Source organism: Lotus japonicus, chromosome 1, assembly GCF_012489685.1.
Source record: "Lotus japonicus ecotype B-129 chromosome 1, LjGifu_v1.2".
Taxonomy (NCBI): domain Eukaryota; kingdom Viridiplantae; phylum Streptophyta; class Magnoliopsida; order Fabales; family Fabaceae; genus Lotus; species Lotus japonicus.
Window position 1 is genome coordinate 48949882 of NC_080041.1, and position 72089 is coordinate 49021970.

The 72089-nt window shown below is 38.9% G+C and overlaps 3 protein-coding genes across 4 annotated transcripts; 2 read left to right on the forward strand and 1 right to left on the reverse strand.

Moving 5' to 3' along the window:
- Positions 1-35735: 35735 nt before the first annotated feature.
- LOC130742776 (thioredoxin-like 1-2, chloroplastic) lies at positions 35736-37551 on the forward strand. The gene is made up of 4 exons (XM_057594905.1): positions 35736-36212; positions 36300-36482; positions 36883-37047; positions 37275-37551. Exons 1-4 carry the CDS (start codon positions 36000-36002, stop codon positions 37512-37514), a joined length of 801 nt encoding a protein of 266 aa, XP_057450888.1. The 5' UTR covers positions 35736-35999; the 3' UTR covers positions 37515-37551.
- A 10831-nt stretch (positions 37552-48382) lies between these two features.
- LOC130742866 (F-box/LRR-repeat protein At4g14103-like) lies at positions 48383-51162 on the reverse strand. 2 transcript variants are annotated; one of them, XM_057594992.1, is made up of 4 exons: positions 50834-51162; positions 49517-50455; positions 49083-49408; positions 48383-48711 (listed from the first exon to the last, which is right to left on the reverse strand). In XM_057594992.1, exons 2-3 carry the CDS (start codon positions 50441-50443, stop codon positions 49103-49105), a joined length of 1233 nt encoding a protein of 410 aa, XP_057450975.1. In that variant the 5' UTR covers positions 50444-50455; positions 50834-51162; the 3' UTR covers positions 48383-48711; positions 49083-49102. The 2 variants fall into 2 exon arrangements, with proteins under 2 accessions (XP_057450975.1, XP_057451042.1); XM_057595059.1 differs by lacking the exon at positions 48383-48711 and having other exon boundaries at positions 48740-49408; positions 49517-50451; positions 50834-51161.
- Positions 51163-57568: 6406 nt separating this feature from the next.
- Positions 57569-59077, forward strand: LOC130731889 (uncharacterized). The gene is made up of 3 exons (XM_057584068.1): positions 57569-58226; positions 58332-58464; positions 58548-59077. The coding sequence occupies exons 1-3, from the start codon at positions 58039-58041 to the stop codon at positions 58563-58565; spliced, it is 339 nt and encodes a 112-aa protein (XP_057440051.1). The 5' UTR covers positions 57569-58038; the 3' UTR covers positions 58566-59077.
- Positions 59078-72089: the final 13012 nt, after the last annotated feature.

Sequence of the window (72089 nt, forward strand, 5' to 3'; positions counted from 1 at the left end):
TTGGACGGGCGGAGGAGACGGAGGCCGGACAGAGGACGGTGGCTGCTGGCCCGCCGTTAGAGTAAGGGGGCGAGAGGTACCCACGGCTAGGGAAGCGTTCACCTCGCCGTGCTGATTAGGCGCCAAGGAATCGTGTGCGCTATCCGGGACAATGGGGTCGGGCGCGATGGACCCATCGCCCGCGACAGTCAAAGGTGCAACTGGGGAGCTTGGCTCGCCTAGTTTCCTCTTCTTGGGAGAACCATCGCCCACCGGCGAGCTTCGCCTTTTCTCTCTAACCTGGACCGGAGAGGGCGCCTTAACGTTCCCAGAGAGAAAGGCCTCCAGCAGATCGGCAGTAGAGAACTTCATATTTCCTGAAAAGCAAAAAGGGAGAATTATAAAAAACGAAGAGATTCGGAGGAAGGTGTGAAGAAGACGGTAAAAGGGGGAAACCTAATTGAGGGAACAACTTGGAGCCCGGAGGAACGCCAAGTAGTTCAGCGCAACTGAAAAGAGGAAGCTGGGATAAGACCCCAATAGCGAAAATTTCTCTAGAGGAGGAAGATGTTTGGGGAGAATCGGGTATGGGTTTGGGACACTATGTCCAATAAAATGGAAAAAATGGCTCTCCCTTCCTTCTGTGTGAATGACGAGGGGTAAGCAGGGTGGACGACGACCCGGAAGTATCGGCGGGCCAAGTAAGATTCGGAACCAACCTGATAAGGAGCAAACCGTTCTCGACCGGACCGGGGCACCAGAACGACCCAACCGTGGGTCCCCAGGGATCGAGAATCTGCTTCAAAGAAAAAATAAAAGAGGGCAGGGGAAGGCGCCACATCAACACTTGGGTAAGAAAGGATGAGAAGGGGAGTTTAACGCCAAGATCAAGAAACAAGTATTCATATACAAAGAAGAAGTGGGAGTACTTGGGGTCATTAAACACGCGGTGTTGCCAAGGGCGGTCTTGCCCCCGGGATCCGGTGGTATGAAGAAGGTCCTCTAATAACGGGGAACAACAAAGCCCACTAGCCCTGCGGGCAAGGTCAGAAACAGAGCCGCTGGTAGAAAGCTCTGATGGTTGATCAAGGATCCCTTGTTCAGGAGCTTCCGAGATGGGAGAATGGAGAGTGGAAAAGGTTGCCAAGCGATGAACTTTGATTTCCTCCGTAGAAGAAAGGGCCCCAGCTGAGGGCATCGTAAAAATGGAAGAAGAAAGAAGGGATTAAAAACTAACCAGGAAGGGACTGTGAGAAGAGGAGCAAGAAGGGCCGGAGCTTTGAGTTCGCAAGATCGGCGAAAGGAACCAATATGAGAGCCATGGACGAATATGAGAACAGTTGACAGTAAGTGATGAATGATGGAAAAATGAAGAATTTAAAGGCTAGGGAGAATAGCGGTTGGGAAATCGTGCCTCGACGTGGCAAGATAAAATGATTACTCGAGGGAGTGTGAACAACGTGTTAAGCAGAAGGTTACAACGGCTGAAGCTCATTGGTTCAAATTCAAATCGACAGGTTCAATTGTGATTTGAAGGGGCATTTCGGAAATAGCAGTTGAGGTTCTGCAGATTCATTGACCTTTGCACTGTTTCAGCACATTACATGTGGTGTGCACGCGTCAAGACATCGTGGACTCCGGCGGCCACAGCTAAAATCAAGGCGAGGGAACCAAGCGTCATCGTCGCAAGCCCGCTTGTGGACTTGAGCCGCCAAGGGAACGTGGCAAGACGCTCAAAATGTTAATTTTAAAGCTTTAGGCTTAATAGCACTTTTGGTCCCCACGTTTCAAAAATGTGCAATATTAATCCCCCACATTTGAAAATAGCATAATGGTACCTCAACGTTTATCTCCGTTAGCAGTTTTGGTCCCTCAGCAATTTTCCGTCCAAAAACTAACCGTTCGGAGGGTAAATATGTAATTGTGCAAAAAAATAATTAATTAAAATATTAACAACACTTAAAAACCAAGAAAAATATCCCCTTCTTCATCTCCCTCATCATCTTCATCAACCTAGAAAACCCAGAAAAAAAATATTCCTCTCCAAAACATCTTCATCTTCCCTACAAATATATCACCTTGCCCATAAAACCCAGATCAAACACTTGGATTCATTCTTCCATGGCTGGTCTTCAACAATGCAATTTCTTTGCCAGGCACAACAAACTTATTTTTTTGACAATAACCATCAAAAATAAATTAAAACGAGACAGACCAGATATAGAGCTACATGAATATGAAATCAAAAAGAACCCCGTAGCAGTAGTAACAAACTCAACCCTCAAGGCTTCAACTCTGTCCATATTAGATACAATTCAGGAAATGAATAGGATTGGAGATCAATTGAGAATACGGGAACCCTGGAGCTTTAGCACTCAACCAAATCCAACTCTTGAATTGGATAGAATCCAAAAGTTCTTCTGCAATTTGAACCTGCAATTTTGACCTCCTATATAAGCATGCTGCAGAAAATGAATCCACTGTGAAAAGAAGCCACAACAATATAAAGCCACAACCACAATAAATTAAACCCAGTGAAAAGAAGCCACAACCACAGTAACAGCAAACTAAACCCAGTGAAAGCAACGAAAGCAACGCCCCTCCGCCGCGAATCGCACGACCAGACCAGTGCCACCATCGTGCAAATCACGCCGCGCCGAACCACCACCGCATAGAGACCCAAGTCCGCTGAATCACCACTACTTCATCTCGCCCACACTTATGCCCAGATCTGGGTTAGGAGAAGCTGAGGGACGAGATCGAGGGATTCAACGGTGTGGGTTCAGTGAAAGGATTCAACGGTTCTGTGTTCAGAGAGGAGAATTGGCAGTGTTGGAGGTTTTTAAGAAGGGGAATTTGAAGGGAGTAGGATGACAGAAGAAGAAAAATGTTGATTTTGTAGATGAAGATGAGGATGAGGAGAGAGAACAGAGATGAAGATGAGAAGATGATGAAGAAGATGAGTGTCCCAGATTTTTTTTTATTAATTTTATCAATTTAAATTTTATTAAAATTTCCAAGTCAGCAAAAAACGTTAGTTTTTGGACGGAAAATTGGTGGGGGACCAAAACTGTTAACGGAGACAAGCGTTGAGGTACCATTATGCTATTTTCAAACGTGGGGGATTAATATTGCACATTTTTGAAACGTGGGGGACCAAAAGTGCTATTAAGCCAAAGCTTTAATTACCAAGCCATGTTGGCCATTATTCTTTGTTGTTAGACTTCAAGTTTTAGCATTAATTAGCTTCTCATGGTCGTCGGCTTAGTTTTTCTACTTAAAGACACGCTTAGCTCTCATGCTTCGAGCTCGGTGTCTTGTGGACTTGTGGACTGGGAGAGACCCCAGGAGCGCCTGCTTAGGGCGACGACCGGACCAGGGACTTGGGCCTCCTCCCAGAGGCCCAACCGGCCCATTAGGAAGGGTTAGAGGCGCCAAACCCAACTCCACATCTATAAATAGGGGATGAATACCAATTGCAAAGGACTCTTGGCTCATTGGAGAAATAAGAAGATTGAAATTCAGTTACTTTCTCTCTCTAAAGCGGTTACGCTCTCATTCTCTCTAGGAATCTCGCATCACGTTCCTTACACTCTAGGTACTATACCTCATCTCAATGTTCATGGTTAGAACAATTTTTTAAAACATGTTATTTATTTTCTTAATAAAAATTTTATGAAAGAGCCAGGCCCTCCACTCAAAACGCATAACAGTAAGAAAAAAGGGCAAGTAAATTATAAATATGAGAATTTTATGATGATTTTCTTTCCACAAAATTGTTGCAACAAAAAAGTTATAACTTTCTCCTACATGTTAATGTATTAAATTCTTAATAACTTTCTCCTACATGTTAACTTTCTCCTAGAAAGAAATCCAAATAAATTTAACCCATTATACTAATTATTGTCTTCTATTTTTTTTATCTTTGTTAAGTTCAAACACTGGATACATCATTTATCATATTTTGAATGATAACAATTTTCAAGAGTATAAGTGTAATGGTTAAAAATTTCATGTGAATTTTCAGGTAATAACACATATGACTCACATCTCTCACCGTCTGATGAGTAAATGCAAGACAATGCCAGAAGACAGTCCAATAAAGAGAACAAAGGTCAAAGCTAAATGACAGTCTGCACTAGAGAAGAAAAATCAAATCTGCTAGATCGTCTGCCAGAAGAGAAGACTACACTCAGTAAAGAAATTCATCGTCTATCTCAAAGCTAGCTAATGAAGACAGTGTCTAGAGAAAGATCGTCATGTTCAAATTGAAGAAATATCTCTGACATTCTTGAGGAGAAAGTCAAGTGCCAAGAATCATGTGATACTCTACAATACACATTGATCAAGGAAACAAATACAACGTTATCTCTATTAAAGTTTCCTCTTTCTCTCATCCAAGGAAGCATGTCGCATATGCCTACTGTGATCTACCTTAGTCAAGCAAAGCTTCATTTGAACAAATCCATTTCTTAAGAAGAAGCTACAAGGGTTTGGTCAAAGGTTATCGTCTAGTTCCAAATGACAAATAGAAAGATGGAAAGAAGAATGATCGGAGTAGAAAGACCGTTTGGAAAAAAGGAAGAACAATGAAGCATAAATGATCATCTAAAAGAAAGACGTCTATCATGGAAAGAAAGCTGCAGTGTCCAAAGAATGAACTTTGAGCTCAAATGGAAAAGATCTCAGAATAGGTTCTTGAAGAAGTCTTGAAAGACAAGATCACATGATATGACATGGTCCATTGCACGAAATGAAAAATGTAACACCCCGATTTCTCGAGTGTCACACAGTAACCCAAACGTTGCCATTTTCGTAAAGAGTTTTCGTCGTTCAATTATTAATCTTTAATTAATGACAAGGGTTCATTTATTGTGAAACTCTTGAAAATTTTACGATATAAATTTGCGGAATAAATAAGACATGCATTTCTGAATAATATGACTTTTTAATTAAAAGAGACCACCATAATTCAAAGTACATAAGTAGAAACTTTGGGCTAGAGCCCTACATCAAAAGTACATCAAAAACCCTGAAAATAAAACAGATAAATGATAGTTCAGCACTACGAGTCACTCGACCCCCAACAAGACAACATCAGACACTCATCGAGCCAACCACACTGTCTCTGACGCTTCTTCACGGGAGCCTTGGCTTCTGGTCCAGCTCCGTTGCCCTCCGTCTTAGCCTCCACTGGTGCAACAGCTACAGCAATGGGCAGCAAGGCAACAACATCTGGAAGGGACTCTAGAGGCGGGACTGGAAGGTCGCCAATACGTGTCCACCAATCTGGTACCTCGAGCGCCCGAGAAGGACCCTCCTCTGCTGCAGCCAACTGTGGAGAGTTCGAGCAGGAACCCTCATCTCCTGGGTGCAGAAAGTGGCATGGTGCAAAAAGCATCTTTACCTTGCCCTATTCCATTCTCTGAGTCTCAATGACGTTCCCGTGCCGGTCGCGTCCCGTGATCGTAGACTGCCAACATAAAGGCGACGTACCTAGGCAGAGTCGGTCTGCCAGGCATTGTCCTTGTGTTGATCATGCAAGTCGATCGTCCAAGAGGTCACAACACTCTTGGTCTTCACCATCTGGGCCCCCCCAGAATAACACATAAACACATAACAGGGTCAGATCTCATGTTCTCATATAAACATTCACATATTCATGTAATTCTCATAAATAACAAGATTTAATAGGGAAAATCCTTAAGTTATATCACAGTTAGTCACCTAAGTTCAGTTAGACTAACGACCTCACCATTCACACAACCACCTCAACACCATGGCAAAATCACGACCATCCGCAGATGAACAATCACAAGGGGACACACAGTACAACCCAAGTCACATGGGGACACACAGTACAACCCATAAATCTCAAGGAGACCGCAGTCAACCTCATCACGTGGGGACACACAGTACATCCCACAAACACCCTCGTGTGCAAGTAACCGTTTGTCTCTAACGGTACCATCGTTCTCATGGTCCATAGTCATCACTAGACCTATGTTCCAATTACATCACATTTTACTTGCAAGCGATTAAGTTCTCATTTCTCTTTGTTAGGGCTCTATTAGGTCAACCTAGAGTCTTAACATTTTCAACAGCGGACAATGCAACTTAAATGATAGTAATAATCACAGCACCAAAAGGAATTACAGCTGGATGAGCGACCTTTTGGCAATATCAAAATCAGGCATCACATAAGCTATATCAAGCATATAGTCATATTCTCATGCATATCAACACTTAAGTCATGGCAACCTCATCAATCAAGCTATCACATAAACTTGTGCATGAATCAGAAGGAAGAAATACTTGCCAACAACCACAAGAGTGGCTTAGCCAATGTCCAGCCTAAAGGGGTCCAGGGTTTTCTAAAACTCTTCCTTCCTATCATTTCAACTTCACAAGTCAATGTCCAGCCAACAACAATAAGCATATACTCTCCAAAAATCCAGAACTGATAATGTCACAATTTTCATGTTAAAATCATATGAAATCCTAGTCAAACTTAGCATAAATTCATAGTTTTCATACATAAGATATGGGATCATTTACAAAGCATCAACATACTGATCTTGTCATCATACAAGCATCACTAATATGGTAAAATTCCAGTAGCAATCAGCAACAATCAATATATCAAAAAGCTATAGAAAAATCCACCAAAACCCAAGATTTGGGCACGGCCGAGAACACCATTGCTCTAGGGTTCTCTCCTTTTTTTTTTGAAAAACATTTTGGCCATCCTCTAGGCCATTGTACAGCAGCAAGAGATCATGCTATTCATCATCATAATCAGCCCTAAGCATACAATACAACATATAATTTGTTCTAGGCAAAAACATGGCAACATAGTCAAATTTTGGCAACTTTGGCAAATAAGCATGGCATCAAGCTTTGATCATGTTTGTGGCTGCAAATATCAAACACCCTAAGCATTCTTTCTACCCTCAACCCTCATACATCATCAATCTAACCAGATTCAGATCATGGACATGCTAATCAAGAAAACCTTCAACATAAAGGATCCTAGACACTACCCACTAGATCCACCCCTTACCTTAGTTGTTGGGTTTGAAAAGATGAAGGAATGGTGATGGAAGAGATGATTGAAAGAGCCTTCTCATTGCTGCACTTTCAGCCTAGACTTGATCTCCTCCTTTCTCTCTTGACCTCTCTTGCTTTTCTTCTTCTTCTTTCTTTCTCTCAAGCTGCCACCCTCTCTCACCCTCTTGCTCTTGATTTCTTTCTTTTTTTTCTGAATGTGTAAGTGTGTAATGAGAATGTGAAGTCAGGTTTCTAACATAGCCTCTTTAGGTTTCACAAAAGCTGCAGAATTTTCCCTTTTTGCCCTCAAACCCCACGGCTAAAGTAAGCTCATGCAAGGGCATTCACAATATCACTAATTTTGAATGGAGACAAGGCATTTATGGCTCTTCATTTCCCATTAACCTCTTGTCTAAAAACTGATCAGCCTTGATCATGAGCCATAAACCCTCAATCTTTTCCCTTAACTCATGCAAATTAGTCAAACAATCAATCTCCACTCCACCTCCCTTCACATATTCGGCCATAACCCTAATTCTTGGCCTCCTAGCAACTCAAACTCATTCATCTTAAAGTCCTTGACCTTGTAAATAATTATTTCCTAGCCCTCGAGTATTATCACTTCAATATTTATAAGACTAAACACTCAAAGCATCAAGGAAAATTCACAATACATAAGCAAGTCACACTTTATTATTATTTATTAAAAAATCACTAATTTTATTCATCAAAGTAGGGTCTTACAATACCACACCCCCTTAAAAATAGTCTCGTCCTCGAAACTTAAGGGTTTACAAACAAGTCGGGATGTGACTCCCGCATCTTATCTTCTAATTCCCATGTAGCGTCGCCTATCGCTTGATTGCAAACGTCCTTCACCAAGGACACCTCCTTGTTTCTCAAGCGTTTCGTGCTCTTGTCGACGATCTTGATGGGTGGCATCACCATCGTAAGATCATCCTTCAGCTGAATGTCATCAGGTTCAATCACATGAGAGTCATCCGCCATGTACTTCCGCAGTTGCGACACATGAAGCACATCATGAATGTTGGATAGGAATGGCAGTAATGCAATCCTGTATACCACTGGTCTAACTCGCTCCGTAATTTGGTACGGTCCAATAAACTTTGGAGTAAGCTTCTTTGATTTGATCGCCATTCCGACACCTGTCATTGGGGTAACCCGCAAGAAGACATGATCTCTAGCTTGAAATTCTAGCTCTTTTCTTCGATTGTCGGCATAGCTTTTCTGACAACTCTGCGAAATCCTCATCTTTTCCTGGATTCGCTTCACCTCTTCTGTAGTCTATTGAACCAGCTCCGGTCCAATGACCAGATTCTCACTGTCTTGATGCCAGCACAAGGGTGTACGACACCTCCGACCATACAAAGCTTCGTAAGGTGCCATCCCTATGCTCGCATGGAAGCTGTTGTTGTAACTGAACTCAATCAGCGGCAACAATTCATCCCAACTTCCTTTATGATCTAGCACGCAAGCCCTTAGCAAATCCACCAAGGATTGAATAGTCCTCTCGGTTTGCCCATCCGTTTGTGGGTGATAAGCGGAACTCAACCTCAACTTTGTTCCCAAAGCTTGCTGCGAAGCTTTCAAGAAACGTGAGGTAAACCTCGGGTCTCTGTCCGACACAATGCTAGACGGTACACCATGCAGACGAACGATCTCAGTGATGTAGATCTCTGCTAGCTTCTCCACCTTGTAGTTCATATTGATCGGCACGAAGTGAGCAGTTTTCGTCAATCGATCAACCACTACCCATATTGCATCAAATCTAGTTCGTGTTAGGGGCAACACCGTCACGAAGTCCATAGAGATGTTGTCCCATTTCCACTCAGGGACATCCAACGATTGTAGTTTCCCTGCTGGCTTCTGCTGTTCCACCTTAGCCTTCTGACAAGTCAAGCATGTCGACACATACTCAGCTACTTGTTTCTTCATCCTAGGCCACCAGAAATGAAGTTTCAAGTCTTGATACATCTTGTTCATTCCCGGATGAATACTCAACCTGCTCTTGTGGCCTTCATCCAAGATCAACCTCCTCATAGTTGTGTCATTGGGTACACAAACACGTCCCTTGTAACGCAAAAGACCATCGTTTCCGATAGTGAATTCCGGTGCCTTCCCTTGAGTAACAAGTTTGCGCCACTCAATCAATCCGTCATCGGTCTCTTGCTTCGACTTTATCTCGTCTAAGAGTCCACTTGACACCGTCACCATTCCGAATCTCAACTCCCCCGGTGCGAGCTTAACATCCAATCTCAGGTCTCGGAATGTCTCCAACAGTTCTAGCTCTTTGACCATCAACTAGGATACATGTATAGCCTTTCGACTAAGAGCGCCAGCTACAACATTGGTTTTCCCTGGATGATACTGTAGAGCGAACTCATAGTCCTGCAAAAATTCCATCCACCTTCGTTGTCTCATATTCAGATCCTTCTGATCAAACAAGTACTTCAGACTCTTGTGATCACTGTAGATCGTGAACGTACTGCCATACAGGTAATGCCTCCAAATCTTGAGAGCATACACTATAGCAGCCAACTCCAAGTCATGCGTAGGATAATTCTTCTCGTGAATCTTCAGCTGTCGCGAAGCATAAGCAATCACCTTCTTCTCTTGCATCATTACACAGCCCAACCCATTATGTGAAGCATCACAGTAAACGTCGCATGGTTCACCCTCCTTGGGTAAGGCTATTATTTGTGCGGTTGTCAGTCGCTTCTTCATCTCCTGAAAACTCTCTTCACATTTCTCTGTCCATGCAAAAGGTTGATTCTTCTTCGTCAATTGAGTCAATGGCGAAGTCAACTTTGCATAATCCTTCACGAAGCGTCTGTAATAGCCAGCAAGACCAACAAAACTTCTGATGTTGCTTGCTGTCTTAGGTTGTTCCCCTGACAAAATCGATTCAATTTTGCTAGGGTCAACAACCACACCCTGACTTGATATGACGTGACCCAGGAACTTCACCTCCTCCATCCAGAATTCGCATTTGGAACCATTAGCATACAACTCTTTCTCCCGCAATACTCCTAGTACTTGACGTAGATGCTCCTCGTGTTCTTCGTTACTCTTTGAGTAAATCAGAATGTCGTCAATGAACACCACCACGAACTTGTCCAAGAATGGTCTGAACACACGGTTCATGTAATCCATGAATACATCGCGTGCATTGGTAACTCTGAACAGCATCACAAGGTACTCATAATGCCTGTATCGAGTTCTGAATGCGGTCTTCTGAATGTCAGCTTCCTTGACTCGAATCTGATGATAACCCGACTTCAAATCTATCTTCGAGAAAACAAAAGCTCCCCGAAGTTAATCCATCAAATCGTCTATCCGAGGCATCGGATAACGATTCTTCACCGTCACTTTGTTGAGTTGTCGGTAGTCCACGCACAATCTGGACTTCCCATCCTTCTTCTTCACCAACAACACCGGTGCACCCCAAGGTGACACACTCGGTCGGATAAATCCCTTGGACGAGAGGTCATCCAACTGCTTTGCTAACTCCGTCAACTCTACCGGTGCCATCCGATAAGGCGCCATTGATATTGGTCTCATGCCGGGCATAATATCAATAGAGAACTCTGTTTCCCTTACTGGCGGTAATCCGGGCACATCATCTGGAAATACATCCACAAATTCCTGCACCACCATAATGTTGCGTACATCGCCGTCGTTCTTCGCTTCCGCTACAACAGAATTCACGAATGCTGGTGAACTCTTTCCCAAGGTGTACGAATTCAAGTAATCTGTAACGCCTGAATCTGGAAAGACAACGACCTTGTTAGCACAGTCCAAGAGAACGTGATACTGTGTCAACCAATCCATCCCCAGAATCACATCGAGCTCCTTGAGCCCTAAGCAGACGAGGTTCGCAAAGAACTTCCGATCCTCGTAGATCAACGGACACTGCAAGCATGTCGTGCGCGTAACCAATCGATCGGCGGCAGGGGTCGTCACCACCAAATTGAACGGTAAGTCAGCAGTTAGCAATCCTAATTTCTTCACACACTCCTCAGCAATGAATGAGTGCGTAGCACCAGAATCAAATAACACCATTAATGAAGTTCCAGCGATAACACACGTACCCTGGATAAGATCATCTGTCACTGCAGCTTGTTCGCCAGAAATTGCAAACACCCGACCTGGAGCAGAAGGTCGCCTCCCTCTAGTCGTGTTCAGCACCGGTTCGCCCTTTGCAACATTGGAGCAATCTCTCTCAATGTGCCATCGTTTCCGACACTTCCAGCAAACGATCTCCTTACCACATTCATTCGCGTAGTGCCCTTTCTGGTTGCATTTGAAGAAAACAACCTCCCCTTTAGGAACAGCTGCTCCACCCCTTCCAGCGAATGGTACCTTGTCAGCAGGGCGTTGGTAGGGCTTCCTCATTGGTGCCTTGCCCCTATCGAACCTACCAGCTGGCCTCTGACCGTTGTACCTTCCTAATTGACTCTGTCCTGAGCGGACTGGTCCCCCATTATCAGATCGACCTTTCTATCTGTTCTCCATTGCTTCCACTTCCCCGGCTTTCTCAACTACCTGTTGATAAACTCTGATCCCAAGTGGCCTGACAGCTTTCTCATTGTTGGCAGTCATCAGCTGCTTAGCACTCCTCCACCAGTACTCGGCGTCGCCTTTCAGCATAAAGGCGGCGAGATTCACTTTTTCAGCATCAGGAGTGCGGAGAGTCTCAAATATCTTCTCAATCTCCTAAATCCATAAATATGCTTTCTCCGGTTCAACCTCGCCTTGGAACCTAGGTGGTCCATGACGATTGAAATCAGTCCTCATGCAGATCTGGTTCTGTGCCAGCTCCCTCTCATCCCTCTGTGCCCTTCTGGCATCCTCTTCATCCATTCTTGTATTCTCTTCAGCTTCCCGTTGAAGCTGTGTCGTGGCTTGGGCAGCAACAGTGGCAGCCTGCTGAGTCATTACCTGAGCCAGTTGTGCCATTGCTTGAGCAAGCTGAGCATTGGTTGGGTCCTGTCTCGGTGGCATGATGAAATCCTGCTTAGAAATAGAACCACAACCCAATGCCAGTGCCCTCAATTAAAATAAAACTAAATATACAATAAATAATCAATCTCAAGTATCACGGCAATGATACTAATTTCAGACAATCTCACAGTCAAGCAAACATCTTAGCAAACAAATCTATACAAATCTCACCGCGGAAACCTAGAACTCATCAAAACAAACAGCAAAACAAGTTCAACTCGTGTGCCCAAAACCCTAATGCTCTGGTTTCTCAACCAAAGCTCTGATACCACAATGTAATGCCCTGATTTCTCGAGTGTCACACAGTAACCCAAACGTCGCCATTTTCGTAAAGAGTTTTCGTCGTTCAATTATTAATATTTAATTAATGACAAGGGTTCAGTTATTGTGAAACTCTTGAAAACTTTACGATATACATTTGCGGAATAAATAAGACATGCATTTATGAATAATATGACTTTTTAATTAAAAGAGACCACCATAATTCAAAGTACATAAGTTGAAACTTTGGGCTAGAGCCCTACATCAAAAGTACATCAAAAACCCTGAAAATAAAACTGATAAATGATAGTTCAGCACTACGAGTCACTCGACCCCAACAAGACAACATCAAACACTCATCGAGCCAACCACACTGTCTCTGACGCTTCTTCACTGGAGCCTTGGCTTCTGGTGCAGCTTCGTCGCCCTCCGTCTCAGCCTCCACTGGTGCTACAGCTACAGCAATGGGCAGCGAGGCAACAATATCTGGAAGGGACTCTAGAGGCGGGACTGGAAGGTCGCCAATACATGTCCACCAGTCTGGTACCTCGAGCGCCCGAGAAGGACCCTCCTCTGTTGCAGCCAACTGTGGAGAGTTCGAGCATGAACCCTCATCTCCTGGGTGCAGAAAGCGGCATGGTGCAAAGGGCATCTTTACCTTTCCCCATTCCATTCTCTGAGTCTCAATGACGTTCCCGTGTCGGTCGCGTCCCGTGATCGTAGCACTGCCGACATAAAGGCGACGTACCTGGGCAGAGTCGGTCTGCCAAGCATTGTCCTTATGCTGATCATGCAAGTCGATCGTCCAAGAGGTCACAGCACTCTTGGTCTTCACCATCTGGGCCCCCCCAGAATAACACATAAACACATAACAAGGTCAAATCTCATGTTCTCATATAAACATTCACATATTCATGTAATTCTCATAAATAACAAGATTTAATAAGGAAAATCCTTAAGTTATATCACAGATAGTCACCTAAGTTCAGTTAGACTAACGACCTCACGATTCACACAACCACCTCAACACCATGGCCAAATCACGATCATCCGCAGATGAACAATTACAAGGGGACACACAGTACAACCCAAGTCACATGGGGACACACAGTACAACCCATAAATCTCAAGGAGACCGCAGTCAACCTCATCACGTGGGGACACACAGTACAACCCACAAACACCCTCTCGTGCAAGTAACCGTTTGTCTCTAACGGTACCATCGTTCTCATGGTCCATAGTAATCACTAGACCTATGTTCCAATTACATCACATTTTACTTGCAAGCGATTAAGTTCTCATTTCTCTTTGTTAGGGATCTATTAGGTCAACCTAGAGTCTTAACATTTTCAACAGCGGACAATGCAACTTAAATGACAGTAATAATCGCAGCACCAAAAGGAATTACAGCTGGATGAGCGACCTTTTGGCAATATCAAAATCAGGCATCACATAAGCTATATCAAGCATATAGTCATATTCTCATACATATCAACACTTAAGTAATGGCAACCTCATCAATCAAGCTATCACATAAACTTGTGCATGAATCAGAAGGAAGAAAAACTTGCCAACAACCACAAGAGTGGCTTAGCTGAACCCTAAAGGGGTCCAGGGTTTTCTAAAACTCTTCCTTCGTACCATTTCAACTTCACAAGTCAATGTCCAGCCAACAACAATAAGCATATACTCTCCAAGAATCCATAACTGATCATGTCACAATTTTCATGTTAAAATCATATGAAATCCTAGTCAAACTTAGCATAAATTCATAGTTTTCATGCATAAGATAGAGCATCATTTACCAAGCATCAACATACTGATCTTGTCATCATACAAGCATCACTAATATGGTAAAAATTCCAGTAGCAATCAGTGTTGGAACATGTTGCCATGCACTTTGTTAAAACAACCGATTGTCGAAGCAGATGCCGTGGCATCTGATCTCGTGAAGCTAGGGCATCAGTCCTCAGCTTGTGTTTCTGTTGTGGGCCCTCTGAAGATTTTCTGAAGATATGTTTTTGAGTTACTTGAGGAGCAAGTAGCTATTCCATAAGGGTTTATTTGTTGGGTTGTTATTTGTTGAAACAATCTTTGTTAAAAGATTGGTTTCTATCTTTACTTGTGCAATAAGAAACCGAATCTATCAAGATTGCGTTTTGAATTGCTGTTACTGCAATCTGTTTCTTCAGCCCGTGCCAACCCTAAAACCCATGCTACCGCTGCTGAAGTCTATAAAAGGATGAAGACCTAAAACATGAAGGCGTCGAAGCTGATAGAGAGAGATCGAGTGTTTTAGGATTTGTTAATTGTGCTTTGTCCTTTGTTGGTTGTGAATCTGTCTTTGCTCACTGATTCTATAAAGCAATGAGAGATTCTGTGTGTTTGATTGCGTTCAAACTCTACTTGTTTATTGTGTTAACCAATCACTGTGGCAGTGATTGAGAGAAAGTGAGAGGGGCTCTCATACTTAGGTTGAGATTCTAAGTAGAAATACACTGGGTAGATTAGGAAGTGAACTATGAACTGAGTTGTTCATGAGTGTCTATAATTCCTGAATCTTGAGATAGTGGATTTCCTTTCTTTGGGTGCAAACCCTCCAGACGTAGGTGAAAGTTTTCACTGAACTGGGTTAACAATTACTGTGTGTTATTGTTTCTGCTGTTAAGTTTTGTTTTACTGTAAAGCAGTTGTCGAACCTCTCGTCCCAGCATCGTGCAGGACAATCGGATCAGAGGGAACCTGAATTAACAATTGGCATCAGAGCAGGCACCCTGTTTTGGTTGGGTGAGCTCCAGGGAGTTTGATTCAAGTTCTTATGGATAACAAGGAGGGAGGATCAGTCAATAGGCCACCCATTCTGGATGGTACTAACTATGACTACTGGAAGGTTCGCATGACAGCCTTTCTCAAATCAATTGACAACAAGACTTGGAAAGCTATTGTCAAGGGTTGGAAGCACCCCACTAAGGCTGAGGTTGAAGGCACCTCTACTACTGTTGTGGAAAAACCTGAAGAAGAATGGACCAGTGCTGAAGATGAAGCTGCTCTTGGAAATTCAAAGGCTCCAAATGCTATCTTTAATGGAGTTGACAAGAATATGTTTAGGCTGATCAATACGTGTACTGTGGCAAAGGATGCTTGGGAAATTCTGAAAACTGCACATGAAGGAACTACTCGAGTAAGGATGTCAAGGCTTCAGATGCTTACTACTCAATTTGAAAATTTGATGATGACTGTAGAAGAGACTATTTCAGAATTCCACATGCGTGTCCGTGACTTGTCTAATGCTTCATTTGCTTTGGGAGAACCTATGTCAGATGAGAAGCTTGTAAGGAAGATCTTGAGATCTCTTCCTCAGAAGTTTGCTATGAAAGTCACTGCAATTGAGGACGCTCAAGATATCGAGAACATGAAGGTTGATGAACTTATTGGCTCTTTGCAGACATTTGAGTTGAAACTGAGTGGAAAATCTGAGAAGAAGAATAAGAGTATTGCTTTTGTGTCAAACACTGATGAAGGTGATGATGAAGATTGTGAGGGTGAAAATCTTTCAGAGGCTCTGGCCATGCTAGCAAGAAAATTCAACAGAGCATTGAGAAAAATTGACAAAAGAACCAGGCCTAATGTCCAGGACATGAAGTTCGATAACAAACCCAAGCCTTCTAATTCACAGAGGAAGACCAAAGAAGAAGAAAGATCTGGTCAGAATAAAGGAGTGCAGTGTCATGAATGTGAAGGATATGGTCATATCAGGTCTGAATGCGCCACCTATCTAAAGAAGCAGAAGAAAGGTATGATGGTAACTTGGTCAGATGAAGACACTGAAGATGAGGAGGAGATATCTGCAAACAAAGTCAATGCTTTCTCTGGAACCATCTATGAGTCTGATAAAAGTGATGAGGACATTACAGATGAGGAACTGGCTGAGACTTACAAGCTGCTACACATCAAGTGGGAAGAAGCATGTAAACTTGTGAGAGAAAAGCAAAGTGAGATAGAACAACTTGTTTCTCAGAATGAAAGACTGAAAGAGCTCAGCACAAAGCTGAAGGAAGATCTGGAGGAATGGCAAAGTAAGTTTAATAATGCTGATGTTATTGAAAAGGCTAATCTAGTGTTGATCAATGCAGGACTTCAAGAGGAAGTGGCAACTCTGACAAGAAAGCTTGAAGCTACTCACAAATCTGTTAGAATGTTGAACAGTGGTTCTGATATGCTTGATGAAATTTTGAAAGAAACTAGCAAGCAAGGAGGGAGTCTGAAGGGAATTGGCTTTGACTATAAAACAGCAAACAAAGAAAATCAGAAAGGTTCAAAGAAGTTTGTGTCTGCTGCAAAACAAACTGAATTCAAGAAGCCCAGAAATTATCAGTTGTCAGATTCATTGCCTCGACATGTACCTCTGCATGTGAAACCCCAGCTTAAGCTTGACAAAACTGTACCTTGGAAGTGTCACTACTGTGGTAAGAATGGTCATATAAAGCCCTACTGTTACAGGTTATATGGTTATCCTCAGATGCACGAGAAAAAGCCTGTTCAGATGAGGAAGCAATGGAAGCCCAAGGGTGAAGTCAGATGTCAGGTAGCCTACACGTCCTTCAGAGCATCATCAAAGGAAGATTGGTATTTTGATAGTGGCTGCTCAAAGCACATGACAGGAAACAAGAGCTTCTTGCAAGACGTCAGAAGTCACTCCACCAACTATGTTACTTTTGGAGATGGAGCTAAAGGAAAGATCAAGGGAGTAAGAAAACTTGTTAGCACAGAATCTCCTAACTTGAACAATGCGTTACTTGTGAATGGTTTAACAGCCAACCTAATCAGCATAAGTCAACTATGTGATCAAGGATATGATGTGAAGTTCAATAAGATAGAATGTGTTGTGACCACTGATGATGAGAAAGTTGTGATGAGAGGAGTCAGATCAAAAGACAACTGTTATATGTGGACATCAGAAGAAAAAGCTCATGTTTCCAGATGTTTGTTAACTAAAGAAGATGAGGTGAATGTATGGCATCAAAGACTAGGACATCTCAACTACAGGAGCATGCAAAAGATTCTTGCAGATGAAGCAATAAGGGGATTGCCCAATTTGAGCTTGGGAGAAGGAAAGCTATGTGGAGAATGTCAGATTGGTAAGCAAACCAAGGTGCCACACAAGATGCTCCAGCATCAGACCACGACAAAGGTTCTGGAATTGCTTCACATGGATCTCATTGGGCCCATGCAGGTTGAAAGCTTGGGAGGAAAAAGGTATGTGTTTGTTTGTGTAGATGATTTTTCAAGGTATACATGGGTTGAATTTATGAGAGAAAAATCAGAGACTTTTGAAATATTCAACAACCTATGTATGAGACTTCAGAATGAGAAGGACTGTGTGATTGTGAGAATCAGAAGTGATCATGGAAGGGAGTTTGAGAATTCAAAATTCTTGGAGTTCTGTGGAACAGAAGGTATTAGCCATGAATTTTCTGCCCCCATCACTCCACAGCAAAATGGAATAGTTGAAAGGAAAAATAGAACTCTCCAGGAATCAGCTAGAGTAATGTTACATGCTAAGAAGATTCCACACCAGTTCTGGGCTGAAGCTATGAGTACTGCTTGTTACATACATAATAGAGTCACCATCAGGGCAGGGACATCCTCTACACAGTATGAGCTATGGAAAGGTAGAAAGCCGTCTGTAAAATACTTTCACATATTTGGAAGTAAATGTTATATCCTTGCAGACCGTGATCCTAAGAGGAAGCTTGATCCTAGAAGTGATGAAGGAATTTTCATGGGGTATTCTATGAACAGCAAAGCTTATAGAGTTTTTAACTCTCGCACAAGGACCATGATGGAATCTGTGAATGTGACTGTGGATGATGAACCAAGCAAGAATGAAGAAACAGTTTTGAATGAAGATGATGATGGTGCTGATGTTCCAGCCGATGCTTCAGCAACCGCCCTCGACAATGAGTCAGAAACAAGTGCTGATGAAAAGGAAGACAAAGATATCACATCAAACAAAGCTCCATCAATCAGGGTTCAGAAGAATCATCCTCAAGAAAACATTATTGGGAATCTTCGAGAAGGGGTAACTACCAGATCCAGAAGTATGATTGCTTACAGTTGTTTCATTTCTAAGATAGAACCCAAGAATGTAAATGAAGCTCTCACTGATGAATACTGGATAAATGCTATGCAAGAGGAGCTAGAGCAGTTCAGGAGAAATGAAGTATGGGAGTTAGTGCCTAGGCCTGAAGAAGTAAACATCATTGGCACTAAGTGGATATTCAAGAACAAATCAGATGAAACTGGAACAGTCACAAGGAATAAAGCAAGGCTAGTGGCTCAAGGATATACTCAGATAGAAGGGGTTGATTTTGATGAAACCTGTGCTCCAGTAGCTAGACTGGAATCTATAAGACTCTTGTTAGGTGTTGCTTGTCTCTTGAAGTTCAGACTTTATCAGATGGATGTGAAGAGTGCTTTTCTGAATGACTATTTGAATGAAGAAGTATATGTTGAATAACCTAAAGGGTTTATAGATCCACATCATCCAGATCATGTGTACAAACTGAGGAAAGCATTGTATGGCTTGAAGCAAGCACCTAGGGCTTGGTATGAAAGGTTAACTGAGTTTCTTGTAGGCAATGGTTACTGCAAGGGAGGAATTGATAAAACTCTGTTCGTGAAGAATGTCAAAGGAAAGCTCATGATAGCACAGATCTATGTGGATGACATTGTATTTGGAGGAATGTCGAACTCAATGGTGGAGCATTTCGTTCAACAAATGAAATCTGAATTTGAGATGAGCTTAGTTGGTGAATTGAATTATTTTCTAGGACTACAAGTCAAGCAAATGGAGGATTCTATGTTCATATCTCAGAGTAAGTATGCTAAAGGCTTAGTTAAGAAATTTGGCCTTGAAAAGGCTGGTCACAAGAGAACCCCTGCTGCTACACACATCAAAATGTCCAAGGATGAGCAAGGAGAAGATGTTGATCAAAGTCTCTATAGAAGTATGATTGGAAGCTTGTTGTACCTTACTGCTAGCAGACCTGACATCACCTTTGCTGTCGGTGTATGTGCAAGATATCAAGCAGCTCCTAAGGCTAGTCATCTGCTGCAAGTCAAGAGAATTATCAAGTACATCAATGGCACGAGTGACTATGGTATTCTCTATACTCATGATACAAATTCTTCTTTAGTTGGTTTCTGTGATGCAGATTGGGCAGGTAGTGCAGATGATAGAAAGAGCACATCTGGTGGATGTTTCTTCGTAGGGAATAATCTGATTTCATGGTTTAGCAAGAAGCAGAATTGTGTCTCATTGTCTACAGCAGAAGCAGAGTATATTGCAGCTGGAAGTAGTTGTACTCAACTCATGTGGATGAAGCAAATGTTGAAGAAGTATGATGTTGAACAGGATGTCATGACATTGTACTGCGACAATCTCAGTGCAATCAATATTTCCAAGAATCCCATACAGCATAGCAGGACCAAGCATATTGACATTAGACATCATTTTATTAGAGACTTGGTGGAGGATAAAATTATCAATTTGGAGCATGTTACAACTGACAAGCAATTGGCTGATATTTTCACAAAACCCCTTGATGCAATCACTTTTGAAAAATTAAGAGGCAGTCTAGGGATTTGTTTTTCTGATGCATAGCAATTAGCGTGCCCCAGTGTGTTAACGGCTAGTTTATTCTTGGTCATCACTAACTGCCGTTGTGACATCAGCAGAGAGAAAGTTACTTCATGGTTCACTTATCCTATAACTACCTCCAACAGGCAAATTGTGTTCTCTCAACCGCTTGTGCATCTATCTTCTTCCGGTCATATCATCTCACATTTGCAGTTTTATTTCGTTGTTCTGTACTCTGTTTGTATTTGCTCTCGATTCATCATGTCTCAAAGTTCAGGAAAGAAGGAATCTGTCAAGGCTAAGATTGAAAGAACTGCTAAAGGAGTCAAGTGTATGGGTTTGAAGAGTGATTCTTCTCAACCATCTTTTGTGTCCAAGAAAGCTCCCAAGAAGATGAGATCACGAAACCCAACGTGTAAGGTCTACAAATCACAGGTCAAGAATAGCAAAGCTCCGAATGTTCCTATCCTTGAGGATGTTCCTGACGATGAGGAAATCAATGATGAAGATTCTCCTGTGAAATTGCCCCCTGATGTTGTGCCTGATGTTGAGACATCTGGGTCTAAGGAAAGTTCTGCTCAAGAAAATCCTGGAAAGGATTCAACTTCTCATGAAGATTCAGGTGGTGCTACCCAGCCTGATATCTCTGTATCATCATCTTCTAAGGATGCTGATCCAAAGAATGATAACTCTGCGGGTATCAACTCTGAAGAACCAATCCAGGATCCCGCCTCTGTTCAGAACATCTCTGATGATGCTTCTGATGATGTTCCTCTGACTGAGACCTTTGCTGATAGTGTTGCTGAGAGGATGAAGAAGAAAAGAAGGATTTCTTCTCTTGAAGTCACTCCTACTCCATCAAAGAAATCCAGACAGGCCAGTGTGAAGAGTAAGGGAAAGCAAAAGGAAGAAAAGACTCCCACTGAGAAGAAGAAGAGGAAGATTTTAGTTGAAGTTGAAGACTCTGAGTCAGATGTTGAATTCGGTGTCCAGGACATTCGATCTTCTGAGAAAAAGAAGTTCTCTGGTAAGCGTATTCCTCAGAATGTTCCTGCTGTTCCTATTGATAGAGTGTCTTTCCACTTAGAAGAGAATGTTCAGAAGTGGAAGTTTGTTTGCAAGAGGAGAATGGCCAAGGAAAGGGAAGTTGGTTCTGATGTTCTTGAATGCAGAGATGTAATTGCACTAATTGAGAAAGCAGGTCTGATGAAGACTATTCAGAATGTTGGAAGATGCTATGAGAAGCTTGTGAGAGAGTTCTTGGTGAATCTCTCTGTTGATGTAGGACTTCCTGACAGTGCAGAATCCAGGAAAGTCTATGTGAGGGCTGAATGTGTGATGTTTTCACCTGCTGTTATCAATCAAGCACTTGGCAGAAGTGCTATTGAATTTGTTGATGAAGAAGTGTCCATGGATGATGTTGCCAAGGAGCTTACTGCAGGTCATGTGAAGAAGTGGCCCAGTAAGAAGTTGTTGTCTACTGGAAATCTAAGTGTGAAGTATGCTATTCTTAACAGGATTGGTGCTGTGAATTGGGTTCCTACTCAGCATACCTCTGGTGTTTCTGCAACGCTTGCCAAGTTGATCTACAGGATTGGCAAGTCTATTGCTTCTGATTTTGGAACTTTCGTGTTTGAGCAAACATTGAAGCATGCTGATACTTGTGCTGTGAAGCTGCCTGTGTCATTTCCTTCACTTCTTACTGAGATCATACTGAAGCAACATCCTCAGATTCTCAGGGCTGATGATGTGGCTATGTCATGTGGTGTTCCAATCACTTTGGATCAACGTTTGTTTCTGGAGCCACATGTGCTAGACATTGCTTTACCAACCAGCAGAACATCTGCTCCTCCTGTGACTGAATCTGGCACTAAGGCCATAATTGCTGAATTACTGGAAGTCTCCAAGGCTTTGCAGGAGACAATCAGGGTGAGTACTGCCAGGAAGCTCAAAGTTGATGCGTTGCTACACAAGCTTCAAGAAGAAGAATGTCAAGGTGGTGAGCACAGTGCTGCTGCTACAGGTGCTCAGAAAGCGGGTAATGAAGAGGTGGAAGGTTCTGAAGAAAGTGCATAAGGGTCTGGAGAGGAGTCAAGTTCTGAAGACTAGTTTGCTCTGATCTTGTGCTATTTTCTTTTGTTTTTGGATGCACCCTTTGCAAATTTGTGCTAAAAAGGGGGAGTAGTTAGTTGGATTGAAGATTCTATCTGCTGTAATGTTTTTTTGTTTCTACTGTGAAGTTTTACTGTGAAATTGCTTCTGATCGTGTTAGCTCTGATAGTGTTAGCTTTGGTTTGTTTAATTTGAAGACAAGTTTGTAGGATCACGCGCTTACCACTACGCCAAAACCAATTGGTGTTAGTGAGGGCGCAACGTTATTTCTTATAGCGTAGCAGACAGCGCCTCGTTTCGAATGCTACCTGCAGGCAGGATGCTGGCCCACCTGGACCCAACAATCCCCCCCCCCAGCACCTGCCAGCCAAACTAGCTGCACAGCATGCCTTCCGTGGGATTCGAACACGGGACCTGGCTCTGATACCAATTGAAGGTGTGAAAAACGACTAGAAGGGGGGGTTGAATAGCGTTTTTAATATAAAAACTTTCCCCTTAAGATTTAAAGTAAATCTTTTCGGTTTCTTTAAGATAGATGGTGCAGCGGATAAAGATAGAGAGAAGAGAGAAGCACACAAGTATTTTATCCTGGTTCACTTGATAAATCCCTCAAGCTAATCCAGTCCACCCGTTAAGGTGATTTCTTCCTTCTTAGAATGAAGGCAATCCACTAATCAGATAATTGTTACAACTGCACTTGAAACCTACAAGTGACTAACAATACACTGACTTAGCTATCACTAAGATTCACTCTCTTAGTCTTCTCTAGGATCCGATCAACCTTGATCTCCTAAAGGAATCACCACTAAGATTCACTCTCTTAGTCTTCTTAAGGATACTGACCTACCCGGTCCCTTAAGGAAAATCAAACAACTGTTTGAGGTTGGTGTTTACAAAGGTTTGCTTCTAAATAAGCTGAGTGTAAACCAAATAAGAATAGATGAAGAAAGTAGAGGCTTGAATCTTTTCTTGTATTGCAGCTCTTGATTTCTCTCACACTGCTTTCTTCTTTTCTTCAGCCTTTTATAGTCCAAGGTGCAAAGGATATTTCTGTTGAGAGAATATGACCGTTGGAGGGCATTTCTGGAACTTCCAGAACCTGCTGTGGCTGAACCTTGGTAGGTAGGCTTTTCAGAATAGTACACTGCTCTTGTACTTCTTGATAGAGACATTTGCCTTTAACCAATGACTTCTGATCAGAGGAATGTTTCGTGTTGGAACTTGTGAAGCTTGGTGATCAGAGTCAGAGGGAAGCTTGGATCCTCTGACCTTCGTTACTTCTGCTTCTGAACCTTCAGAGCTTCTGGACCTTCAGAGCCTCTGGTCCTTCAGAGCTTCTGATCCTCAGATCTTCTGATCTTCTGATCTTCTGATCTTCTGATCTTCTGATCTTCTGATCTTCTGATCCTCTGATCATCAGATCCTCTGATCCTCAGATCTTCTGATCCTCAGATCCTCTGATCTTCTGATCTTCAGATCCTCTGATCCTTCTGACGAATATATCTTCTGGTGTCAGAATCAGAACCTGTTTGTCAAAACACTCAAGACAAACATTAGAGTATCATAGTTGTTCATCCACAAATAAGTACTTGTTATCATCAAAACATAGAGTTGTACCACATGACCAAATCTTGATCTTACAATATTGAAGGTGTGAAAAACGACTAGAAGGGGGGGTTGAATAGCGTTTTTAATATAAAAACTTTCCCCTTAAGATTTAAAGTAAATCTTTTCGGTTTCTCTAAGATAGATGGTGCAGCGGATAAAGATAGAGAGAAGAGAGAAGCACACAAGTATTTTATCCTGGTTCACTTGATAAATCCCTCAAGCTAATCCAGTCCACCCGTTAAGGTGATTTCTTCCTTCTTAGAATGAAGGCAATCCACTAATCAGATAATTGTTACAACTGCACTTGAAACCTACAAGTGACTAACAATACACTGACTTAGCTATCACTAAGATTCACTCTCTTAGTCTTCTCTAGGATCCGATCAACCTTGATCTCCTAAAGGAATCACCACTAAGATTCACTCTCTTAGTCTTCTTAAGGATACTGACCTACCCGGTCCTTTAAGGAAAATCAAACAAATGTTTGAGGTTGGTGTTTACAAAGGTTTGCTTCTAAATAAGCTGAGTGTAAACCAAATAAGAATAGATGAAGAAAGTAGAGGCTTGAATCTTTTCTTGTATTGCAGCTCTTGATTTCTCTCACACTGCTTTCTTCTTTTCTTCAGCCTTTTATAGTCCAAGGTGCAAAGGATATTTCTGTTGAGAGAATATGACCGTTGGAGGGCATTTCTGGAACTTCCAGAACCTGCTGTGGCTGAACCTTGGTAGGTAGGCTTTTCAGAATAGTACACTGCTCTTGTACTTCTTGATAGAGACATTTGCCTTTAACCAATGACTTCTGATCAGAGGAATGCTTCGTGTTGGAACTTGTGAAGCTTGGTGATCAGAGTCAGAGGGAAGCTTGGATCCTCTGACCTTCGTTACTTCTGCTTCTGAACCTTCAGAGCTTCTGGACCTTCAGAGCCTCTGGTCCTTCAGAGCTTCTGATCCTCAGATCTTCTGATCTTCTGATCTTCTGATCTTATGATCCTCTGATCATCAGATCCTCTGATCCTCAGATCTTCTGATCCTCAGATCCTCTGATCTTCTGATCTTCAGATCCTCTGATCTTCAGATCCTCTGATCCTTCTGACGAATATATCTTCTGGTGTCAGAATCAGAACCTGTTTGTCAAAACACTCAAGACAAACATTAGAGTATCATAGTTGTTCATCCACAAATAAATACTTGTTATCATCAAAACAAAGAGTTGTACCACATGACCAAATCTTGATCTTACAATCTCCCCCTTTTTGATGATGACAAAACCATGTATTTTGATGAGCAACTCTAAACAAATAAACTGAATACACTCAGAGTATAAGGTATCAGAGTTAAAACTTATCCTGATGTGTATGGTTTATTTTGCTCATTCTGAATCCAAGTCACTGCTTGATTCTGAGCTAAGCTCCCCCTGAATCTAATACTTAATATCAACGTTAGTAATATCTAGATTCTGAGCTAAATAATATAGGAGTTGTCAAGATACTATAAGTTCTCCCCCTTTTTGTCATAAGCAAAAAGAATGAAGGTGGAAAAAAAATAGTAAGAGCATAAGACGAAATACTCCCCCTCAGAAGGAATACCAAGGGATACTTGGCTGCTGATTAGTATATCTTCTTATGAGAGCAGAAGTGTCAAAGTCCAGAGGTTCTGGTGACATCTCCATTCTGGAAAAAATTCCATCTTCAGATGCTTCAGAATGACAAGCTATGAAACTACTCTTCTTCTGATGACGCAAGTCAGAAGTTGTAGTAGCATCTTCTGATGTTGTTGCTTCTGGTTTGACAAGTTCTGAGTCTTTGTTTCTTTCTGAAACGGTCATGCTCATCTCTGCAAGCTTTTTCAGCTGGCTTTGACTTGACCAAATCTTACTCTACTGATGCCTCCAAGATTAACTTCACCTTCAGGTTCAAGTTTTGGATCTTGGGACATATGCCTTTCTCTCGTCATGTGTTGCCTGCATCCACTGTCCAGGTTCCATGGTTGGAGTTTCGATGGACCTATTGAAGATATCTGCAACATATATAATCTTATCCCTAGGTACCCACTTTCTGGGTCCTTTCTTGTTAGTTAGCCCAGAAGTTCTGACAACTTTGGGTCTTTCAGCAGGATAATGGAAAGGAATTTGAGCATGATATTTTGACATAGAGAAAGTTCCTTTCTTAAGAGATGATGGAGCAACTTCAGAAGGTTTAGAATGACCAATGTCATATATTCCATTTCTGCTTACGCCATAGATCATTGAAGCCATTAAGCTTCTGTCGACGCTTTTAGCTAGGAATCTTTGAAAAGACTTTTCATACTTAGAATCATTTCTACAATCAGAGGCATCACAGGCAACAATTTCTTCTAACTTAGCAATCTGGTTCTTAAGCACAGAGTTAGAATTAACTAAAGCATGATTACTCACATTTAATTCAGAAATCTTTTTCTCATGTTCAACAGAGGTTCCAGAGGCAGCAGAGAAAGAATCAAATACCTCATTTTCATCGTCAGAGTCTGGATCTCCTTCTGATTCTGAGTCAGAGTTAACAACATCCTTTGACTCTGCTTCTTTGTCTTTGACAATAGCCATGAGTCCTTGGACTTCACCATCAGAGTCAACATCCTCTGACTCTGATTCATCAAAAGTCACCATCAGACTCTTCTTGGTCTTGAAATGCTTCTTTGACTTTTTGTCCTTTGATGAGCCTTTGAATTTGCTCTGCCTGTGCTTCCAGATGCAGTTGAGCTTTCTGGATATCAGAGTCAGCTCATCTTCATCAGAATCTTCAGAGGCTTCTTCAGATTCTTCTGCTTCTGCTTGGAGAGCCTTAGCCTTTTCAGATTTGGATTTCAAGGCTATAGACTTCTTCTTCTGATCCTGATGTTCAGCACGCTTTAGTTCATGACACTTCAGTATGCTTATGAGTTCTTCCAAACTCATCTGCTCAACATCTCTAGTTAGCTCCAAGGAAGTTATCAAAGGCATCCAGCTTTCCGGAAGACCTCTAAGGATCCTCATGACATGATCCGCAGTAGTGTAGCTATTGCTGAGGGGTCTTATTCCAGCAATAATCAACTGGAATCTGGAAAACATATCCTCAATGGATTCGTCAGGTTCCATTTGGAAGGATTCATATTTCTGGATCAAAGACAGTGCCTTTGATTCTTTCACTTTCTTGTTTCCTTCATGAGACATCTTCAAGGATTCAAAGATGCCCTTGGCGGAATCACGATCAGTAATTTTCTCATATTCTTCATATGAAATGGCACTTTGCAGAATAGCTCTTGATCGGTGATGATCTCTGAACTCCTTCTTTTGATCTTCACTCATCTTCTCCCTTGGGATTTTTACACCATGTTCATCAACAGGAGGGGTGTAGCCATCAACAACAAAGTCCCAGAGATCAGGATCAAAGCCAAGAAAGAAGCTTTTGATTCTGTCTTTCCAGAAATCAAATCTCTGACCATCAAAGATAGGTGGTCTTGCACTGTATTGATATTTGCTTGTAGTAGTGGTGGAATCCATGAGTTTTTCACACTGGCCCGGATCTACTGAACACTGTTAAGTGTGGTAATCAGAACTTGCGCTCTGATACCACTTGTAGGATCACGCGCTTACCACTACGCCAAAACCAATTGGTGTTAGTGAGGGCGCAACGTTATTTCTTATAGCGTAGCAGACAGCGCCCCGTTTCGAATGCTACCTGCAGGCAGGATGCTGGCCCACCTGGACCCAACAAAGTTCAAGATCATGGCTATGTTTGTTTCAAGAGGCAGTTTCTGTTGGCAGTATTTCTGATAGCTTATGTGTTGCTAACTTCTGATAGTAGTAGTTCTGAAACGATGCATCTGATTAGCAGTATTTCTGACAGCTTATGTGTTGCCAACTTCTGAAGGCGTTATTTCTGAAACGTTACGTCTGATAGTAGTACTTTTGATCTGTTGCTGCCAGCTTCTGATGGTAGTATTTTTGATACTATGGTGTTCAAGCTGTTCTATTTTGGTGTCATCATGTGCTTAGGCTGTTTGTACTTCTGGTTTTGTGTTTGTGAGTATTTTTGTTCCAACTATGTCTTCTGAAGAATGGTAGTTGGTTGTGTAGTTGCATCAGTTGAGGGGGAGATCTGACTAAGGGGGAGAATTGTCTCTCTAGTTTTTATCCTCTCTGATTGTGAGTTGTTTTAGACAAAATTTGACAAAGGGGGAGATTGTTGGAACATGTTGCCATGCATTTTGTCAAAACAACCGATTGTCGAAGCAGATGCCGTGGCATCTGATCTCGTGAAGCTAGGGCATCAGTCCTCAGCTTGTGTTTCTGTTGTGGGCCCTCTGAAGATTTGCTGAAGATATGTTTCAGAGTTACTTGAGGAGCAAGTAGCTATTCCAGAAGGGTTTATTTGTTGGGTTGTTATTTGTTGAAACAATCTTTGTTAAAAGATTGGTTTCTATCTTTACTTGTGCAATAAGAAACCGAATCTATCAAGATTGCGTTTTGAATTGCTGTTACTGCAATCTGTTTCTTCAGCCCGTGCCAACCCTAAAGCCCATGCTACCGCTGCTGAAGTCTATAAAAGGATGAAGACCTAAAACATGAAGGCGTCGAAGCTGATAGAGAGAGATCGAGTGTTTTAGGATTTGTTAATTGTGCTTTGTCCTTTGTTGGTTGTGAATCTGTCTTTGCTCACTGATTCTATAAAGCAAAGAGAGATTTTGTGTGTTTGATTGCGTTCAAACTTTACTTGTTTATTGTGTTAACCAATCACTGTGGCAGTGATTGAGAGAAAGTGAGAGGGGCTCTCATACTTAGGTTGAGATTCTAAGTAGAAATACACTGGGTAGATTAGGAAGTGAACTATGAACTGAGTTGTTCATGAGTGTCTGTAATTCCTGAATCTTGAGATAGTGGATTTCCTTTCTTTGGGTGCAAACCCTCCAGACGTAGGTGAAAGTTTTCACTGAACTGGGTTAACAATTACTGTGTGTTATTGTTTCTGCTGTTAAGTTTTGTTTTACTGTAAAGCAGTTGTCGAACCTCTCGTCCCAGCATCGTGCAGGACAATCGGATCAGAGGGAACCTGAATTAACAATCAGCAACAATCAATATATCAAAAAGCTACAGAAAAATCCACCAAAACCCAAGATTTGGGCACGGTCGAGAACACCATTGCTCTAGGGTTCTCTCCTTTTTTTTTTTTGAAAAACATTTTGGCCATCATCTAGGCCATTGTACAGCAGCAAGAGATCATGCTATTCATCATCATAATCAGCCCTATGCATACAATACAACACAGAATTTGTTCTAAGCAAAAACATGGCAACATAGTCAAATTTTGGCAACTATGGTAAATAAGCATGGCATCAAGCTTTGATCATGTTTGTGGCTGCACATATCAAACACCCTAAGCATGCTTTCTACCCTCAACCCTCATACATCATCAATCTAACCAGATTCAGATCATGGATATGCTAATCAAGAAAACCTTCAACATAAAGGATCATAGACACTACCCACTAGATCCACCCCTTACCTTAGTTGTTGGGTTTGAAAAGATGAAGGAATGGTGATGGAAGAGATGATTGAAAGAGCCTTCTCCTTGCTGCACTTTCAGCCTAGACTTGATCTCCTCCTTTCTCTCTTGACCTCTATTGCTTTTCTTCTTCTTCTTTCTTTCTCTCTAGCCGCCACCCTCTCTCACTCTCTTGCTCTTGATTTCTTTCTTTTTTTCTGAATGTGTAAGTGTGTAATGAGAATGTGAAGTCAGGTTTCTAACTTAGCCTCTTTAGGTTTCACAAAAGGTGCAGAATTTTCCCTTTTTGCCCTCAAACCTCACGGCTAAAGCAAGCTCATGCAAGGGCATTCACAATATCACTAATTTTGAATGGAGACAAGGCATTTATGGCTCTTCATTTCCCATTAACCTCTTGTCTAAAAACTGATCAGCCTTGATCATGAGCCATAAACCCTCAATCGTTTCCCTTAACTCATGCGAATTAGTCAAACAATCAATCTCCACTCCACCTCCCTTCACATATTCGGCCATAACCCTAATTCTTGGCCTGCAAGCAACTCAAACTCATTCATCTTAAAGTCCTTGACCTTATAAATAATTATTTCCTATCCCTCGAGTATTATCACTTCAATATTGATAAGACTAAACACTCAAAGCATCAAGGAAAATTCACAATACATAAGCAAGTCACACTTTATTATTATTTATTCAAAAATTACTAATTTTATTCATCAAAGTAGGGTCTTACAAAAAGACATTGGTGTCACTATCAAATTACCATATTTTCACACCAACAGATAGAAGTTTAGACATATGCTACCTACTAGATGTCAAACTACATCCTTTCGGCAAAAGGTTCGCATCAAAAAGTACTATGCATTTAATGCTTCTAACTCAAGTACACAAAACACAGTGGTAAAAGAATACTTGTTATGCCTGAAGAGGTCGTGAAAAAAGAATAATCAACAATGCTTGAAGAGGCATGGACAATAATACTTGTAAGGAGATGTAAGACCCAACTTTTTAAGTTTAGAATAAGTGAATAAAATCCTATTCACGATTAGGGCTGAGGTACCGTGAAGGGAAACCTGAACAAGAGTTTATCAAATGAAATAAATTTATGAAGGAGGAAGTTCAGGAAAAGTCTAAGGATTGTATCAAAATCGATAAAAGGTATAGCACGATCGATATACGCTTAAACCTAGGGCAGAAACCCTAGTAAATAGCTAGTTTACGCGTAAAGTCACGATGGAAACTAATTCCAAAAAATCTTCAGAGAAATGTTAGAACTTCTCTTATTCCATATATAACAAGCGTTTCAAGGTGAAACCCTAGAATCTACGAACGTCCGATTCCAATCCTCGGAAGTTTGCCGAAACTAAAACCCTGATAGCTCAAGAAACCTAAAATCAACCGACGATGAAGACTTTTTCTATTCAGAGCTTCAAATGAATATTCCACACGCGTACGCCCATTTCTCTCGATGATTTCAATCTTTCTTCAGAAGGAAGTTTTCTCTTCCGACATCCACTGCAAAAAGTAACTTATCGGGTAAAATAGTTTTACACCGACTTTGCATTAGTCACCTAAAATACAAGGAAACCTCTGTTGAGTTTTGGAATTCTGTCACCAAAACCTATCTTAGAATTCACGGAGAATGAAGCCGGAAAAATAGGAATCACTCTTATATTTTTATTTTAACTCTATGAGTTAAATCCTCCGATATCCAAACAAATCTGTACCGGTTTACAAAATATCTTCTCAAAATATCTTTGATAAATATCTATTCATCCTTATCCGATCTTTGATAAATATCTATTCATCCTTATCCGATCTTTGATAAATATCTTCCATTTCATTCACTATATATATGTGTAACTTGAAGAATGAAAAGAAAAAAAAATCTCACCCAAAAACCCACCCAAACCCGCGGCCAAGGAGGAAGGAGGAGGAGAAGAGTTTTTCGCCGATTCTTGCTTGATCGTTCCATAGTTCGTTGCTACGCGTAGGTCTCAAGGTACTGATGCTAATCCTTACTTCTGATCGTAAATTCTGCCGCTTTTCTCTATGCTTTTCTGCGCTCTAAGTTTTGAGCTTTTTGCAAAAATATCCATATAACTTCATCTCTCTATCTAAACTTATTCCCTGCGTGCCCATGAGCATGTTTAGCGGATTACATTTCGCCGATTCTCGCCGAATTGCCGCCGAGTTTCAATTCTGCTCATAATACCCATTTTTGGCTAAAGTTCCAACCTTTGGGCTTAAAACCCTCGACTGAGCTTAGCGTTAGTAAGATTAGTCGTCATAATCGTCGTTAGTATCAACCCCATCCAATTTGCTTTTCGAAATTTCAGTTTTGAAATTCTGAGCTGAAAATAATGACCAAAATACCCCTGCGACAGTTTTCGATCCGATAATTTTTCCGAGTTTAGATTCACCTTAGTTACGACTAATGATAACCTAGGAACCAAGTTTGATCGAAGAAAAATCGACACACACAATTACCATGTGTGGCCGAGAACACGCTAGGAGGAGCAAGAAAATTCTTTTTCAAAAACTTGTCCTTTCGCGCTAGATTATCGTATCTCGGAGTATATACTACTTCGTGTAACCTTAGTGAGTATTGATTACTGAGTTTCTGATAGTTTTTGATGGAATTCTGTGGTTTTACTCTAAAGGTTCTTTCGAAGAATTTCCCGAAGAACAAGGAGCTGATTGGGAAGGAGTGTTAGAAGAGAACCCTGGAGAATCTACAGGTGAGGGCTTCTCACTGAACTATTAGCTAATGCTTTAGGTGTCGACGTATTCGACTTGATTTACTGTTTATGCACTTATTTGTGTTTGACTGGGAAATGTTTTCTGAGGCTTCGGCTGACAATGATGATTATTCATCTATTGACTGTTTTTGAGTTTGAATCACATGCTATGTACTAAATGGTTAATCTAGGATGTGTGATATCTGCTTTATATGCTAAGTGCTATGTGGTTATTCTTGGATATGTGATATATGTGACTTGTTTGTTGACTGTGCTGATTTAACTATGCCATAACACATATATCTGTGGTACTGAGGAGTGAGAATAACGGGCAAGTCATGCCAATTTTTATGAGAGTTTTGGAGAAAGTTTGACAGGACGAACGGAGTTCGGGCCTTGTTATTGATTTAGTGGATCGAGACATTCTCTGGGAATTACTTGGGATTATGGGATCTTTGAAGACTCATAGGAAATACGATAAGACTAAAAGGAAACTATTTTTACAAGGAAAATTCATAAGATATTAAACAACCTCTAAACCTTTAAATAATGATAACAATCTCGGATGCAAGCTTAGGATTGAATATTAGTTTTGGAAAAGGAGAATTGTCGTCGAATCCAAGTTATGGGAGAATTGTAGGTTTCTGAGTATGTTGATACTCCTTCGCTCTTTGAGCAGTTTGTTTAGCCATCCAAGGGATGAGCCGAGAAGCTTCACTGAGGCGTGAGACCTTGTGAAAGCGTGAATCTTCACTGAGGCGTGAGACCTCGTGAAAAGCATGGATCTTCACTGAGGCGTGAGACCTCGTGAATAGCATGGAACTTCACTGAAGCGTGAGACTTCGTGCAAGTGTGTAAATTCACTGAGGCGTGAGACCTCGTGAAAGCATAAAACTTCACTGAAGCGTGAGACTTCGTGATTGTATAAGACTCCACTGAAGCGTGATACTTCGTGAGAGCATTGATGACTCGAAGAGTTATCGTGAGTGGTTGCACTCTTTTTATGATTAATTGTATTTTGTCGCAAAATCGACTTTTACCTTAGGGTATTCTTTTTAGAAACATTAAGTTATCTAGAACACGTGGCGACGTGTCGAGTGAGGTCGAAGACGTTGTTTGGCTAATCACGTTGCATTCATGCACACATTTTGAGGTTAATACACGGCGTGATACCAGACCTCGGTGGATTCCAAAATGGTCATAAGACCCGGATTTCCACGTAAGAACACTGCGGTGATTCTTAGTAGCAGACGGAAATGGCAGACCTTCGGGTTCACTGCTGATCTGACTACACTTTGTGTGGTGTAAGAGACACGCGAGCGGAAATGGTCCCACCGTTGCTGGTGCTAGGATTGACTCGTTGATGCCCATCCGTTCCGGAATGCATTTGGTTAACCGGCATTGCATTTCATGCAACATGCATACTGACTTAGTTGCTGAGTGTGATTGATAATTGTTAATCCTATTTGATGCATGTTAATTGTCATTATTATCGTTTATATTCATTGTGAAATATACAACCCTAGGATGCTATCTCTAACTTATAAGCCTAAGTGGCTACTCCTTATCTTTACCTATTGGATTTATTAATTACATAATTCTTTGGAGTTGACCCTCGCGTCTTCTGTGTGTGCTTTGGCGGACTACGCCCTTTGTCAGATGTCCATGGCGGACTGATTCACGATGGTTCACCCTTCGGGGGGACTAGGTTCGAGATGCCGGAACAGGAGCGCATCGCGGTAGCAAGAGGAGGACGGATGGTGTACATAGACTTGGTCGTTCTGGATTCAGATTCGGACGACGATCACGCTAGCACGTAGTTCTGAGCGCTGGTGTGAGCTCCTCGAGATAGGATTAGTGTAGGAGTAGGGTCGTAGCTCTGACCGTCATTGTTTCTTTTGGGAACAGGGTAGTTTCCCGCCTATAGCTTTTTGTGTGGTTTCTCTACGGGAATCACAGAGAGTTGGTTGGGTTAGGAGGTCTTGTTTTAGGCCATCTGGGCTGACTTATTCTCATTTTTGAGGTTTGTGTTGCGGACACTTAACCTTTACTTTTGGTCTATACCTTTTGCCTACGGGCGTTACCTTCTGTTACTTCCCGTCACTGGAGGTTTACTCGTGACGTGGTTTGCTACTTACAGCGGGGGGCTGTAATTATTTATCGTATATTAGTTCTGTTATCTTTTGTCAGGGAGTTTTATTCCTTTCAGCCTTGCTTATAATATCAAAAAAAAAATATTCACGTTTTTCCGCTTAAACTTTCTTTTTGGTTACTAAAGTGGCACCACCGAAATCGGGGTGTTACAGGAGAAGTCTTTATACTAGCATAATGATATCTTGGTATAGCCAATGATTAGATGTAACCCTATCGTTCTAGAGGTGAACCAGGATAAAAATGATGGTGTCCCTTGATTCTTTCTCTATACTCACTAATCCACTGCACAAAACAATACCAACGCAGGGGACAATACTTTCAATCGCTTGGAAAATCATGTTTTTAGATAGCACAATTCAAATCCCCATTTATTGTGCTACTTGTTATTATCTCAATCTTATATTCAAGGACATTTAATCGGTCAATCATAATTTCATATTTCAATTGTAAATCATAATTTCAAGTCTCATTCTCAAAGTAAATATTGTATTTCCAAATTATTTTTTTAATAAAATCATAATTTACTTAAATACTTTTATTAGGATGAATTGGACCTATTTTCACATGGTCTTTTATATGTAGTATTCTCTAGAGTCACGCACCATAAAGAATTAAAAATCCTCATTTACGCTAGTGATGACAACAATTCTCATAGTGCTTCAAATGCAGTTTACAAAGAAGTCTTTCGCAATATCATATGAAGAAGATCTTTTTACAAGAAATGTGCAACAATATATGCTCTCAATTTTATTCTCAATGTAATTATTTCAATTGCAAAAGAAAACAATATATGACTATTATTAGCACATACATGTCACTTTAACTCCTTGTAATAAACTATTCAATATATATATATAATTGAGCATTTACGAAATCAAATACAAAAGATAACATAAAAGTTTTAGGTTCTTTTAACCCAAATACATGAAAAAACAGACAAATTTATGAATTCTTAGATCTAAAATAAATTAGGTTCTTTTAATCCATAAAATATCTAAAAAACACAATTTTTTAAAAAAAAAAACACACACATGAATTTAAAGTGAAGATGTTTGCAAGGGTGTAGTTCTTAGCATTTCCAATGGTAAAGTTCTTAGTTCTTAGTTCTTAACTCAAAGAAATAAGAACTTTGCATTGGAGATGCTGAAACACTTATAATTATTTATTTATTAACAGAATCTCACACGTGATATTACGTGGAACAACTCAACAGCCAAAATGCAGGTACTGCTCAAGATCGGTACTGATTTCCTTAATAAATGCAATAGATAACGTGGATAAGGATCATGTTCTCGTTTTTAAAAATGAAAATGGATAAAGTTGAATTTTTACATTTCCTGTTTTTCACATTTTCTGGCTTTTACAAAAAAATGTACGACCAATAACACGGTTGAACATAATTATATAGTTGAGTTTTTTAAGTATCTAGTTCGAAGTTTATGCTTGAGAAATGTATATGAAAAACAAGTTATTTGAAGAGATTACAGAGATATACTTAATATATTTATTTAATGTGATATCAGAGTTTTAAAGACTAATTTTATATCTATACCAACAGTAAGATATAGTATCTTTGAAAAAAAATGGACAAAGCTATTGCTCATAAGAGAGACCCCACCAACCACATTTCCATTTCTTTGTTATAAGTTTGGAAACAACCACCAATATCATCACTCTCCTTTTGAGACTCATCAAACCGTTCACAAGAAAAAGCTACACTTTTTGTCTGTTCAAAGCCTGCACTTTTTATCCATTGAATAGAAGGAGATACTCTTCTGTTGGCTCATTGTTTATTTCATAAGCCTTTGAACATTCTTGGCATCTTTCAGAGCTGAAATCTTGGTTTAATCCTTGAGATCCATGATTTATCTCATGATCTGAAGTTGACAAGACTATCTTTTATTTTGAGTAATCATGGCATGCTCCTTGAAGAGTGTTTTCTGTGTTCCTGAATTGATGAATGAGAGCATGGTTTTGGGGCTTTGTCCCTCAAGACATGGCAAAGCAAAATCAAGGACTACTTGTTCTGTTTCGAGTACTGGTTTCATGGGAAAATCCATTGCTCTTGCAAATGAAAAAGGCTCTGGGTATTGCAGTTCTAGAACCTCTAGAAATGCCCCTATCATGGTATGTGAGGAAACTTTTGCTTTCTGTGTTTTTTACTTAGCTTTTTGCTTCTTTTTCTTTACATTCTATTTCAATCCTTTGTTTCAGGCACAGTCATCAATTTGCATTAGCAGAACTTTGAAGTGGTGGAAAAAGAACCTTAAGCCTAATATGATTGAGATCCATTCAGCGCAAGAGCTTGTGAGTTCTTTGCTCAACGCTGGTGATTCATTGGTTGTGGTGGATTTCTATTCACCTGGCTGTGGTGGCTGCAAAGCACTCCACCCAAAGGTATTCAAGTGATCTTCAATTTGCAACAATACTTACTGTCTGTTTGGATCATTATTGTTACAACTGATTTTGGAAAAATTGATTGTGACAAAATTATTTGAGTGATTTTGGCAAAATTGATTTTAGTTACTTGAGTTGAAATGAAAGTAATTTATGTTTAGATATATTTATGAAAAATGGTTTTCCAGAGTTATGTTGTGAAGTTTTAGAATTGATTATTTTCAACGGAACTGCTTCATCTAATTTCTACCAAAATTGATTATGGGATTAAAATCATTTCTCTGAAATGAGTCTGAAACGTATATATTGTCATCCAAAATTTATTCAATACTATCAGAATTGATTCTTAGGTTTTTTAAGGCAGAACCAAACAAACACTAACCAAGTTTCATGTGTTCAGATCTGTCAAATTGCTGAACTGTACCCAACAGCAATCTTTCTGAAAGTAAATTACGAGGAGCTGAAAACTATGTGTCAAAGTCTGCACATTCATGTTTTACCATTCTTCAGATTCTACAGAGGAGCTGAGGGTCGAGTTTGTAGCTTCAGCTGTACCAATGCAACTGTAAGAATCTGATTAGAAAAAAATCATTTATTTTCTGGTCACGTGCATGTTATGTTTGGAAACTCGTTCGAAAATCAAATCCAAAATCATGATAGACAAAAGCAGAAATTTAGGGAAGTTGCTTCTGTCTACCAACATTTTAAGTTCACTATAGTTTTTGAACGAGTTTCCTAACCTGCACTCGTTTTTCTCAGATTCTAACTTTTAATGATCATGTTATGCCACAGATCAAGAAATTTAAAGATGCCTTAGCAAAGCATGGGAGTGAACGCTGTAGTTTAGGCCCTGCAAAAGGCTTAGATGATTCAGAGTTGAAAGATTTGGCTTCAATAGGTGAAATATCATCAGTAAATTCACCATTACTATATCCAATGAAAGGGAAATTGTTGGAGGATTTGGTTCTAGAAAACCATGATTTTTCTGGTGCTTGGAACATGGCAAGTAATCATGCATTGAATGGTTTATAAATTATAAGCTATAGCAAATAGGGTATTTTTCTCACCATACCAGGGAATGAAGATTATAATGGAGCAAAGAAGCTCCCATTGCAATTGTTTTCCTATGATATTTTCTGATTATTTTTTTCATTTTTCAATGTAAATTCTATATTTTTTGGGGAAGGGTATCATGAGGGGCTCAACTTGTATTTTACCATGGTTGGGATTGAGCCCTGCAATTTACCAAGTGTCAGTGGAGTAATTTCTTCCAGATGCCATATTAATATGCCCTATCTTAAGATGACTGCAATTCATTAAATCTATATAATTGTTGCTGGCTACAGACTTGTCTTCAAATGAAGTTTTTTCCTGAAAGCTTAAAAGAAATATAGTTCTATCAATGAATGGGAGGTCTACCGCTTCAATTAATTGGTAGGGCATAGTTTCTGTTAAATTCTATAAAGTGATTGTCTAATTTTGAAAACGAACTTGCTTCTTCAATCATGTGATCCGTGTGGCATAGGTATGAGTTTGGCATTATGTGATATTGGGTGAGGCACCTTTTCCTCTATTAATGTAAAGAATAAATCAATAAAACATTTATTTTAGATTTTGTTTGAATTTTTATTGAGACCACAGGTAAAAAATGGGTGGTTAAAATAATTTTATTTAAATAAGGGTTAAATATGTTTTAGGTCTCTAATATATAAGACCACATCCAAATAGGTCATTAGAAAACTATTTTATGACTTTGCATCATTGACAAAAAATAATAATTCAAATGAGAATAAATAATGTCATGGTGATTACATGGTCAGTCTATGTGGGCTTTTCACATATTTTGGTCATTCTAAAATTTCCAATCATTTTTTGTTCTTTTCCTCCCATTCCCCCATCTTCCTCTTCTTCCTCCCACTTAACCTCCACAACCACCATCTACCTCCCATCCATCCATCACCTAGCCCCCACCTCTGCCTCCCTCTCCCCCTCTTTCCCTTCTTTTTTCTTACCTCCACAACACCTTCCCTTGCTCCAGAATCTCTTCTCCAAATCTTATGCCGTAACAACTACACCATCAACACCTCCCCTTTGGAGGTTGTTGCACAAGCCTTCGCGATTTTATTCATTTTCTCATTATCGTAAGTGGTTGTTGAAGGGAAGAAAAGTGTCTTTGCTGTTGTTGAATTTGTAAGGTTATTTCTCTATCAGTTTTAACAATGACAAAAGGTATAGTTATAAAAGCTAAGTAACCAAAAAAAATTTAAGTAACCAAAAAATAAAAAACTAATGCTCTTATGCCACTCAAAATCTTAATCGGAAACAAGTATAAGAGACCATACGATAAGAAAGAATGAAAGAAAAACCAATAACAAAACATGGTCCTCCTATAACATCTATTCAATACTATAAAAGCATAAGAGGGGAAACCAAGACCTACAAAGTCATGTCATTTGAAGAAATATTTAGAAGACCAAGCAAGTGAAAGTCAAGAAGACAACACAAGTTGAGCTGATAAAAATACAAGCTATAATATGTACTCAAGATACAACGACTCTTCCATCTCACAAGCTTTAGAGTTAAAATTTGTTACTTCAGAAACCAAGAAGCAAAGGACTCTGGAGCTAAAGGATCATGTGACAAAGAATACATCAAAATTCATTGACTAAGCTCATGCATCTTGAAATACTCATCGTCTAAAGCAGTATAGTTCAAAGAATGCATGGAAAGAGTGAAAATGCCAAGTACACTGAAAGTCCACACCGACACAACAGATCAATTTACAATTGGACATACTCCACAAGGCACTAGAAGCAAGCTGGACTTTCTCAAATACATCTTTGACAAGAGACTTGTCAACATAGCTATCTTCGAAAAGTAGAAGCACTGGCTGCATACGCTTCCTAGGATACTGTTCACTTCACCTTCTTGGGAAGACTCATCCTCTGAAGCTTGATGATCCAATTACGTACAAGAAGGAGGGGTTTTGAATTGTGTCATTCAAAAACTTTTAGATCCAAACGATGGTTGATGTATACACGATGGTCTGAGTTGTTTGACGCTGCGGATAAACACGAGTAAATGAAAGAGACAATAACGCATCAGCTTTTATCCTGGTTTACCCCCATAATGTTAGGGTTACATCCAGTCCCTGGTGTAAACCGAGATTTCACTAAGAGCAAGTTCTAAGGACTCCTCCAAACATGTATTCTTTAGTTTGCCTCCTCAGGCAAGAGTATTCTTTAGCAACTGCCTCTCAGGCATTGAGTATTATCGCATCTATTTCTGAACTGTCTATCTATGTATTAAACTTAGTAAATTAAATTTAAAAAATTATTATGTACTTTTTATTTAAAAGGACCTATCATTATGATATCCACCTCAAACACAAGATATCATCTTATTCTTATCGTATCATGTCGTTATTCAGTGCTCATATTATGTCCTGACTCCTAACCACAAAACGGGTCTTTAGTGTCATTTAGAGCATCTCCAATGCAAGGTTCTTAGTTCTTATTTTTGAACTAAGAACTAAGAACTAAGAACTTAACCATTGGAGGTGTTGACATGAAGTTCTTAATTCTTAAAAATAAGAACTCAGTTCTTATATAAGAAGTTTTGCTTTTTGAATTTTTAGCTTAAAATATTAATTATTTCTCTCTCATTCAAATTACTTTATTACTTTATGAGTTTTGTTTTTTACTTTATGAAAATAAAAAGTATGAATAATGTGGTTGGTGGGACCAAATGAATAGTGGTAAGAACTAAGAACTAAAAACTCATGGTTGGAGCAAAATTGCTTGAGAATTACTTAAGCACATGTGGCAATACGGGCCCACATGAATAGTGCTAAGAACTAAGAAATAAGAACTAGCATTGGAGATGCTCTTAGAGACACATAAAGTAGTAGAATATGTAATTTAGGGGTGTACAAGACCCGACCCTACCCGCCAACCCGTCCCGACCCAAGCCTTTAGGGCTGGGTTCAACCCGGCCTGATCATTAAAAGAGACCGGGTTCAGGTTGATCTTTGAGTTACCCGACTTCGGGTAGGGTCGGGTTCGGGTTGACACTCGGGTCAACGTACCCGGCCCGTCCCACATATATATTTTATAAAATTTTAATTTGTTATAATGATTAAAACGTGATACATGATGCTCAAATTTATCTTACCATGTAGATGAAATTAAAATGTTTAACATTTACCTTATGAATTAAATAAACGTTGGTCAAACTATGAACACTTTCATGCTCTAACAAGAGAAAATCATGTGTGTGTATTATGCATATGTGAGACAAGTGAAGAAATGATCAAACAAAATGTAAACCTCTCAAGTGCAATAGATTATGAAAGAATTGGATCCTTTCAAGTTATTTCTTCTAAAAAATAGTACCAACTTATAATTCTTTTAGTATGTTATTATCTTTAAATCTTACAATTAGTATCAAATAGTGTAAAATTTATTGTCCCTCGGGCCAACCCGGTCCCGTCCTACATAGACCCGTCCTAAATTGGACCCGCATAATGTCGGGTTGCTTCGGGTCTAGGGACGGGTTAGGGTCTATGAATTGGCCCGATCAATATTTAGAGCCGGGTTAGGGTTAACCAAGACCCGTCCCAACCCGTCCCTTGTACACCCCTAATGTAATTTATTAAAAATAATATACTACCAATGGTGGTCCTTACCAGTCCCAGATTTAGTAGTGACAAACATGAGTACTTCTTATATTGGTACCTCGTGGATCTATCTTTGGCTAATGGATACACAGTAAGAACTAAGAACAGTACGAAGAGGATAGGACTAATGGTGGTGGTGGTGACTCAGCTAGAGTTTGTTTGCTACTCGAAACCGCGTGCTGGCAACTGATGGTTTTGTAACAGTACGTGCATGATGTTATTTCTTTTCTTTGCAATTTGGCGAGCACCCTCTGACAGCGTGATCCATAATATATTTGAGATTCAACATGCATGCATTCTTCTCCATTTTGCCTTATCCACCGAAACCTTCGAGAGGACACCAAAGCCAGATATTGTAAGCCAGATTCGCTGTGCAAATAATGCACAACACATGCCATGCCAAGTGATCATTTTCCTCATTTAATATGCAACTAACAATAGTAATTATTACTAATTTCTTTTCACTCATAATCTCTACTTCTATTTAACTGTTTATGTTGAAGAAATATTTTATTCATATTTAATTATCTAGTATCTACTTACAATTTTAAGATAACAATTTTCAATTTTTTTTCCAATATACTTTTTTGCAATAAATTTTAATATTCTTACTTCCCATAAAAATTAAATACGTGAAAGAGAATATAAATAATGACCACTTCGGAGTTCTGAGTATGGGCCGTCTATGTTTAAAAGAGTCGGGCCGATTTTCATTTTACAAAACCTAGCCTATGTAAATTAAGACAAAAAATGCCATGAAATAGTAATTCTAATTAAGGGGGTAGTTTATTTTTCTATGGTATACTGTCTTACCTGTATGTGGTAGGGCCTAGGGCCATCTTTTATCAATTAAATGCATATCTTTAACAAAAACAAAGACAAAAAGAAACTTGTATAAATTATTTATGAAACGTTAATGATAAAATTAATTTTATAACTATTATGTTATATTTACTAAAATAATTTAATCTGAATTTATTTTTAATTTAATTAGAACGAACAGCTCGCCAGCTGATTATGTATATCTTCCTTGTATCACGTACCGGAGCGTATGGCGAACTTACCTATATGTTTGGGTTGGCTGTTTAATTGAGAATGTGACATATTTAGGCTATTCACGCTGTAACACCGCAATGCTAGCAGCCCCAACGCCTGCAACCGCGACCGCAATTTAAAACCCTGCGTCAGACGTCAGGTGTGTAAGACCAAGATTTGGTCATGTAGTACAACTCTATGTTTTGATGATTACATGTTAACTATTGTGTATGAACAATTATGGTACTCTAACATTGTTTTCTGAGTGTTTTAATGACTGGCTCTGACTCTGGTCAATACTCACAATTATCAGAAGCATTTAGCCCAAAGAGTAACCAACGCAACGCTTTCGCACTCTCTATGTTCTGATTGAACAGTAGTATATGCTTCAGAAGTTCTGAATATGATAAGCTCTGATACAGTTTCAGATCACTTAAAGTTCTGAAGACCAGAAGCTCTGAAGGTCCAGAGGCTTTGAAGGTCCAGAGGCTCTGAAGGTCCAGAAGCTAAGAAGTGAAGATTCTGAAGTCCAAGAGTAAGCTGGCTTTGAAGACCAAGTACTTCCAACTCTGATGTCCAGAAGCAGAAGATACGAAGGTCAGAGGATCCAAGCTTCCCTCTGACTCTGATCACAAAGCTTCACAAGTTCCAACATGAAGCGTCGTCTGATCAGAAGTCAACTAGGATAAGGCTCACGTCGCTATCCAAGTACAAAAGCAATTGTACTATCCTGACGACCTTACCTAAGATGTTCAGCCACAGCAGAATCTGGAAGTTTCGGATTTGCCCTCCAACGGTAGCATTTCAAACAACGAATACAACCCTAATCCTTGGAGTACAAATAGAGGCTGAAGTTGGAAGAAGACGCTAAGAAACTTTGTGCAAGCTCAAACAACCATTCAATATTCTCTTAGCAATCTTTCTTCAATCGTTCTTATTGTGTTTACCTTAGCTTTCTTAGAAGCATTCATTGTAAACCCAAAAACCCTCAAACAGTTAGTTTGTTTTTCTTAAGGGACCAAGTTTGGTCAGCTCCTTGAGAACACTAAGAGAGTGAATCTTAGTGTTTGCTAGTTCATTGTATTGTTAGTCACTGAGCAGGTTGCTAGTGCAGTTGTAACAAACATTGAATAGTGAATTGCCTTCATTCTAAGAAGGAAGAAATCACCTTAACGGGTGGACTGGACTAGCTTGAGCGATTATCAAGTGAAGCAGGATAAAATACTTGTGTGCTTCTCTTCTCTTATCTTTGCACCTTGTGTTGTTTGTTCGAGAGATTTGTCTAAATCTCAAGAGGGAAAAGTCTTTAGTTGAAAACGCTATTCAAACTCCCCTTTCTATCGTTTTTCATACCTTCAAGGTGTGGACAGTTACGCTTAGGCTTAACTTTGCTCAATCTCCACAAAAATCCTTGCTTCGTCACTGATGACAGTAGCAAGAAAAACACGAATTACCATCATGCCAACCAAGCAAAAGTCGACAATATAATCGATTTAGCATCGTCAATGCTCCATATCATTGCTCGGAACTAATGTTAACCAGCTTGAAGCTCATACTTAGTGTCGGTTACGATGATTGACGTTATGATTAGTATCAGTTTAGTCAACTCTAAGCTATCACAACACACTAAATATAATTATTGATGCTAAAATGTAATTAGTAGTGTCGGAAGTATAGACCAACTTTAATATTCACCTCTTAGTAATCCGACACTACAAGAAATAATATTACTATTGTTTATTTGATACTATTAGCATCGGCCAAGCAGGTGGTATATTAAGATGGGATGCTTTCTAGCTCATGTTAGCGTCGAGTCTGAATTGATGCTAATTACGTAATATTTTTTTTCCACTTTCTTTCCCTGTAAATCATCAATTCTAAATGCTTTATAAAATAACCCAACATGAAAGAAAGAAAAAATGCTAATGAGCTAATTAATTAATGTATATATATACAAAGTACAAAATTCAAATCATAAATGCTACTCTCTCTCCCTCCGTTTCCTATTATAAGTCACATTTTTTTAAAAAAAATTTGTTTCAAAATATAAGTCACTTTCTAATATCTAGGAAGCATTAAATAAACTTTTCCTAATTCATCCTCATATTTAATATGAAAGAGATGATGAACTTTATATAAATATTAACTTGAAGAGAGAAAATCATAGGAAAGTAAATAAGGGTAATCTAGGAAAGTTAATAATTTCTTTTACAAATTTATTAGGCTAAAAAGCACTTTTGGCCCCTGATGTTTCAAGTTTGTGCAAATTCTGCCCCTATTATATTTTTGTCGATGTTTCTACCCCTCATGTTTTCAAACAGTGTATCGTCTACCCCTCATGTTTTCAAACAGTGCACCGTCTACCCCTCCATGAGGGGTAGACGGTGCACTGTTTGGGGTAGACGGTGCACTGTTTGAAAACATGAGGGGTAGAAACATCGACAAAAATAGATAGGGGCAGAATTTGCACAAACTTGAAACATCAGGGGCCAAAAATGCTTTTTAACCAATTTACTACTAGTAACTATTTTTCTTAATCAAAGAGAATTAGGCATTTGTGACTTATATGTAGGAATAGAGGGAGTAATAAAAATCACATTATTAACAGAAAATGAATAAAAAAAAGTTGTACAACCGCTGATGGTGCTGAGCGTGGAGGAGGAGCTGATCACCGACTTCTTGGTTGTTCTTATCCACAATATAGTCCTGATGAACTTGTTTTGGTACCCGACTAGGGTCATTGGATGCAATATTCACTAAGCCTCCATATCCATAAACATATCAAACTTCGCAATGACATTTGCGACCATCCGTTTAGCCTTCGTAGCTCAACTTCGCCAGTTGCAACTCTTTGGTTGAGTACTTTAGTTGTTGGCTGTGACAATGCGGATGCCTCATTGAAGTGTGCATTTTTCAACTTTGGAAGTCGCCAACCTCGCTAAGGTTTCCTATCTGCTCTACCAACAACGACATCACGAGAAGCCTAAGACTTTTCTGTAAGTGAGGTGACAATCGCGGTGACGTTAAGAAACTGGTAGGGTTGCATCCTCAATGAGCTTCTATAGCTACATCATTTATGGGCCTCAAGTTACTAGGCCAATTGTAATTAGTTATTATTATTTCTATGTTTAATTTTAGTTTATTATTTAGATCCATGTTCTAGAATATTCTACTTTCTATGATGGTGCCACATGTAAGGTCACCTTTCATCCCTTAGTGTGGATAGTTAGTATAAGTTGTATGGTTTCCATTATGAAATATTAACAAGAAATATGGCAAAAGCCTCTTTTATCTTTTTCTCTTAATTTTTCTTTCATTTTCTTACTTTGATTCTACTTGGTAGAATTTCTCTCTACCAGAAACAAATCTCATTTGTCATATAATTGTCCACGAGTCTTTACCCCTAAAACCTCCTTCCATAGATGATGTTTGATTGTTTCGTCTATAGTGGATGGGTGACGTCGGAGGCTGCTTAGGTTGGAGTTGTGCAGTGGTTCATCTATCTTTCCCATGAATCTAATAAGGCCTAGCATCGGTCGTCCTAGCCTGCGTGATCATACCTTTTCGACATTTAGCACATCGTTGTGCAATAGGTAGGTTATAGGTGGAAAAAGTGAAAAAGAGAAGAAAATCGAGTAAAATGAAGCAATTTATGATGTTTCTAATGGTGACGTGGAGGCATGGCCATAGAGACCCCAAGGCTTGGCCATGCTCTATTTAAAATCCACAACCATATCATTCCTCTGGCACTCAAGTGTATGTGGTTTTGAAGGCCACGGTGGTGCATGCTAGTGTCGCCAGAATCACGTAGAAACCCTAGAAACTTTCTATTAAAGGAGGAATAAGGCCAAACCAATAGGACGAACAGAGAGCACGTGTGAACACAAAGGAAGAGAGACGAAGTGAAAGGTTCTTAGAGGATCAGGTTCTAGAGTTAGGATTTAGAGGATGATTATTGGAGTGCTCTAGCATAGGACATTGCGGGATTAGTATCTAATTTTTTTCATTGTTATGATGTTAGCTATTAGAATTTCAATGATATGATGAGTCGTTAAACATCCTCCCTCAAGGTTGCGATGTAGGAGATAATTTTAACTCATTTTATATTAATTTCTTTATATGTGTATTATATTTTATGCGCTTAATCATATATCAAGTAATTAATCGTACCACTAGTATGATAATTTACTTCTAGTGGAAGAATTACTCTATGGAACTAGAAAGATAATTTAGTTCAGGGAATTAGTAATAGGATTAGTTGCATTCCATTTTCTAATTGAGTTTAAGGAATTATGGATCGTGAAACATCTCCTAGGTAACTTTTCCATTTTAACCCTTATTCAACCAATCACGCCTGCATGGCAATTGCAACTGTGTAGTTTCCTTGGGTAGGTAGTTCAATTTAGGGTTAGTCGTCACTTGGTCCCTTAGGTTTGACAATTGGGACTTCATTCCTATATCACTTTTGTGATATAGTGAAATTGCTCTTATTTGTAAATGTGTGTATATGAAACATAGCACACGACCTCTAATTACAGATGGCAGGTTACGCATTGGCGAAGAGAGGAGAAAGGCAACAAAAATGACAACAAGGAGCGAGCGTTGCAGACCACGAGGATTGGTGAAAGGAGACAGAGTAAGAGGTGCCCCACAAGGGTTGACAAAGACGATCAGAACGATGGAGTTTTGGTGACAGCACATGTTGTAGGGACGACAAGAGTGTTAGGGTTTGCAATTAGAAAAAAAAAAAGACAAGGATAGCATAGTAGCATGATACCAGAAGATGAGGATAGCGAAAGAGGAAAAGCACCGGCAAAGAAGAGAAGGGTGGAAGAGGATTAGGATTGGCGTTTGAGAGAAAAAGGAAGAGTGAGCCCTCCTTATTGTGCGGTGGATTCTGATAATATCTCATCTTTCAATCTCTAGTGGATAAATTTTGGCAATACTGCTGGTAATAGTTGGTGAAAATATGCGATTTACATAAATATTCTTCCTTACTTTATGTGCTTAAGCATGTCTCTAAAAGTTGTTGAATTCCATCTTTTAGCTCCGAGTGATTCTAACCCAACAAAACTTTCAACTACTCACGGAGTGATTCTACCTATGGTGCATATTACTTTTGATGGTCAATAGTTTTTTTTTTCAATAGGCAAATATTAGTTGTTAATAATGTTAGTAAATTAGTCCCTCATCAGAGTTCGAGCCAAGGACACTTCACCCTTCATCCCATTATGTCCTGTAGCCCTTACTACATGAGCTAAGTAATTGTTTAATCACTGTCTGCAACGAAAAGTAACAGTTCTAGGTGCTTTTTGTTTCCTGGTTTCTATATATTGCTATGGGTCCCTGTAACTATAATGAGAGCCAACTTCATAACTTTCATCGAAGTTAACTTGTTATCATGCTAATACTTGTAGAACCATTATACAGTCCAAGACTCCAAGGATAAGTCCTTGATGTTCCTTTGGATCACTATCGAAGTGATGAGATAATCATCTCAATAATTTAACCAATAATGCTGAGATTTGAATAGTAAACGATTTGTTGGATTGTGATAGAACCAGACAAGAATGTAGAGAGAAAGAGTACTATTATGCAAGATAGACCCTAATCGCAAATAGGAATTAGAGAAGGATACATGAATCTGTTAAGTATTCGAGAGACTCACCTCTCTCCTAAGTCCCAATTTCCTAAATGATCCAAAAGATACCAACTCCCACTAACCCACTCTTACTAACTAACTCTCCAAGTACCTATCAGATTGTTCAATTACTAAAGCTCATTGTGATAACACTTGAAGTAGAGTTTTATGACTCAGTACTGTTTCTTTGAGTTCTCACTCCTCAGTCATACTGAAATTAACACTTCAGATTTGGATGTTAATGCATGGACATTTTTAAAGATCGACATTTATAACCCGCTTAATTTCTATTAGAAAGTATGTAAAACGGGAAAATAACACATCCTGGGACACTTTTTGTTGAAGTAGAAACTTGCCACTTCAACAAAAAGTGCATGGGATGTGTTATTGCGTTTTCATACTTTTAAACGGTAAACAAAACAGACTCTTGTGCTTTTTCTTCTCTTTACTACAACAATAGTTGATTTATTTACCCTGTTTTTCTGGCCAAATATAGAAGGGAGAAAATGATGAAGATAATGCTTGATGCAGAAGCTGATACCTCTGCTCAATTTCACAGCATGGGATGAATACTTTGCATACAGATGCTATGACTAATTAACCATGCAGACATGGTTAAGGTATCCAGTTCTTTACAGGAATGTTTAATGCTGAAAATCTCAACAAGTAACAGCAAAGTAAATAGCAAAGTTCCGAAGGAAAGTACATAAAAATACTTAAAAGATAAAGAACTTGATCAAGACCGGAACAACACAAGGATGCATCAAATTCAATATCAGTAATGGATGCAAGGATGAAACCTTCCATTACTCTTTTTGAAACAATGATATTGGATGTTGAATAAGCTCCAGAATCTGTATATGCTGCCTAAAGACCTACAAAGTAATTCGTTTGGTTTTTATTTGTCAAGTTAGTAAAAGGTTTGTTTCTCATTTATAGAAGGAAACTATAGGCAAGAAAATACCAGGTCGTTATGTACCTCATCCTTCAAAATATTAAAAAGAATCTAATCAAATTGATCCAATGTTGTATTTATTGTTTTTCTTTAACCAGAACAAATGTTGAAATAAAATATAGCAAAATTGACAAAAACAAATAATTAACCGCACTCAGATTCTACTTCTAATGTTACTTCAACATTTAAGAATTAGTATTTTCTTGTTCTCATCAAAACACCAATAACACTCTTTCAGTAAACGCGAGAAACTACAGAACGAGGAAGGAAGCAAAAACCATATCATATTACCTTCAAAAAGTTGAATTGGTTCAAATTAAGCAATCTATGATTTCAACTTCTGCTGAAGGCGAGTTTTGAATCAAAAAGTTCACTATTCCATCAGGTAAAGGGGGTAAAGGTGCAGTTCGGTCAAATAGTGTTTCCAATAACATGGCAGCTTCTTTCCGCAACTTGGCAGCTTCTTCCAGTGACACAGTAGCTGCTCTCTCTAACCTCGCACTCCTCATTATCATTCTCAGCTTAAGTGAAAGTTGTTCTTGTCTTATTATCAATCTCTTCAAGTTAGCCAATGAAGAGTGCTTAATCTTCAATAAATGAGGAACTAAGAAGAGAACCTAAGCAATGAGGGTGAATAAGATAATGCAAGTCAATAACATAAAAATGAAATCAAAAAGCATCTTCAGAAGAAAGTAAATACAAAGCCTCAAAAAATGCCAAGGTACCTGAAGAGTACTTGTAGTAACAGTCAATAATCTTACATTAACAAGATCTTGCAGCCAGGTAAGTAGAATCAAGGGAGGCTCCCTTTCATCTAAAAACAGTTTTGCATCAATATTCACTTCCTTAACAGAAGGAAGACCGCTCCCACAGAAGAACTGAGAAGGAAAATATGTGCAAGTGAACCTATAAAGACATGGTGCGGATAGCTCAATTGTGTAGATGTACAAAAGAGGATAACGCAAAGTTAAATTGACGAGTGTTTTGCTTGATATGCAGAGGATTTGTGCATCCTTTAGGTCACATCGATCCATAATCAAACTCTCCAACCTGTTAAACAGCAAAAATGGATCGGCACGGGCACTGTCGCTGCCGCTTGAACAAAAGGTGAAATTCACCAGATGCAAGGTGGTTAATGCTGGCAAATTCAGATGTTTAGGAAATAAGGTGCGCCGACCACTGACTGTGAGCTTAAGAGATGTTAAAGTATGACATGTGAAAATGCAAGGTAGCAGGTGCTGCATGTCACAATTAACATTCATTTCTAATCGCTGGACATTGTGAGAAACGGCGTAGTCTAATGTCTTTTTGACGAACTGAGGCTCCATGGGACTAATACTATAAAAATCAAGTCCGTGCAGTGCAGTTGAGCCATCCCGAAGAGTCAAAATTGTAGACACAAATTTGGTGAAATGCTTGGGATTTGAGGAGCATAACATAAGGGTTGGAAGGTGTTTCCAGAGATCCTTCCATCTAGCCGATAAGATACATGTTTGAACTGCATATTTGGCATTCATAAATGATAAAATGTGAAGGAGAATGCCATCAGGAAGGTCACTGAGCCTGTCTTTGTTGTCTTCATTTTCATTCTCACTGTTCCTTCCTCTCTTCGCATTCGGCGGAATCAACATCTCATCAGTTGAATTAGACATTCAGATAACTACCTAAGCATAAAAAAGGAAAAAAATTATCAAAAGATTCTTCTGCGGGCATTAATTTTGGTACCACCCTTTACATTCTAATACCATCCTGATTTTACATTTTTCCGCAAACCTGATTGCGGAAGGTATGGTTTGTATTCCGCAATCATAAATGCAGTATGTAATTCTTTCCCGCAAACATAAGTGCGGTAAATTTAGATGGTGAGAGAATGTGCGAGGATGTTACCAAAACTAATACCCTTCTTCTGCAACCTAAACGAATACGTAATTATACAGCAGATTTTCAAAACAAAGTAAAGTCATGTTCAATTGCATTGGGAAACAATTGGGGGAAAAACCCTAAGTATCTGCAAGCATGATAATCAGGGAAACTAGAAATACCTTGTAATTGAGTTGCTAGTTTGGCTGATTCAAATCAGAACCATAAACCCTAGCTTGCTGGTGAAACGAATGAATGGATAGTAACCGCTATCAAGTTTTCCAAATATATACTTTTTCCTCTAAAATAATTTGAGCGGAAGGTAAGCAATTGTTTGGTTGGACGGGAGGGGAGGGGAGGGGAGGGGAGGGGCTTTTAAAAATTTATTTTGTTTGGTTCAAACTTTTGGAAGGAAGGGGAATGGAAGGGACCAAATTCCCTCATAACTCAATTTTGTATCCCTCCAAAAGTGGGGGATTGGGAGGGGAAATAAATCACATGATAAAAATGCCCCTACACTTTAATTGAAATCTAATAGTATACCTTTATTTTTTTCACCCTCTTCGTGTGCTTCATTTCAAAACCATGTCCCAATTTTTTTTTGTCAAGAACCCATTTCTCATTTGCCTGAACTGGTATCGCAGGCTATATAGATGTGGAGATGAACTCGTTGGGAACTTGATGTTACGATTATATATTTTTTCAGCATGCTCGTCCCCGAGGGTTAGCTCAAGTGATAAGAGCTAGGGGACATAAGGGTTAGGGAGAGGAAGGTCCAGGGTTTAAATCCTGGAAGGAAAATTTAAAGGGGTTTTCTAACTTACTAACAATTAACCACTAACGTTTGCCTATAAAAAAACATGTTCATCTCTTTTTTTTTCACCTTACCCCTCTAACTTCTTTCTCATCTTTATGTTATTCAGTTTTCACATATCAATCTGATTCATTCCTTCTAATTTTGGTGTACTAAAAAATACTAACAATTTAATGAGACAATGGTTGTAGGTTTGTCACTTTATAACTATGTCTTTGGAATGATACATCATTGGGTATTTTAAAAAATGTTTGTTAAATATCTAATCTGGACTCAAATTTTTTGAAGTTTTTATTATAAAATATATTTTTTCACTTTTAAAGAACCACTAAATAAAGGGGTGTAAAAGTAATTTAATTTTAAAGTACCCCTGCCCTCATGAACCAAACAAAAAAGAGGTTATTTCGTCTCCCCTCCCTTCCCCTTCTTTTAACCAAACATGTTAAAAATTAAAATCTCTCCCCTCCCATTCCCTCCCCTCTCCTCCATTAAAATCGATCCCCTCCCCTCGGTTGAACTAAACAGTGCGTTAGGATTTTGCGTAATCTAATTTTTTTTGCATAATCTCCTTTTAATCTCAACAAAATATTAATTGAATAATCATTTCTTCACACCTCATTTTTTATGTGTAAAGAGGTGGAGGAAGAGAAAGATAGGAAGAAATGAGAGATAAAATAAAGATGTGATAAGTAATTTGATTGATAGAGAAGAGAGAAATAGATAGAAAATGAAGGTGGAAAAGAAATGAAGGTGTGTATGAATCATAACTCATATTAATTTATTATTTTTTCAAAAAAGGGAATTTTTTTTGTAAATCCAAATATATTGATAGAAATAAAGGACTTAGAGACCAAAAACTAAGACCTAGCAATAGAAAAAATAGGCCAACAAATGGGATAATAAAATAAAAATCACCAACCATCCATAGGAAATCGCATGTTACATGATTCTTAAGTAAAATGGAAATGAATTTTGTGCAAAATGAAATAAGCTTCTCTTCTTTGTTGATGAAATTGAAAATCTAGATACGGGCCTCTGAAAGAATGTATATATTTAAAAAAAAAACAGAAGAAAACTAAAAAGGGAAGAGAAAAAAGCATTTGGGAAATAAATTGAATGCTCTTGCTTGAAAAATAGAGGATCAATTAGATGGAAATTTTTGTAGCCTTTTGTGTGTCTAATTCTTCTATATCTCCATTATAATCTTTTGAGGTATCTCATATTCCACCATTGCTTTTTTGTTTGGTTGTGAGATGATTGATTGACAAATTTGATGCATTGTGTTTGTACTATCAGATTGGGTGAATTCTTCCTATGCACCTATGAGTGATGGTGGGTTGCGTGATCTCCCTTATGCTAATGTTTGGATTAAGTTTCTAAGAAGTTTTCTCATGATTTTATGCTCTGATAGGGGGGACTGAAACAAGTTGACATGCTTTTTGATTATTCGTTGTATGAGAATGATTTCATGCTTGAACTATTGGTTGTGTGGTGACGCATGTTCTGTTTTCTGGTCAGATAGAGTTTGAAGACAAGCAGAGTTTAAGTGTGAGGAAATTGATGTGAGTCTAAAATGTATGGTTATTGTATTGTTCTTACCATGATTTTATGCTTGATTGTTGCACCTTATATTAAGAACTCTTCTGTGTTTAAGTATATTTGCAAAATGCAGGTGAAAAGAGGACACAAGAAAATATAATGAAAAAGATGGCAAAGATGTCATTTCAAGCGGAGTATCACGTGCTAAAGAAAAAGCACGATAGTGCTTTCCAAAGGCCACGGTTGTGTCAACCAAATAAAGCTCTATGACCATGCAATCCCCCAACTTACCAATGGTTGGAGACTTATAAGCCAGAAGTCGTGTAGCTTAGCCTAGTAGTTTCTATTTAAGAGAGGTTTGGGAAAGTGTTAGTGTGTGCTAGTGGTGTGAGTGTAGTGTGCTAGCGGTGTGAGTGTCGTGTGCCAGTGTCATAGAGTCTAAGTGTGAAGAGTTTTTGCAGAGGTTGTGGAGAAGAAAGAACATGAAGAAGGAACAGAGCTCTAGAAAGGCAAAATCATACGTGAGCTATTCTTCTGTGGTATTTGTAAGATGCTAGCTACTAGGATTTTTATGCTTTATTCTTTTAATATGAGTAGCTGAATCCCCCTCTCGAGGTTTCAATGTAGGATATGATTTATATATGTTATGTTTAATTCAGATCAATACATGTGTTTTCTCTTTGTGCGCTTCCCTCTACGTGGAGTAATTAACCGTAGTGATCGTATGCTAGTTTACTCTTGGCGGGGGAATTAAACTATGGAAAAGGTAAAGATGAATGGGTGTCGAGAATTAGTTTTGGTGCACTCTTGGTTAAGGTAGTAGGATTAGTTTTGTATGTTTTCGACTCATCTTTGATTAGGTAGTGAAATATCTCTTATATACTTTCTTTGTTTTAATCCTTAATTTGGCAATCACGCTTCTTGATGGTTTTCTTTAAGAAGTTCCCCTAGATAAGTAGTTTATGTAGAACTTGGCGGTTTATCAAACACATGAGAATTTTAGTTGACACGTAGTTTAATTAGGTTAACATATATAAAGCCAACTGAGATTATCTAAGTGCATTGTGATCTCAGAGCTTTCTAAGTTCTAACTCTAATCTTTTGTCTTGTTTTGTTTCTTAAGTTTAGAATGCTGAATACATCATTAATCTTATTTTGAATGAAAAAATTTCAAGAGCAAAATATTTCAAGAATGCAATTGAACTTACTTAATATATCATATGAATTGCATTTCAGGAAGTTACTCTTATACCCTTTTAGGAAAGATCAATTGAGGAAAGATGACAAGAAGACAACTCACCCACATGGAGAAAAGTCAAAGAAGAAGAGAAGACAAAGCTGAAGCGGTCAAGACAGTTGAAGTGCCAGCAAGGACAAAGAGAAGAGGCAGACGATGAAAGGCAAGGAAGAATCGTCTGAGCATGCTAGATGAGGCAGTTAAAGAGTCAAGGCATCTACGGTTAGCAAGGAAACAATACACATGCATGACCAGACGAGAACATAAGAATGTCATCATCCATATCGTCTGATCAAAAGAAGTAGAAGAAAGCTCAAAGATGCAGTGCAACATGACTAGCAAAGGAAAGCTATGTCTGGAAGGGAGCTAGAAGAAGAAGAAGAAGAAGAAGAAGAAGAAGAAGAAGAAGGAGGAGGAGGAGGAGGAGGAGGAGGAGGAGGAGGAGGAGGAGAAGAAGAAGAAGAAGAAGAAGAAGAAGAAGGAGGAGGAGGAGGAGAAGAAGCAGAAGGAGGAGAAGAAGGAGAAGGAGAAGAAGAAGAAGAAGAAGAAGAAGAAGAAGAAGAAGAAGAAGAAGAAGAAGAAAGGATCGTCTCCAGGAGAAGAAGCTTGAGCAGCATTGATGCAGGCTCAAACAAAGTCTCAAAGCTCATCTAAGGGTGTAGATTGGAGAGCTTCAAGAGCACACTATGCAAGAGTCAATGTCAAGGCAATGAATCGTCTGAAAAGATTGAATGCATCGTTCGCAACTCAAACGTCTATCTCAAGACTGATTACAAAACGCAGTGTCCAGAGAGAAGAGCGTCATATTCAAATGGCAATATCTCTGGCACTCTTGATGAGAAAGTCAAGTGCTAAGAAATCAGGTGATACTCTACAAAGCACATTGACCAAGGAAACCAGAGCAATTGTCTACATCAAACGTTTCTTTCTCTCTCATCAAAGAAATAAAGAAATGGAGCACAACCCATTATCTAGGCCCATTGTTCAAGGCGAACTAGACAATCCATTTCTAAGGACGGATGAAGAACCTGGTCAAAGCTGAAAGCATCGTCTAAGGAAGATTATGGTAAGCACAATGTCGAAGACAATTAAACCATCAACGTCCAATGACCTCAGCATTAGGAAGGAAGACATGAGTGGAAGTCTTAGAGTGACCATGCCTAAGTAGAAACAGACTCATCATCTAGAAGACTAAAGAAATAGTGTTTGGAGAAGAACTGAAGACTGATGACATAGAGGATCACCCACACTGTCAGCAGCTCATTCCATCTTAACGCAAGGTCAAACCAAGCAAGCTCTCCCTTGAACCTGAAGTCGAAGATAGCTTTGTGCAGAAGATTCAAATTAAAGATTAACTATCTGACACAAAGCTATTATGAAAAGGAGCTTCGTGGTGTCACTATCAGATTTTCATATCTCTACACCAACGGATTAGAAACGCAGACCTATGCTACCTACTACATGACTAATCACATCTCTACAGCATAAAGTCTCCGTCAAACAGTAGCAAGCTTTGAAGATAGTACGTCACCGTTGTTTGATCCAACTTCTAGAAGATCTGTGAACGCCAAGCTCCAACGGGTCACAACGGCTACTTTTTGCTCACAAAGGACTCAAAAGTATAAAAGGAAGAAGCAAAGACTAGATGAAGTAGCGCTCATGCTCACAAGGATTGAGCTTTATGCTCAAATCTATGAAGCGTGAATTGGAGCCTTAGTGCTCAACATCAGACATCGATGATACTCCTAATGATCGCATCGTCTGATAAAAACATGTAGAGTAGATATTCTTAGAGTTTAATATTTTCTATCTCTATTCTATAATAGAACATAAAGCATAAGCCTATAGTTGAAAATCTCCTAAGTGATTTATGTTCTTGATTTTAATTGATCTACTATCCCTCTTAGAAGAAGAGATTTAAGAGTAGATGAAAACGATCTTGAGAAAGATTATTTTTTGGAGAAGTCCTGTCTAATACTTGTATTGGAGGAGTCCTTTCTAATACACAATGAATGAAGAGGCAGTGAAAGAATACTTAGAGGAGTCCTGAATAATACTCGCTAGGAGGAGTCTTTATAAACTCAAAATATAAGGCCTTATAAACTTGTAGGAGGAGTCCTTATAAAACGTTTTTGCTGCCCCCAAATGATAGCTATCAAATCGCGATATCTCTCTATTGTTTGGAAATCCAATTTTTGGATGGCACAATTCAAGTCCTCCCCTTTCTTGTGAAACTCTGTGTGTTTCTCTCCACTTCACTATTTGCTTGTTTGTATGCTCACTCTACCAACACTTTCAAACATTGATTTGCGAGAACTAGGAAATCACCCTTAGATTTAGTTTGTTTTCTTGATCCCTTGAGTTTGATAACTTGGATTTACAATCCTCTATTACTTGAGCAAAAGAGTGCACTGGCTCTAGTTTGTGTATGTGTGTTTTTAGTGCAACAATTAGGCAATAACCAATCTCTTGTAATATTTGAACCAATTCCCAACATTTAGTACATATTTCATGGACAAAGAATTTAGATCGCGTGCGTCAAGCCCTCGTTGATCAATCAACCGTGGTTGCACCCTCACACAGACAATCGACAGCGCCGGAACGTAGAAGGCGAACTCAATCCCGTGCACCTTGTCCAGTGATTGAGCCTAAAACTGAAAAGGTGGTGTACTTTGTGAATGAGCCTAAGGACGATTATGATTTGATTAATAACAGGGTTGCTGATGATAACGGGGGTGAGGAGGATAATGATGATGATGATGATGATGATGATGATGATGATGATGATGATGATGATGATTAGAATGAGGATCAGAAAGAGGATAAGTATGAGGATGAGGATGAGGATGAGGATGAAGTTTACTTTCAAGGGGGCCCTTTTAACTTGTCGTTGCAAAGGAGTTATACAACTCATGTTGCGAATCAAATACGGAAGCATTACACTAACCCAGATAAGGAGCAGTGTCGGGATCTTCTGAAATTTTACTATCATGGTAGACATTTTCAGGGGTAACTAGTGTACCACAATGATTACATTAAGGAAATGGTTCGCTATGCCAGTCTTGAGCCTCTGATGACATGCAATTTGCCAACTGTTGACAGAGCCATGTTGACGACATTCGTAGAGAGATAGCATCCTGAGACATCTTCCTTTCATATGTCTTTGGACGAGATGACCATTACCCTCGACAATGTCTCTACATTACTACATATCCCTGTTAGAGGAAATTTCTTTACGCTTGTCAGTCTCACTTGGGAGGATGCTATTGTTATGTTTGTTGAAATTAAACTTAACAATGGAGCGTATGTTCGCTACCCATGGCTTAATGATGCTATTGTTATGTTTGTTGAAATTAAACTTAACAATGGAGTGTATGTTCGCTACCCATGGCTTAATGATGTTGTCAGCGGATAAGGCACATGTGAGCGGGAGAGTGGCCGCTAAAGAATTCTTGTTGCGGTTGGTGGGGATAACTCTTTTCTGTGAAAAGAGCAACAAGATTGATGTTGCATACTTGCAGTTGTTTCATGACCTATCTAAAGTAGGAAATTATGCCTGGGGAGCAGCTGCATTAGCCTTTCTATATGATCATCTTAAGGATGCCAACTAGGACAACATCAGCACAGGTGGAGGGTACATAAATTTGATGCAGGTTTGTAAATTTTTTTATTTTTTTTATTTTTCTGAAATGTGCATTTTTTACTTAAGATAAAGGCCTAGATCTTTGAGCGCATTTTACTTCCTCGATAGTCGATAGGAAGCTGAACTCGCCTACACAAAGAACTTGCTGAGGGTCATGCGATGGATAACGCAAAAGGGTAATACCTTCTTCCTCCCGAAGAGGTGTGCCTTGGACGACCTTACTGCGCGCTCTGTTGTATGGGCACCCTACACTAGGCACAGAACAACCAGGTCGTTTGATTCTGTCAGCCTATATAGTGGGTTCATCGGACTCTCTGACATAGTACACCTTCGCTTGTCGGAGTAAGTTTTGCGGCAGTATCAGTTTGTGAAGAATGTTCCTAATAAGTCACCCTTAGATATACCCACTTGTCAAGATGCTAATCTGATGTTTAAATTCTTTGATAGTCATACAGTTTATGGGGTACTCTCCACATACCCAACTCAGACCTCTGATGATTATATGGTGTGGTATAGGGTAGTCTCCCACCCCATAATGGTTTCTCCTAAGACTATGGACGATGCTGTAGCAAATCTTGGGGTGAGTATTTGTTTGTTGTGATGCAACTACGTTAAACAATTTTTGTGGAACTTATACTGAATTGTGTTCTACATTTTATCAAGGTGTTCTTGAGCAGCTGAGGTTATGGAGCTTTGTAGTGTGGACCCCGAGGAGTCAAGATATGTTGACGGATCGAAGGTATGGGAAGCAAACTAGAATATGCACACAATCATAGAGCAGGCTCTGTATGGTGGGCAAGATGAGGGTGGTAGAGACAGAGGCGAAGGCGGAGACGAAGGCAGGAAGAGAAAAAAAGAGGAGGGAGGACTCGAGCTCTAGGGGTTGACTTGACATTGATATTATATGGGATTTCTTTAGAATTTATGTATAAAAACCTTACTTCTCACATGTGTTTTATGATTCCTGTATTGTGTTTTAACAATTATGGATACATGTAAATGATTGGTATGGATGTTAATTTCATATGTAAAATGTATGGATATTACATGTTTGGTTTGATTAGTATGAATGTGTGTAATTTGATTAATGAATTTGTTAAGTCTGTGCAGCAGATTACTGATATTCACACTTTAAAGCGCTTGACCCTCGATGAGAAACATTATTCAACCTTCCCATATTATACATGAATCAATCAGGTTACCTAACCCTTTAATTTTCTTGTTTGTCCGAGATTGTTCTAGGCGAATATAGCAAACATCTAAGCCAATGCATCTGATTCATGTAGATCGAGAAAGCTACTTGCCACTTGTTTTCCATCATTTGAATTGACCTAAACCATTGAGAGAGACCACACTGTTCTGCTACGTGCACTGCCAACCGACCATGCCCCTTTAACTTTTCTTTCTTTCTTTCTTTCCACCTCTACAGTCCAACACGTTCGTGTTTCTCTCCGTAGCTTACACCTTTTTATACTAGTGTATCACGTCTTTATATCACACTTCTTAGTGTCTTCCACCGATTAGTAAATATAGAACCTTTCACTGATCTTCATTTATAATATTCGCATTTTTATTCTTCTTCACTTTCTTATCTTTCAACTTAGTGGCAAATAAAATTAAGAAGAAAAATAAAAGTCTCATCATTTCAGCCATTGGATATGGGAACTTCTTTAATTCACTTTGTGTAGTGTGTATTTTTAAATCAGTTTAAAAAATATCATTTTATTCACTTGTCAAAAATTGATTTTCAAATTGTATATTTACTTATCTTTCCACCAAGATTGTAAGTAAAGGTATAAAGAACGTACTTTATATCTAATATCAGCATTCATTCATTTTAATCAATCAAAAAAATCTAAGATTTAAGAAGATTAGCTCGCACCAATTAAGTTATTGAAGATAAAATATATGCTGAAATGCTTGTTAAATGTCAATTAACAGAATAACATAACATATAGGGAATTGTTATCTGGACTCCTACATCTATTCGTACCCTATTAAATTCGTAATATTGGAAAAAGGCTCATTATAAATTATTTCGCTCGCACTTTAAAAGTGTGTTACTTACGCACTTTCAAAGTACGTAGGTAACACACTTTCAAAGTGCGAGTGGAACGCACATATTTATTTCTTTTTTTTTTTTTTCTTGTTTCACTCCTTGTTAATGCAACGGGACCATTCTGAGCTCAAATGTGCAGTCAAAATCTCCAAATTTCTCCACCTTCTATGAGTCGCTTCACAATCAGGAGCGATGCGGTTTGGAAAATTTGATAATTTTTTGCTCTGATGTGAAGTCTACCAACTACAAAGCTGAAGAAGAAAATAAACTAATCATCAAGCTATGAGGAATTTATCCAAATTCCTTCATCTGGTATTTTCTTTTGAATTTTTTTTTTTAAATTATTCCACCATAAATCTCCAAACATTCTATCTTGATTTACTGTGGTGGTTTCATAATTTTAAAAAATCATCTGATATCAATTTTGTTAAAATTTACAGTTAAATGCACGTTAATGAGTGAAAGGGAAGCTTACATACTAATTTTGTTGGAATTGAAGCATGAGATTATGTACTAATGAGTTAATATCAAAGCCACCAAGATATTTTTACATCACATCTTTAGGGCCCTATTTGGTATGTTGTATAGTATAAGGTCTGATAATGTAAACCAGATTGTACTAGGCCTGATACGATAAGGCTTGATAAAGTTTTAATACTATACAATGTTTAGTCATTCATTGTATAATTTGGGGGCGACAATGATGGTGGTGGTAGTGGTGACATTGGAAGGTGATGATGGTGAAGGTGGCAGTGGCGGCGACAATGGTGGTAGTAGCGGTGATGGTGGTAGTAGCAGTGATGGTGGCAGTGGCGACAGTGGCGGTGGAGGGTGGTGGCGGTAGTTGCGGTGATGGTGGCGGCTGCGGTGGTGGTAGTGACGATAAGGATGACATATCAACGATGGTGGTAGTGGTGGAGTGTGGTGGTGGTGGCGGTGGCAAGAGCGGTGGTAGTGGAGGGTGATGAAGGTGGCGGCAGTGGTGGTGGTGGTGGTGGAGGATGGTGGCGGCGACGGTGATCGTAGTAGTGGCGATAACAATGACAGTATCAACGATGGTGGTAGTTGTGGAGCGTGGTAGTGGTGGTGGCGACGGTGGCGGTGGCAGTTGTGGCGGTAGTGGTGGTGGTAGTGGTGGTGGCGGTGGTAGTGGAGGGTGGTGGTGGAGGTTGATTAAATATATTGAAGTAGTTTATACATCACATTCTTATCATGCTTTATCCATCATCTATAGGGTGGATTAAATAATCCATCATTTTAATGTATAAGAGAGGATTGATATATAAGCTTATACAATACAATGTGAGCATCAAACAATGGATAAGTTCATAATGTATTGTATAAGCTTATACTATCATGCATAACACGACGTACCAAACGAGCCCTTACCCAAAATCTTAATGCATTAAGTTTATGAGTTGTGTCTCTTATAAACTCCTCACATCATCACTCATTCTTAATCAATGTGAACTCTAATTGATACTGAATTCTCAACATTCTCTCCCTCAAAGTGTGAGTCACCACCACAGTTCCATGTTCTCCTTTAGCATAAGTTATCCACACAGGCACTGTCGTTTGCTTCATCATGTCAATAGAACAAGCCGCCTAGCCACACCACCAAGAATTTGATAAAAGAAGTTGTTACCAAGGCTACCCCAACCATCGACTCTAATACCATTTGCTAGAAAATAACACAATTGAAGAAATAAAATAACTAGAACCGCAATCAACAACTTAAGAATATTACATGGAAAACTCCAAAATCTGAGAAAAATCACGGTCGTTGTCATAACTGATAACTAGAGAATAAACACTATGTGAAAATTAATTATTACAACACATATATATACTTTTTTTTTTTTGAAAAATAAAGGATAATATATTGATATCCACAAAAATCCCTGAAGGACAAACCCCTTAGGGAGCTGAGAAACCCCAATAAAAACGAGGCAGCTCAACGACCAAAAGAAAGCCCCTACAAAGCGAAAACCCTCAACAGGATTCAAAAGTCACAAAATGAGCACTACAAACCACCTGTCGAACACATATATATACTTTATCTCGACCATTCCATGCTCCAATGCACTTACACTCCTCAAAGAAAATATTTAAACTACATTCTCTCACACTACTCTAAAACAAGCGTATCGGAGAAAATGAGAATACAAACATAAGCTTAAAGTGTTTTCCGGTGTTGGTACGTGTTTGTTGTAGCAAGGAACTTGAGGTCTTCATATTGGGAGAAACTAAGATCAAGTTCCTTAAATCTATTTCATCAAGTTTACCAATCATGTGATGACACATGTGCAACTATTTCTAAAAATAAATGTCATTTATTAAGAATTTATTGTCAAAATTTGAAAAATTACACATAACTTGATGGAATGGGGGTAAGGAACTTGGTCAAAGTTTTATCCCTTCATATTTAGCCTTGGACATTGCCACCTCTCCCCATTCTAGGCAATGTGGGACTTCTCCAAAATGTTTTTCTTGACATTTTTGTCCAAAGGGCCTTTAGTGTTAAGAAATAACACAACTGAAGAACAAATAAGAGTAATCAAAATACAAGAATATTACGTGGAAATACTCCAAAACCGCAAAAAAAGAACCACGGTCGTTGTCTAAACCGACAACTAAAGAAAAATCACTATGTGAGTTTTTTATATAACACATAGACTTCTCTCAATTTCTCCCCAATACAGCCCAGTACACGCACACTCTCATGGACCAAATATATAAACTAAGTTAGATATAAGTTCAAAGTGGTTATAACTAGTCTATTTCAAAAAAAAAAAGTGCTTCTGACTGGCACATCTAAAATCAAAGAACTTGAGTCCAATATAACTTGGTCTCCCTCTTAATTCACCACACTAAGTAATACAGGACTTCTTCAATAGTCTATTTTTTACCTCCTTTATTATTTAGCAAATTGGGCGATGTAAGACTCTCTCCATTATCTATACTGACAATCATTGTCTTCACCGACAGTCATAATTCTCATTGCCTACACAGACAAAGAAAAAATTATCACGCTTCACCATAAAAAGTACACTTATAACGCCTCGACTTCTTGAGTGTCACTAGTAACTAAAATACGCTAAAATTTTCGCAAAAGTAATAAATGTTATTAATCAAACCACATTAAATAAAAACACGGTTTCATAAACAAAGGTCAATTAAAGTCATTATTCAAAACCAACTCCAACTAATTTCAAAGTAAACCTGCTCCCTGTACCACCACGTAGGGCAACACTCAAGAGAGTTTATTATAAAAACTAAATACAAGACTCATGCGAAAGAAAAACTAGTTAAACGATTCTCTACTCAAATTCATGGTCAATATAGCGAAAGAGGTTGGCCTTCAAAACAGGTACTCTCTCGCTGATTGTACGCACCACAAACTAATTTGCAGATTCTTCATCAGGGTTCTCCTTCAGCTTATTACTGTAACGCCCCGACTTTCAGGGGTCACAGTTAATAACCTGTTAAAATAAATATGCAATGTTTTCCAAAAGAGTTCATAAACACGACTATATTTTATTTTCTCTTCAAAGTATTTTCAAAACACGTAATTGAAGGTATGAAAAACGATAGAAAGGGGGGGTTTGAATAGCGTTTTCAGAATAAAACTTCCACCTTAAGATTTTAACAAATCTTTCGAGACACAAGTAAAGTGCTTAAGATAAGAGATGAGAAAAGCACACAAGGATTTTATCCTGGTTCACTTGATGAATCACTCAAGCTAGTCAAGTCCACCCGTGAAGGTGATTTCTTCCTTCTTAGAATGAAGGCAATCCACTAATCAGAGATCTGTTACAACTGCACTTGAAACCTACAAGTGACTAAATATACACTGACTTAACTCACACTAAGATTCACTCTCTTAGTCTTCTCTAGGATCCGATCAACCTTGATCTCCTAAAGGTAAACTAAACAACTGTTTAAGAAATATTGTTTACAAGGAAATTGCTTCTGAAAAGCTTGTAGTAAACACAATGAATTCAATGAAGAAAGAATGCTTAGAAGATTTGAATATAGCTTGCGCGTGTAAGTTTCTTCCAACCGCATCTTTCAGTCTTCAGCCTCTATATATACTCCAAGCATTAGGGTTTGAACATTGCATGGGAATGCTACCGTTGGAGGGCAGATCTGGGATTTCCAGCTTCTGCTGTGGCTGAATATGTTAGGTTAGGTCGTCAGGATAGTACATTTGCTTTTGTAGTTTGGATAGTGACTTGACCTTTAACCTTGTTGACTTCTGATAAGAGGAATGCTTCGTGTTGGAACTTGTGAGCTTGTTGATCAGAGTCAGAGGGAAGCATGGATCCTCTGACCGTTGTACCTTCTAATTCTGAACTCAGAGGAGAAGTACTTGGTCTTCAGAGCCATTTTGCTTCTGGACTTCAGAGTCTTCACTTTTCAGCTTATGGATCTTTAGAGTCTTCTAAACCATTAGAACTTCTGAGCCTTCAGAGTGTCTGGGTTATCAGAGCGTCTGGATCTTCAGAACTTCAAATGAGCTGAGTCCATATCAGAGCTTGATTGACTTCAGATTTTCTGAAGCTTTTCTACTGTTCAGATTGAACATAGATATCGCGAAAGCGTTGCTAGGGTCACTCTTTAAGCAAAGTGCTTCTGATTTGTGTGAGATTATGTTAAGGTCAGAGCCTGTTAAGAGCACACTCAGAAAACACGTTAGAGTACCATAATTGTTCATACTAAAATGTTAACTTGTAATCATCAAAACATAGAGTTGTACGACACGATCAAAACTTGATCTTACAGTAATGTCTACTCCCAACTGTAAAACAAATTACATCTTGCCTTGAACAATGCAAGTACCCGAAGGCAAGAACGAAAGAACACATCCTACATAACCTAACAAGTAGTACCAAATTCAAGAAGGAACCTGTTATGTAATGACTCCATAAGTCCGATATACTCCCTATGATTTCCGCATCGGGAACCGCAGGAAAGCAATGCAGCGGAACCTACCCAAAACCTCAATATAAATCCATAAAATCATTATGCAAGCTTAAACCAATAACGTTAAGCTCTCTAAGCCAAGGCTCTAGACTTAAACCCGACTCTACTCTTCGAGTCTTCCACTGTTTTTTAAGTTCTCATTTCTGACTCGTACAAGGGTTGAGCTTCATCGAAGATTCTCCATCGCCTAATAGCGTTAAGCGCCCAAACAACAAGTAACAAAACAGAAAGAGTTAACTCCATACAATTACCTCACATAAAAGAGAAAAGCATGTTATTCGAAACTAATACATGACATGGTAAGTAAGCTACTCCCTCCGTCCCCTATTATAAGTCACTTTTTTTGAATTTTTCTTGTCACATAATATAAGTCACTTTACAATATCTATGAAGCATTTATTATATTTTTCCATGTTTACCCTCATATTTAATACTCCACATTCAAAGAATTTTTATGTTTTCCAAAATTTTGCTTGATTTCCAAGACCCTTATAGTTTAAATGTAGTGGAATATTAATATAGAGAGAGAATTTCATATGAGGGTGATTTTGTAATGTTTTTTTTAAAAAGCTACAAATTTATTGCTCTTAACTAATTTTAACAATTTTTCTTAATCCTAGAGAGTTGGTTAAAAGTGACTTATAATAGGGGACGAAGGGAGTACCAATTTAATTCAGGATAGATGACAACATATATCCAACAACATGGGTCAATTAATATCGTCACGCAAGACGGAACAGTCACGTGGAACGAAAACCACTGATGTGTCACTTTAGAACATCTCAAAAGATGAGACAATCATGTGGGACCATACCCACCTCATTGCCACTTTATAACGCCTCGAAAGACGGGACAATCTCGTGGGACCATACCCACCTCATTGTCACTTAGGGTAATTCAAAACTTTCTGTGAACACCTAATTTTGTCCTACTTTTTATAAAATTAATTTAATATTAAAAATAGAACTCAAAATTATATTAATAGTAATTAATTAAATGATTTCAGAATTATAATATTAATTAAATAAATAAATACGAAAATAAATAATAAATACCAAAAATAAACTGGATTATTCTAGATGGACTTTTCTTCCTCTCCAAGAATGGTGAGGAATGATTCCCAAGAATATTCTAGGAGTGGTGAGAAAGAAACCCTAGACATGCAACTATAAATAGAGAGGGGGTTTTGTGAGGTGAGATCAGGTTCAGAGAGAGGCAAAGACAAAGTAGTCACTTTTCGAGTTGTAGTTCCATCTTTGAACTGCAACTCTAAAACACAAGAGTGTGAGTGTGAGAGTAAGTTTGCAATAGCAAAATCATCAGGCAGTGATTGAAAAGGAAAATTATCTTTTTTCTTCTCTGTCGTGGATTGTTTGGGTGCTGGAAGGTAAATGTCAAATTATGGTCTCTCTTTATTTTATCTTTGTCTTCTATGTGAATATGTGAATCTGGAAAACAAGTTGTTAAAAAGAACTTTGGCATGATTAAAAAGATTTGGTACTGAATGTCAATTTTCACCATGTTGCCGTGGACTCCTTTGCTTTGGTACAGGACGCGTTTGTCTTTCTTTCCAACATAGGATTGTATTTTTTTTAAAAGAATGGTTTAATTCTTACTTAAAATGATAACTTTCTTTCAAGTATATCAATTGCCTGCCGTAGACTTATTTTCTTTTTCTTTTCCCCCTGCAATTAATCAAAATACAATCTCCCAAATATAATTTTGAAATCACGTATTGAAATCATTAAGGGCTGGTTGTTTTTTATATATAATAAAATAGACCTACCAACTTAAAATGATCTCTTTTTTCTACAAATAAGACATGTTAATATATCAAATCTTTTCAAAATAAAAAATACAAACCAATCTAAAAATATTTCAAGAACTACGTGGCTTTGAATTCTCCATCGCACTTTGGGGATGCGTAGGAGCGGGCATCAACAACCGTCAAACCAAATTTGTAAATAATCTTTTTTTTTCTAAATAAAATATAAAATAATCCTTAATCAAAATCATTTTCTTGGGGTGGAATAAACAAAAAGCTATGTTTTTTCACACAATTAATTAGGGTAACCATTTGTAAATGGACGCCTAGGGTGCTAGTACCTTCCCTACGCGTAATCGACTCCCGGATCCAACTCTGGTTGCGAAGATCATAAGTTTATGGATTTTCTGATGTTTTCCCACTTTAAAAACATTGGTGGCGACTCTTCTGAATTCTAATGTTTGTAGCGTTGTCCCGCCGCAATCCTGGTAGCGACACAGTCTAATAGACAAGTTAACAATATAATTCAAGATAGCTATCAACAAAATCAGCAATATAGAATTAAATCAAGTACCAACAGAATCAGCAACATAAAATTTAAATCCGATGTCAACATAATCAAATGTTAGTGCCCTATAATGCAACTATATGTTGTTACCAAGATGGATCGATCAGTAACGTCTCGCAAGACGGGACAATGCCACTTTATCGTCCCATAGGACGGGACAATCACGTGGGACCATACCCACCTCATTGCCACTTTAGGACTCCTCGAAAGACGGAACAATCACGCGGGACCATATCTACCTCATTACCACTTAATAACGCCTAAAAAAACGAGACAATCACGCGGGACCATACCCACCTCATTACCACTTAATGTCCACGCCCGATATGCCAAGTTAGTCAACATCAATTCCCAAACCAATAATCAAGTCAAAGTAACCGCATGTTATTCATATTTTCAACAAGCATAAATTAACTCAATTATGCATACTAAATCATCAAGTAAGTCATTGAGCAGTGAAATGGCCTAAGCCTCATAAAACAAAGGCATAAGCCTCGAGGCTTAACAATTGTCGAAGCCTTAGAAAACATTTGGCACAAGCCTCAGAAACAATCAACATAAGCAAGTATACAACATATCAAAACATGCTAACATTTCAATCCAATAACAATCAAACTAAACACCTTCATCTCAAACGCAAGTAGTGCAATTAAAGCATGCAAAACTCAAATGATGCTTCTATACTGAGTTACCCTTACCTTTGATTTCTCCTTTCAAGCTCGGCATCACAGTTCGACCCAAAATCAAGTTCCCGAACTTAGCAAGTTCCCTGGGGGCGTCTTCCTCTGTCGTGAAATCTCATAGTTTGCTCCAAAACCTCTTTCCTCAGCTCAACTCATTCCAAACCTTAAGTAAAGTATCATTGCTTAGCCACTAATAAACAATACAAACTAATAATACTAATCAAAAACGGAAAAAGCTTTCGAAGCTTCAGAGTTCGACATTTAGGCACGAATGGAAGAGTTTCCCCGAATGGGTGAGTTTTGACTCGACTCAAGTTTTGTACAAAAACACTTTGTTCAACAAACTTCAAAACTATATAGCTTCTTGAGAGAAATCTTAGACACATGAAACCAACCCAAAACGTTGTAATATATTTCCTACATGATCAACAACAAGCCTCTTAAACCCTAGTAAAGTTTCAAGTCCAAAGCCCACCTAAAGAATTCAGAACAATTCATACAAGGACTGAAGGTCACACTCATGGGCAGCAAGACCTTCTTCGCTAAAACGCGCATAACTCGAGCTACAGAACTCGGAATGACGGGAAACCAAAGCCAAAATTTCGACCACTTAGAGGGATACAATAACCATCAGGCCATGCTTGCCCAGAGTTTATTTTTGGACCTAGAACCACTCCAACAAGTTTCGGCCATCATCAAAAATAGGGCTTCCCGAAAAAATTTCGATCTAATTTAATTCCTAGGTGTTCTTAGGTGATATCTAGGGTAGGGAAACACTCGGAACAATTACGGGAGCTAAAACTAGAATAAGAGCTTTTTGGTCCACTTTAACAGCTCAAAAACTCAAAGTTGAAATTTTCAAAAAGTAAACCGATAGGGTTGTATACAAGGAATTCACTAACAATAAATCCTACAAGCGCTAAGCAAGATCAAGACTTTAAGCGTCAAAAGTAACGGTTGAGTAGAAATGAGTTTATGGCTCAGATTTCAGATCTATGGCACCACAGCGAGAATCTATGCGCATAGATAATGAATATGACATGTATAAAAGGTATAGAAGGTATTTGAAAGAAGAAATCAAATTAAACAGACCTTTTTACAAAAAGCTCAAAACTTTGAGTATAGAAAGACATGGATAAATACCTGAGAAAGAAGAAAAGAATGCAAGGGTTATGATCCTTACCTCTGTGCCTAGCCAATGCACCTGAAATCACGACGATCGGGCAAGGAACGAACGAACGGCACGAACTTCTCTCTCTCCCTCTCTAGGCTGCGACTCTCCTCTTCAAATTGAGAGGAATAAGTGATTTTTCCTCCTTTTATAGGGGGAGGAGAAAAAGAAAAAGAAAGGTTTCGCGGGTCCGGTTGTTTTGGTACTTTCATTTGCTGATTTTGAGTAAGTATTTGGCGATAGAATGCCAAAACTAAATTCGAGGCTCTTTTAATTGAAGAAAACGATTCAAACACAATATGCATCAAATACGCCGAAAAACTACTTTTTGCAGTTGATGTCGGATGAAGAAACTTCCTTCTGTAAAAAGATCATCAACGTCGAATGATGGAAACTTCGTTAGAAGTTCCGAAAGGAAAAACTCTTTGTTCAAGGTCTTATTTAAAGTTCCCGAGGAGATAAAGTTCAGCTTTATCGGGCTTTCGGGAAGCCGAACCTATCGTGCGTATAATCTATAGTTCCATAATGGAACACAGGTTAGGGGAAAAATACCCTGAGGTTCTTATTCTCTTGCCGATTTAAAAATATAACCTAATCAATGCTCTAGAAGCGAAAATAGGGTTTTTCGGACACTCTCGACCTTAGTTGGGTGCGAAAACGACTCGTGTTATCCTTCAAACGGACTATAATGTCACAATCAAACATATTCTAAAATTAATTACCATTCAAATAATTTCCATGATTAGTGATTAAATTCGAGTTAGGAAAATAACATAAGATAATAGAATATAAACACTCAATTAATTAATATAACGAAAGTAAATAAATAATCTAGTTATTTATTTCGGGGTCTTACAACTACCATGCTCCACCATTGTCGCACTAAGAGAAAGGACAAGTGTAGGCCAACGAATCGAAATTAGAGGCATAACCTCTCTCCTCGCCGATGTCCAAGCATCAAGTATCCCACGATGAGGTGGTAAATCAAAGTGTATTTGTCCTCGATTATAGTGTCTCGAAATCACTCGTCCACTCCATAGTAAGTTTCAGGGTAATGTCACAGAATGTCGCATGCTGCGTTGTATGGTCAAAGGCACACACCAACACCGAGTCCCTCTCAAGGAGCTCAAATTCCACGCCCCACACTTCCCAATTCTCGTTCCTCTTCATTATTATCACTAAGGTCTTACATTAAGCGCCCACACAACACACAATAAATTGAGAGGATAAACAACATATAGTATGACATGTTCTCACAAGAATCAAAGATCAACAATATAAGCCTCACTAGCATACTAAGCATGTTGTCACAAGTTTTTTTTTTCGAAAGCGAAATATTTATAAGAAGGATAACGTTGAGAAACATCATCTCTCAACATGAATACAATGACCAAGTGAACATAGAGCTAAGAAAACCCCAACAACTACAACAACAACCTAAAAAAACCCCTACAAATAAACATGTTGTCACAAGTTCATCATCATAGTTATAATAGATTTTAGGGTTTTAAACTCTATAGGGTAGCACTTTAAAAATAATTTCTAGGGCAACGAAATAACGTAAAAAAGAAATTACGAATATTTTCCACATGCCGCAAGCTACTTTAAGTCCAAGTTGCCGGGTCAGCTTTTCATGAATAGAACCAAAGGCAATGAATGAAATATATTAAGTAATAAATGAGATAGGGTTGTGTTTTGTTTCTCCAAATTAAACGTAACTTCACACATGATGACCTTTCGAACATCACACCGCATCACCCATGTGCTTTTCGTTGCCCTATCTCAGTTTTCCTCCTCTTTCTCTCTGATAATTTAATTTTGAAAATGTCTGAAAGCAAGCAGAGAATTGTTTTTGTATTCTTATAAGTAAGTTGCATGTCAACTCGGTGAACCCCCCATGTTAAAACATTGATTATGAGGTAGCTGTTGCGGTTTTCTTTCAGTGCCATAATTAATGATTGAAATTCAAACTTGGCTAGTGACACAATGTGAAAATAAAAACAAAAAACCCATACGTTGGCTTTGAATTTTGAATATGTTTTTGGACGGAGCAATGTTTGGTGAGATGTATTAATTACTTGGTGCTTTTATTAGTTTATAACACAATGTGAAAATAAAAACACAAAACCCATACTTTGTTCAATTAGTTATACTTTCATTTAATAAATTTTCTTCACTTATCACCTTTTATATTAACCAACCACACAACTCTTCTCTATCAAGTACATTCTTTTAATTTCTATGCAAGGGAGTAGAACTTAATAGTCATGTTACTAATATATATAATTAAATAGGGGTGTTTAGTAACATTGTAGTATCAATAATTATTTTCATAATCTTTATGTTACAACCTTAAATAACAATCTTTCAGGAACGAATGAAGTATAAACATATAACCTCATTAATTTAAAAAAGGACCCAATGAAATACACAATTATTCATTGTGTTTCATAATATATATTGTTTAAGGATATGCAAGCATAAAAAAAAAAATGCATACACTGTAAGAGTTCTTTAATTGATAATATAGTTTGACTCAAATACCCTTAATTAAAGCTGAGTTTTATTAGAGAGAGAGAATAATAGTTATTGGTTATGCACGTCTTGATTGCCGTTTGAACTCAACGTGGATCCACTTCGAAATTAACGTGTCAAAATCATGCTTCTATGATCCACGTTTAACTCAACGTGACAAATTCTAACTTCTCCGTTGGTGCCTTGAGATACATGAAATCGCGTACAATAATTGATGAAAGTTAGGATAAGTGAATAACAGAGATGACTGATGAGAGTGAGGATGAGATTAGCTTGGGAGCATGGCTATAAACTGGTTGTTTGTTTTTCTGATTTTGTGCATGCAGTGTCATTGATTGAGAAGCCCCCGTCGATTTTTTATGTGTATGCAATGCTCATTGTTGATATCAGGGACTTGCTTCATAGGGATTGGGATCCTAGGGTCGTCCACACTCTATG

Bases quoted from the DNA above. Each gene is read 5' to 3' on its own strand.
- LOC130742776 (XM_057594905.1), top strand. From the start codon at position 36,000: ATGGCATGCTCCTTGAAGAGTGTTTTCTGTGTTCCTGAATTGATGAAT. The intron at 36,213-36,299 runs GTATGTGAGGAA...CCTTTGTTTCAG, and splicing joins CTAGAAATGCCCCTATCATG to GCACAGTCATCAATTTGCAT. The intron at 37,048-37,274 runs GTAAGAATCTGA...GTTATGCCACAG, and splicing joins TCAGCTGTACCAATGCAACT to ATCAAGAAATTTAAAGATGC.
- LOC130742866 (XM_057594992.1), bottom strand. From the start codon at position 50,443: ATGTCTAATTCAACTGATGAGATGTTGATTCCGCCGAATGCGAAGAGA. The intron at 49,409-49,516 runs GTACCTTGGCAT...CTCATTGCTTAG, and splicing joins TTACTACAAGTACTCTTCAG to GTTCTCTTCTTAGTTCCTCA.
- LOC130731889 (XM_057584068.1), top strand. From the start codon at position 58,039: ATGCGATGGATAACGCAAAAGGGTAATACCTTCTTCCTCCCGAAGAGG. The intron at 58,227-58,331 runs GTAAGTTTTGCG...ATTCTTTGATAG, and splicing joins GTACACCTTCGCTTGTCGGA to TCATACAGTTTATGGGGTAC.